We start from the raw sequence: 71885 nt of genomic DNA, 5'->3' as shown, positions 1-71885 counted from the left end.
TACAAGTCATGTTTTTATGCAGCTGTGAACTCCCGCTCGGCTCGAGTGCTCTTCCTGCTGGTTGCTCCAGGACACCTGGTCTTCCTGTACACCATCAACTCACTGAGAGGTGGTCACACCACTCTCACACCTATCTTCATCTCCTTTTATTTGGCTGCTGCCCTGCTGCAGGTATGTGCATGGACCCGGATCATAGCCTCTGTCCGTGATATCAGTCTGACAGCTCTTTTGTTTCAGGTCATCATCCTACTCTACCTGGCTGACTGGATGGTCCACTGGATGTGGGGGCGTGGGATGGACCCTGATAACTTCTCTATCCCGTACCTCACAGCCCTGGGGGACCTGCTTGGGACAGGTTTTTTGGCCCTTTGCTTCCACATGCGCTTCTTCTTAGGAGACAAGGACAGCAATGTGGGCAACTAAAGGCACATATATGCACAAATAATACAATTAAAGCTGGGCTTACACGAGAAGCTACAGTGCCGATGTTTTGATTGGACCTCCTCAGAAAAGGGCTATTCTTCAGCAGGTCTCTGGTGGAAGTGTACTTGTGTGATGCTTCCTTTGAGGATCTCAAAGATATCAGGGCATTTGACTGCATCCTTCCCAGCAGAAGGCTCTCTGGGTCCAGCCCACAGACTACTTATATTTGTTTGTGGCCTTTTAATTGTACAAATGTATGGTGTTGATTTTGTTTTGGGCAAGTCTTCATTATTTTTCAATGGGGACAGTAGCCTAACTCTTTGAATAATAACGTATAGACAGGGAACGCTTAATCACCAAGTGCTATATTTCTCAGTAGAAGCCTAAGATGCAAGAGCTGACAGCAGAACACTCACAGCTCTCAGGTTGAGTTGATTACAGCTATGTACCAGGAGACAAGGCACACACCAGAGCTTAAATAATTGTCTAATGGGATTTGGAAAACAAATAAGAGTGATTTTTGTGTTATAATCATTGGCGGAAAATGTGGCAATATCTTAATGTGAAGACTAGAAAAAAAACCTAACCTAATTCTGCCATGGTTGTTACTGTAATACCAAATTGTCCTTTTGTTTCTTAACATGATTACAAAATACCCAAAACAATAGTTTTCTGTCTTTGTTTAAAGTGTAAATAAACAAGCAGACATGTGGATAGTAGCATGTGTTACATGTAGGGCACTGGTTGGGAACATAGTGTACTCTGTAAGCACATGTTATTCAGTGTTTGTGAATGTTGAGAGGGCACAGTACTCCACACTGTCACGGGCTGTCCCACCTGAGGACAGCTGTTGTCCCCGGTTACCACCAGGGCATGTTTTCACAAGCACAGCCTATGGATGTGCAGTGAAACTTCCCTGACAAACTGCTGTCAGAGCCAACATAATTTCTATGCAATTTTCTGGTGTGCCTGACATTGACGGTTCATTTTCCAGATTGGTCAGTGTGGCTTCACAAAGTGTTTAGTCTGAGTAATTAAAGCTTTCTGCCACCAGACTGTGTGAGTAAGTGTGAGACAAAAACATACAGCGACAGTGAGCGAATGTTACAGCCATTGAACAGACTGTACCAAGTACAGGTGTTGGCCCAAAGGCAAAGTCTTAGCAGACCTCTGCATGTGATGCATGGTTATAAATACTTCACTGTGCTGTTTCAAGGGGCCAGCCAAATGCATGTGCAGGGCACATAGTGTGAATGTGCAAAACTTGAAAATGTTCCTGAAATCACAAAATGTAAACAAAAAAATTAAGTCATAATTTTCTATTCCTTTCCTTATTTTTGTTTTTATTTTATTTTATTTTTTTGTCTAATCTTTCTAATTGTGTTAAAATATTTTGTGGAAAAAACACTGTTCAGACTCAGACTTACAAGATACAGAATGTACTGTACTATTTCATTTGGACACTAGAGGACGCTGCTGTGACACCAGTCCTCTCCTGTGTGGAGCCACACTCTGTTTCAGTCCTCAAAGACATTATAAATACAGGTGTTATATACAAATCTCCACATGGACTCTGTTTGAACTGGGCTCATGTGCACTTCACTCAGTATCTGTTCACTAACTGACCGGTGCCAGCAGTACGCCTCTGTACATGCATAGTTGTTAATACTTCAATAAGAGGCAAGTCATGCATCGTCTATTTATTTTTGAAAAGCACACAAAGCAATTTGTAAATACTATATATTTATTCTATATATGATGTTGTTTATTTTGACTTTTCCTTTGTCACAATTTGATTCTGTTCACATATCTTTTATAGCTAAAATGTTTGATAAAGGCCAGTTGTGCTTTGGAGGTTGCTGTAATAGATTAGCAGAAAGGCTAATGACTAGCACAGTGCCTAATCTTGACACATGCACACTGTTCAAAACAATGGCCTTAACCTGTCAGAGTGGAGCATGGGCCTGGAGCAGGGCTCACCACAGCGTAGCATAGCACTGATTACTAATAGGTGTACAGTGGTTTGATTTTCATGTTATATTGAATGTTTAATGACAAGATCAAACAGCAGTAAGAAAAGGGTTTGATTCAAAATGACTTGGACCAGAAAACATGAGGCTATAGTCTTGGTGAAGTTTTACAAAGTAATATTCTTTACCAGTACACCACTTCTGCCTTGTTGACCCCAGAGCTTGAGCCCCTGCCCCTAAGCTGAAACTGTCGAGACTGCTGCTGCTCATACTGATGTCAAATGACCATGTGGCCTCTTGTTGCAACTACAAAGGATCTTTCTGCAGGACTTTGTAAACTGCTGGAAATAAAGCTTTTTATTATTTCATTATATGTGTTTTGGGCTTTCAATTTAAATTTTCAAGATTGTGTACTTTTCTCCTGCTGTCATGGTAAGCCAATGGCTATGGTTACATGCACAATTAGAAGATTTTTGGAGCTAAAAGAAACAGCAAAATCATCAGATTTATTTCTGATCATGGTCCTTCTGAATTCTTACCTCAAATTGTACAGTTTGCATATCTTTTAAGTAATTCATATGTTTGAGAAATCAAATATTAATCTGATTTTGATGAGCTTGTAACCGCAGCGGAGGTGTGTAATGAGGGTTTGAATGTGAACTAATATTTGTCCTTATATGCCAGTGTGTCTTGCAATTAACTCCCTATTGCTACTACATGTTGCCTCCAGCAAAAGTTCTTCAACTAGCAAATATAAGCAGAAAAAGATGAATGAATGCAATACAATGAAACTTCAAAACTGTACAAATTTTAATGGCAACTGTACAATAATTATGAAGGAAGAATATAAGTATATACAGTGATATAAAAATGACTCTCATGGCAGCAAATAGGAAGTACTAAAATTCAGTTCAGGAGAATGATTTCAGATGGCAAAAAATCTTTGCTGAATAAATGATATGAAAAAATTCTCCAAATACCACATCAGACTTTCTTTGGATAACGCTTTAGAATAACTGACTTACGTAAGCCATTTGTAAGATATTCATAAACATTACATGTCTACAAGCATTTATAAGTCACTATAGTCATTTATAGATGGCTTATAAGTTCCTTTGTTAATGAGGACTAAAAATCCACATTAAAAAACATATTTTTAAAAAATATATTAGAAAAAAAACAAAAAAACTCTACACCAATGATCGACAACTATCCCAAACCCTTTTACTGGAGTCAGCTAAATTTTATTGCCATTGTCTGTGAACAAAATTCACAAAGAGCATGCTTCAGTGGTTTGGTACAGCATTATACACTTGTACCAAATCTTAACCAGACACAGGTCCTCCTTTGACAACAAAGTTAATCTAACATACTGATCTATTATACATTTACGTGTACATTTTGACTACAAGCTTTTAGCCATGTTATAATTTTCCCCTCACAATAAGCTTATTCTTCACCTACTCCCTATCTTCATCCATTTTGCAGTTCACAGTGAAAAAACTCATTTACATATGATATAGTTTACTGCTAAATACATGACTTAATAAGCATACACACTTTTACTTATTGTGCAGCTGAGGTATTTATAAGCCATCTACAAATGTTAATTAACACAATACTAATGCCTACTAATACCATGTAAATAGTCTACTAAAAATCACTTATTTTAAAGTAATATCACGTACCGTTAAAAAAAAAAAAAAAAAAAAAGTGCAGATGTCAACATGTGATGACAAGAGAGCTGTTGCTGTTGCTCTGGTGTGAGGCCACTAGGGGGAGCAGCCTTTCTGTTCCTGCATCCTCTGCCCTCTCTGTTTGGAGCTCAGTGGATGACAAGCGCACACACAGAGCTTCGGCTACCTGCAGCACCTGGGATGGGCCTGTGACAAAGAATCAGTTATAAAACAAGTCCCAGACCAAAACATAATGTCCAACACAATGTATTTACCACCTCCTGTCCTGCTGTACGCCTCTAAAGTATCCATGACAATTCTCCCCAAGGCTTGACTGGACACGTTCTGTGGACAACCACAAATATAAAAATGTGCATGACAGGTTAGACTACATACATACATAGGTTAGACAAAAACTTAGCAAATGTAATTTTGTTGGATTTTTGCCAATATTTTATCTGTTTTCCTTATTTTGTGTGTAGCTGTAACCCCCAAACTGGAAGAGTGGCTACAACAGATACCGGGAAAAACAATGGACATCTCAGTCCAGAAAAGTGCAGTACTGGGAACAGCAAAGATACTGCGCAGAACTCTCAAGCTCCCAGGCCTCTGGTAGAGGACCCGAGCTGAATGAGGGTGAGAGAGACCTACCACCGTGGAAGGTGAGAAACACATTTTTTTTATATATATATATAAAATATACAATATATAAAATTTCAAAACCTTTTAAATTTTTTTCTTTACAAGCTGACACTAAACTGGTTTAAAACTATGATAAACTGATAGTTTCCCACCAACCCAAGCATTTTTTATTTTTTTATTTTACCTTATTGCGCAATTGGAGCAGTAATGTAAGTGCATCAGTGAGCTTTTCCTCCAGTAAAGACATCCCCTGCCTCTGCATCTTGTCTCCAGAGTGAGAAGTCTGCAAACAGCATGAAGGGAGAGTAATAAGGGCTTAAACACTTAGCTTAAATGCTATGTTCAATTAGGTCATCGGAAAATAAGGCATACTGTATATGACTTACTTTCATGTTATATATTTTGGAGATTTGCATTTAATATATAGAACATGAACACAATAACAGTGTGCTCATGTTTCTCCAACCCACTTTGATATAGCTTTTTACAAATAGTCATAGAAGGCATTTTTTTTTTTTTTTTTTTTTTTTTTTTTTTTTTTTTGGAGTGTACCTTGTCTGGTGCCTTGCCCTCCTTGTTGTCCTGGCTCAGACTGGCTCCACTCCATCGCCCTCTATCCTTGGAGATGCTCGCCTCTCTGTCCAAACTCTGACATCTGACACAAGAGTCAGATCATGTTAAGCTATGGAAAAAAAAACCCTCATGAATATGTGTTAAACCCGATTGGAACTGACCCTTTCCCACAGCTGCGCGTTCGACTGCAATGCCTCTTCATGTCCACCAGGCAGCGCTGTCTCTCTTCTGCAGCAGCTCTGTCCTCCTCCTCCTCATCTGAGGCAGCTTTGCCCTCCACAGCCCTCTGAAGACACTCTGCATCTGGAGCACACAATGCACATACTGCTTATTCAGGTTTGTTAGATTTTAAATATAGTGATAAGAGATACTGTAAAATATTGTTAATTTAAGTTCTTTTTATGCTTCTGTTATTTTTATTTCTGGCTTCTTAATAAAATATCAACATCCAAGGGTCACAGATTTCATATTATGGCATTTTAACCACTCCTGTTTTCAGAAGGCTTCCTGGGAGCTGTAGTCTGATAAAAGCATGTTTGATCTGACTGAAGAGTACTATTTCAAAGCTGTCAGCAAGCAACTAAAATTAATAAGACTGAATAGAAATATCCAGGCTTTCATACATGTCTGAATTCAAAAGGCCACAAACCTGCCACCTTGGCATTGTCAGCACCCACTGGGTGAGTCCAGTCCTGGGTGGAGGTGGTCAGACAGCTGCAGTGGGATCTGTGGTCAGAAAGAGACGTCACATATGGTTTCAGTGAATCTATTGTATATTTGTACAGTGTGTTAATAGATCCACATGGTACTCATCTATCCTCAGACTTCACATAACAGAGGGAGGAACAAATGAGAGTCCACAGGCATATAAACATAGAACAACTCGCAAAAGTTAACTGGAATGTTTTTTTTTGGGTTTTTTTTTTTTTTTTTTTTTGGAACAGTGTAGTGTAATAACAACATCTTTGCAGAAAATGCAGTGGAAATACAAGTAGATCAACCTATTCAGCCATGTTAACTTAACATAAAAAAGCAGCTCATTAATTCAAAGCAAAATCCTGGTGCATGGGCCCAAGATGAGTCAGTTATGTTTCCAGTGTTGCTGTGCTACCTGTGTGTTGTGTGATACGTGTGCATTGTTCTGATACCTGTGCTGTTGCAGTTCTGTTTCCAGGTGCTTGACCCTGGCCTGTAGTTGTGGCACACTGTAAGCCTGCTCCTGGATCAGACGTACTCTGTCCAGCCCCAGAGTCAGTGCCTCACGGGCCTCCTCTGCTCGCCGCCTGCTCCGCATACATTTAACATTGTAAAAACCACCACATAACAGTCTGAACAAATTAGGGACTTGATTTACACACAGAGGAAAGCATTTCTCACCTAATGTGAGCATTCTCCTTCCTGAGGGCTGACTCCAGGGCCTGCAGTTTGCGTACCTCTTCATAGGCCCAGCGGAGCTCCTCCTCCAACTGCTCATTGAACTTCATGGCCTCTTGCAGCTGGCCATCCCGGGACGATCGGATCAGCTTCAGCTCTCTGAGCAGTGGGTCTCTGGCCTCTCGTCTCCTGACTGCTGCCCCAGCAGACCCACCCTTGATCCTGTGAGTTGGCACCAGTTTGCCTTGACTGAAGCTGATGGAGGAGGAGGTGGGCGTCCTTGGCTTGATGGTGGTGGAAGATGCCAGGCTGCGGGTGCGCTCTCTCCTAAGGGCCACCTCCAGAGCCAGGCAGCGAGCATCACTGCCCTGCAGTGCCGAGCGTAGGTCCTCCACCAGCTCTCTCAGAGCAGCTGTCTCATCTGCAGACAGGACACTGATCGACACTGGACAACATACAACATAGGGACAACATACATCAAAATGAGTTTAAAGAGTTAAATATTAAATCAAAGAATGCACCAGACAATAATGTGCTAGTGATATGCACTGTAGGCCTTCAGTGCATAATCATATGTTTTGTTTTTGATTTATACTCTCAAACTGGCAAGGATATTTTCAGTGACACATGCAGTACCATCAACATGGTATGACTTAAGACTGAAGGACTTTTGTGCTTGTTAGTGCTGTTACACAATTATACGGGCTTAAGTGTTTACATTACCCAGGTGAATAACAAAACTTGTCACAGCGGTGCTGAAGATTAAAGTACAGTCCTTAGAAATAGGCCAATACCTGCCTGCTCCGCGCTCGTGCCTCTCGGGGCTCTCGCACTTCCAAACTGATCGCTTGTCAAGTCAAAACTCACACACTTTTTACGTCTTGGTCGTGGCCACCTCAGTCGAATATTTCTCTCCACGAGCTCAGTGTCCTCAGTGACGGGCACACGCCACGCGCACTCGCCATTGCCTTTGCGCGCACAGCGGACTCGAAAGTACCCACAGAGACGCGCGTGAAAGTCTTTGAAGGAGAGTTGCGATGGCAATTCCGCGCACACATGCATATATTCCTCATCCCTCTCAGCTTGAGTCGCCTCACTTATCCCCAGCACTGCGCACAGAGCCGTGAAGTCTTCAGCGCTCACTGTATCATCCCGGTGGGAATAAGCCAGATGGTGGAAGACCTCCTGGAGATACTGATCTATGCCTGTAGCGAGGACGACGATTTCATTGTCCACCCCTGGGTCAGGCCGGTGATGGTGGGCCAGCGCGCTCCGCAACCACTCACTTTTACGCACGGCTCTTGGAGAAGGATCAACACGCTCCATGCGTGCACCTAGAGCTGTAGTGTTGACTGACACTCAGATGTGGTAGGTAGGAAACACTCAAGCCCGAGGGTTTGCCAGACCAAAGACCCACCCTCTATGCAAGCCCTGCGCGGGGAGGGGGATCATACGTGAACAAGATGTTTCCTTTCTAGACAAATATAGATGCTTTCTCCTAAATGCTTGTTGACAATAGTATATGAAAAAGCAAGACTTTATTGGGCATTTTATATACATGCAGTTTCTAAAATACAATAAACAATAAAAATAATACCCTAATGATTAATTGAAAGGTGCAATATGTAACTCGAATGCATTAGATTAATCTTAAAACAAAACAAAACAAAAAACAAAACAAAAAAAGTCTATGTCTATGGATGGTAGAGAAGAATTAACATGTCAGGTTTAAAGCACATGATTCACGGCTCTGTCACACTGCACACGACTCACATTAACAACTGTCACCCACTTCCTGTAACCTGAGCCCCGCCCACAGGAACTGAAGCTGCCCAAAAGGTGACTGCACAGTGCTCATTCACTTCTCTGACAGGAGCAACAATAGACGGCTCCACCCGGACACTCTGAGTAATAACAACACATGGACTGAAAAAATACAAGGGGCCTTTGGTTTAAAGATAAATATACATGCAAGTAATCAAACTAAAATGTAGTTGGATAATGCTGCCACTCACAACTTACAGTTAGATAGTTGGGAACCTTAAATGATCCACAAGGGAAAATGCATGAGCACATTAATGCTTTTTTTTTTACAAAGGAGGTGAAAACTAATTTGAATGAGGATAATGGAAAGAATAAAATCCATGTTTATATGAACACCTAAGCAAAGCATATTTTACACAACACAAGAGATGGTTTTATTTGTTTTGTTTTGGTCAAGATTTCTTTGGCATTAAACCACTGTAGATATATCCACTGACCTTATTCAAGCCTGGCCCCTTTCAATCCAGTGTTTATCCTGCGTTTATCATTGTATCCTGCCTATTCAATTATTCTAATGAATGTCAAAATCACAGTTCAGTGTTTTGTAAGTACTTTCTTTTACTTATTTTACTACATTATTTTTGATGACCTTCCTCAGCCCTATACCCTTATTAGTATATTAGTATATTTCTCTTGTATTGTTTTGGTGAACTGGTCCAGAAATACAATGTAAACCTGAACTACTGTAATTTACTGTAACCCAATACACTTTCTGATTGACCTGTATGCATATGACTCACGTGAAGAGCTCATTGTTATGTCTTTGTGTTTGCACTAATGTGACTCATTGGCTTTTACCTGAAGTTAATTGTATTTGGTTTCAGTGCTACTTTGTACCACAGACCTCACCCGAACACACACATAAATTGTGCTGGTCTGCAGATAGTATAAAGTTTTGTTTCCTTCTCCCTGAGAGAGACGTGCAGAGGCAGGCAGGCACAATCTGAACTCCTGTACTCGCTCGTGGAAACTATGCTGCCCCTCAGGCCTTGAGAAAAACCTTGAGAAAACTCCGAAGGTCAAGGTGTGCTCGGATACAACAGAGCAAGATAAAGATTTATGTACATATCAGACAAAAAAAAAAAAAAAAAAAAAAAAAAAAAAATATATATATATATATATATATATATATATATATATATATATATATATATATATATATATATATATATATATATATATATATATATGACAGCCTAACCATTCACTCACTTACATGTTCATAAATGAGAAAGGTGGGTTAGTGGTGAGTGAATGTCTTGTCCAAGGACACAACAGCAAATCTCTACTCTGCTCCTCTTGCCAAGACATCGTCTGCTAAACTATCCAGAGCTAACGGCTCTCATACTCTCTACTACTACTACTACTCTAAACTACTCTGCCTGCTTCTCTTCGTGGGTATTATCTCTCCCTGAAGTGAAGACACTTTCTACTTGAGCTTCTGGTAATCTCAGTTATTTCTAGTTGAAGTAAAGAATTTATTGGTCAACCATTAAATGAGAATTTCAGTGTTATCCACAGTTAACCATTAGCTGAATAGCCTGTTGTGGACACATACTACAGCACCAAATGCTGTTAATAGAAGATTTCCAGATTTTTGGGGGGGAGACCCTCTTCTAAGATGCAAGGGGCTTATGTGAATCTCTTTAATAGATGCTTTGCTGGAGAGAAATACCCCTGCATTACATTGGCTTATCTGTTGTCTTTGAGGAAACAGAGCCTGAGTCCTCCAGCTGCCCATGCTCAGAAGAACAGATCTGAAAATAAAAGAACGCAGAGGGCAGTAAAAGAGAGAAAGAAAGACAGAGAGATGTGTGTGTGAGTGTGTGAGTGTGTGTGTGTGTGTGTGTGTGCGCGTGTGGTTGGGGAGGGAGGGTGTATGTCACGCGGCCTGCAGTTCACCTCAGAGGGAGGGGAACAGGATCATCAGTGAAGATATAGGGTTTGGTGTGGCCTTTGTTGGTGGCCATATGCTCCCCTGAGGCTAGACAAAAGAGAAATGGAGAATACACCTCATGTATGTCTTTGAAGCTGAGACACTGTGAGAGATGAGTTTGTCACTACTCATCTCTATCTGACCCTCACCCTGTAGGAGGCCAACTCTCCAAACAAGCCCACATCACATGAGCCCGAGTCTGTCCTCATTTAGTGAACTGTGTTTAAGTAAGTTTATTTCAGATTGAGTTTATCTGGATTGATAATTTCATCTCACAAGTAGGTCAGTTCTTCAATCATCCATGTGTTTCTACATTGTCAATTAGCACTGCAGGTTCCACGGCCAATTCTTAAAGGTTCTATGTTATGTAAAATTGACACTTGTGAGCTTTAAGTCATGTAAGATTGTTATTACCTCTTCTTCAAAAGCATAACTGGAGTTGTGTTTTTATTCATTCACACATGCTTGAGTAACCCTTTATTATTAGTCTGTTTCCGTCTCCAAAGCTTTAAATCTCTCTTCCACCGTATCAAGTTTTGCTACTTTTTACCTTTTGTTCAACACAGATTGGCAATTCCAGAGCTGAAATTATCTAAATGATTCCAGCAAAGGTGTAAGGAGTTTAAAAAGACAGTGGAGCACTTTCTGTATTACCACAAGGTGGAGTGTTTTATGTTTGAGAGAAGAACTCAGGCTAAATATGCAGGATTTATGCTTTAGACATGTGTGAATGAAACAAAATACAACTTCAGATATGTTTTTGATGAGGAACAAACATTACAACATAGCTCATTTAACAGTGTAATATGGGCCCTTTAAAACAAAATAATTGTATTTATGCCCTTAAATGTATTTAATCTGAATGTTTTAAATTTAAATTGCACTGTTAAAAATAAAAAAAAACTGATTTGGTTGGGTTCTGCATACACATTGATGTCCCCCAGTGGAATGTAGGGTTCATGACTTTATTTGAAAGAGCACATACGTATGTACTGAGGGAAGGAGAGGGTAGAGACATTCAGCAAGAAACTCACAACAAAAACTTTCAAAAATGAAACTATACCATTGGACGCTATTGTCAAGGTTTATACGTGTGTTTTAGTGTAATGAGTAATGAGTGAACTGCGAGTATAACTGTAGTTTCCTTCTGTGTGTACCCAGGTGTGTCTATCTGTTTATACTCTGGAACAATCTTTGACCTCAATCTCCAGAATACCAGACTAAATACAGACAAGAAATCATGATAATAATGTAGGTGAGTAGAGATACCCAAGTTTCAGAGTAACATAATTTGAAATATTATTACTTAAGTAGAAGTAAAAAATAGTAACACAGATATTTCTTCAAGAAAGAGTAAAAAGTATGTAATGTAATTTGACAGACAAAACCTTTTTTAAGGTAAAGGAGAAATTTTGTCAACTGGAGAAAAGTTTTTTAAATTTTTTTTATTGTATTATTATTTTTTTTTTTTGAATGCATTACATGAAACGTTTTTGACCCCAAAAAAAACTTTTGTCCAGTTGACAAATTGAATTTCCCCTTTACTATGGATTCTACCGGGATGACTGAGGTATTTTACATACTTTTTTTTATTTTTTTTGTTAAAACAGACACCATAATTATAAAATTTAAGTGTAAAAAGCACAAATCTAATCATATAAAGTAGTCATAAAGTAAGAGTACTGTTACTGTTAAAAATGACTCAAGTAAATACCCATCTCGGAGTGTGTGAATGTTATTGCTCCTGTACATGCATATTTTAATGTAGTACTGCATCTTTGGACTTTGCTGTTTGACTTGTTTGGACATGTCCTCTGAATCTCTGAAGCATTTAATCCAAATGTCAATCCCTGCGGATGCTTCCATGGACACAAACCAACATCACAGACACAGTGAGGTGATGGCTGTTATTATTATTGATGACTGTTAGTTTATTTTGCAATGCCCCAACTTGAAGAGGCAACCTTTCTTCTCAGAATTTCAGTAGGTGGATTTCACTCCAATGAACAGACTTTAATTTCCTTTTATGTCTTTTTTATTTCAGGTTTTGTGTTATAGATAGGTAGATTTTAAGTAATGAAGGCTAATACATTATCGTCAGTGTTTCCTCCTTTTTGTCTCAAAACATGTATGAGGGACCCATCTGGCAGAATAGAGGGTGTGTTTGGCCAGTTACCCCACAGGTCACTAAAATCAATCACTTTCTTTGAGCTACAAGCTGGTTTGTTAAGATAAAATGTTGTGAAGCAAAGTGACAAAAGCCAGTTTCTCAAAATGCATTTCAACAGATCATGTGCTGATATCTTATTCTTAGAAAGTTTAACTTCAAATAATGAGGTAAAATTCACACTCAACACTCAATTGTTTGTGTATCTACAGTAATATATGAACCAAATAAAGCAAGAAATGTGACTATAAATTTTTTCAGATGTATATGTCCCATATGTATAGAATTATGGCAATATTTACACCTTAACCATCTTATTTATACCTGAAAACTGTACATAATGAAAACACTACAAAACTACAGTTTCAAATTCATATCTCTAAATTTAAGATTTTTCCCCATTCACCTGTGATATCTTAAATTCTAAAGTATAGTAAAACATGGGGAACTAACAATTGTTAAGTGCATTCCAATGAGATATAGGTTTTATTATTTCTCACTGATCTAAGGTAGACATTAGTGAAAATCAGATCACATTCACAAATTTGAAAAATGTGCCTTGCTGCTTAAATGGATTTTGCCTATACACCACAAAGCGTGAACAACATATTTTGAAGATAAAACCAATGGTATCCTATAGTCATTTTTATTGTGTCAAAGGCCTGCGGTGGCTCAGATGGGCAGGCGTCCTTGAATGACCTCTCCCTCACTTTGTTGCGGTCCATAAACTGTTGAGCCATAGTGGACATCTGTCAGCCCAGTGGTGGCCCCTCTGTAGGTGTGTGCATGTTAGGGTCAGTGAAACTCCAACACTCATCATGTGGAACAATCCCATCTCCAAACAACTCTGTGGCTTGATAGATGAGAGAGAGTCAACACAGCGCCTGGAGTGGTTGAGAGAGAGGATATTATTGGATGTGATTTATGTGGATCCAAATGTAAACGCCACTCTATTGTGCCCTAAAGTAAACATTTCCTCATTCCCCAGATATGGACGGAGCAGCCCTACCTTTGAGCTGTCCCACCTGTGGAAAGGGTCACGGCTGAAACTAAGTGCACACACACACGCACGCTTATGTTGGGTTTGCATGCTTTTTGGAGACATTACATTCACTTCTTGGAAACTGATGCTTGACCAAAGTTATAAGCCTAAACATTAACCTAAACTGATCAATATGTTTTAAATGGAACAATAATTTTGGGGGGGTCAATATTTATCTTGGGGAGTCAATATTTATCTTGGGTACTTTTGTACTAGAGGGAAAACACTGGTTATTATTCTGTACGATCAGATTTGAGCTGTAGAAGGTTGAATTATTAACTTCTATGACTCATTATAGATACAAAATAACTAGTGTTGCATTCTGTCATTGCAGTTCATGTTTTTTAACAATACTGAATGTTTAAAATACTTTTGGTGGAGAATTTTGCTTAATGTTTTGGTTTCAATATTATCGTTTATCGTCTATTTTTAGTTCAGCAATGTATCGCACTTCAAAATATGTTATCGTGACAGGCATAATGGTATCCTTGACATATTTTAACTATGTTGTTGATTTAATAATGAAGGATTTACATCATAGGGACCCGATTTTGTCCCCATAATATTTATGGGTTTCAGGCATAAGGATTTTTTCCTGGATTTCCCTTGGCAATGGTCCTCCATTTTAGTAATAGTGCAATTCCAATCTCAATCCAATCCAACTTTATTTGTATTGCAAGTGGTTTGAGTTGTATTTAAAAAAAAAAAAAAAAAAAAGCTCTATAAATAAAGTTTGATTTGATTTGATTGCATATTTTACCCACACAAGGTTGAATAAAATTAAGCATAAAAAATAAATAAGCGAGTCAATAAAAAACAGCAAATTCAAATCAAATATCTTTTTGAATGGATGGAATAATTTGCATGAAACAGATCATGAATACAGATTTTAGACCCCACAATATGATAAATACCAGTCCACACACAGAAAGGAGGGGAAAGAGAAGAGAGAGAGGGGGGGACTACATTCCTTATACTTCCAGTGCAGAAACAGGAGGGGTGTGAGCAGACAGGACATGTGTCTGCAGGTATCACAGGCTGAGGCAACACTTCTTGATAAAAACACATCATAAAAAGGTCACTACTCATCACAGAGTCTAAAAAGAACTATGTTTACATACTTTAAATCTGATTACATCTGTCTGGCAAGCTCAAAGTGGAATTTGGATTTCGTACTCATTTCTTATTATGTTCAGTATTTTGCTTCTATTACTTACATAATTATTTTCTCTGGCCTATTTATTAGCCCACTGTTTGAGAAATATATCGGATATCTTTTTCATCTTTATGAGTGTAATTATTGTATAGCCTATAGGCCTATACTCTGTCTACAAAAATATACAATCCATCAACAGTCAGTTGTAATAGTGTTTGGACCAGCTTTAAAGTAATCCTTGATCACTAAAAGGATTAGGTAAATTCCAGCTCGATAAAACGTAAAACCAGTAAGTGGTTCCAAACTTCATTCCTTGGGGCAATCTTCATTTGATTAATGGTCCTGACAATTAGGCTAATCATTTAGGTTTTCCTGTTGAATGTAGGCTATATCACAGAAATCAGAAAATAGGCTGCTTGACGTTTTACTGTGCGCATGTAACCCATAGGACTGTACGAGGCTAACCCTAACCTATGAACCCTGAGCTTTAAGCCATACCAGAATGTTGTGTCCTCCTCAAAAACATACCTGGAGTTGTGTTTTGTTTTATTCACACATTTGAGTAACACTTTAATATTAGTCTGTTTACACCTCCAAAGCTCAAAATGCTCTGTTCCACCTTATGATGTCATGAAGAGGTAGTTTTCAAGTGACCTCAAGTTACCTTTTGTTCTTTAGAGGTTGGCAGTTGCAGGGCTGACATTATCCAAATGTTTCTAGTGTAGGTATATGTATCATAAAATCATAAAATCATGACATCATAAAATCGATCAGAGTGTTTTCAGGTTAAGAGATGGACTCACCCTAAATATGTATGGTTTGTGTGTAATGCCTATATTTTGTTTCATTCACATGGACAAAAGAGCATTATATGGGTGCTTTAAAATAACACCGCAGCGTGAACCGTCAGCCACTATTGCAGGGGTCTCCACCCTTTTTCCTCTGGTGAGCTATGTTTACAAAACAAAAATGCCAGTGAGCTACTCATTTTAGCAGACGCAAAAACTGAGATGATTATAAGAAAGAGGGCAAACTTTTGGATACTGTTAGATGCCTATAAAACATAAATCACTGTCCATTTATTAGTGCACAATGTTGGGGTTCAGAATTATACATTTACAATAGTAATAGGCATGTAATTTCTCTCTTTTCCCTATATTTATTTATTTACATATTATTATTATTATTATTATTATTATTATTCATGATTGTTAAATTAAAATTTTATTATTTTACTGGAGGGGGTTTGGGGAATAAAAAATGTCACATTATATTACTACAAATAGTTTTTTCTCTATGACATCGGCTTTATGTGCACAAAATAAAAATAAAAATAATAAAAAAATTAAATAAATAAATAAATATTCAGCAGTGCCCTCCAGTAACATTTATTAACATATTTTTTTTATTATTTTTTATTATAGTTCCATGTTTGATCCCGAGCTACAGGTTGGAGACCCCTGCTCTATCGTCTTCTACTGCCCTCTACCGGTGGATTTAACGCAGCACTGGTTTTGTTCGGAGCAACTCGGGTAAATTCGGAAAAACTCGTACAGTGGGCGTGGTCGCAGCGACACAATCGGATGATCCCGGAGTGGGCGGAGCCAAGCAGGAGGAAGTGGACTCACTGCTCCAAGAAAACCGGTCACCAGCATCCAAACCCTGGCAATTTATACGCACTTCTCCATCGCCACAGCAGCCCACAGGACAAATCTCACCACCGATCCTCAACCTGCGCGTACATTATTCTACCTCTCACGTCTAGGCAGCGTGTTTATGCGTCGAGCTCCAAAAATATCCGTGTACGACTTGGAGATTAAGTGCTGAATTATAATGGAGACGCAGATCCATGTGCCCGTAGGGTCTCCGGCAATTAAGAAAATACCGGTTTACGTGGACGAACAAAATGTCACGGAAGGTGCATTGAAGCTTATAAAAGAGCTACGACCAGCGTGGGACCCAAGCGATGTTAAAACCAAGGTAAAAGCCCCTGAGCTAACTGTAGGCTAAGCTAAGCTAAGGATGACAACTCCGCAGCATCACCTAGCAGTCCAGTGGGCAAGAGCTGCTGTGTGCGGCTGGGATGGGTGGACACGTAATGGAAGGGGTATGGGACACATTTTGGTTCCAGTTTACTAATATGTTGTATTTAAAATGTCCTGATGTGTATCTTCTGTTACTATACTAGAGCACGGGGAAGTTCTAATTTCTTGTAAGGACTTTAAGCAAATATAGCATGCAAACGCCAAGCCACGCTGCCATCTTTCAGTGTCACTGGGCATCTGGCGGTGACATTCATCGATGTGTGACACAGACAGTACAGCTGATGATCCTTACAGACTAATAGTAGCTGACTACTTCCAAAATATGACTTAAAAAGTTTCTGTCTCCATTTAGGCAAGCAGGCCAAGTTAAAGGTCAAATCTGTGGAGAGGCAATTTCACTCACAATAAGAATGCATACTTGTCAGTGTATGTTTGAGCAATAAAAACGACTGCAATTAACTAAATGCATGATAGATAATTACAAATTGTAAACATTCTCGGCTAAGCAGTAGTTTAGAGGGACAACCAGTAGGTAGACCCTTCCCCAGTCAAAACGTTACATAGTGCTTGTTTCCAAAGAGGTGGTGCTGTTTGTGTTTTAGTCAGTGGAAAGAACATTGAAGAGCCAGCTTGGAAAGAGCTCAGATGTCACAGCCAGGTCAGCGTTGGTGACTCAGCGTTCAAATTTGTCAGTATTTGAATAAACTGTGTTTTTACAGGATGACGTTGTGTAATCTTTCCCTGCATTTTCTCCCACTCAGCTCACCTACAGTTGAGAGAATGTGCAGCCTTTTTCTCAATGACCACCACCCAGCCATATTTTGTCTATGAAGTCTGAAGTCCTGAATGGAGGGTGCATTTATTCATTAACATGCACACATATATAAGTACTGGTCTAGGAAGAGTGGATTCAAACATAGAGTAGATAGAATGTATGTGTTCTTCAATAGTTAATACAATGTTTGGATCACAGTGTGACATGTTACATGATAAGGACAACTGCTCTACCAACCAAAGCACTTCTGATCCTATCCAAACACAAAGCTTCATATCTGCTTCTTGCCAAGAACAACACGTTTCATATCTTCCACATTGTTTAAGCTGACCAGGCCCTGTTTGTGTAATCTATTCAGAGTTATTGAGTGCAGCCAATATGACTGGATGTTTACTTCTGTCTGGAGGCTTATTGCTGTGCCCCAATGTATTGGTGACTGTTTTTTAGCTGTGTATTGTAAGTAAGTAGAATGGGTCAGTCATGTGGTAGCAGAGACATGCATGTGTGTAGTCATAACAGGGATGCCTGGCCGCCCATCTTTGTGGTGAGTTGTGCGTGGAATGTCAGACATGTGTGAGTGGGAGTGCTCTGGGAGATGCTCACTAGATGTTACCAATGAGTCTGCTGTGCTCCAAAAGGTGAGCCTCTCCCTGTGGATGATGGCAGTTGAACTGAAAGCATAAAAAATGCATACAAAGTGCACAAGGGTCCCCTTATCTGAAGTGGTGATATAAACTACCTACCTGACTACTTTGACTAAAATTTACAAGGCAAATGGCATAAAATACAAAATAGGTAATGCTTCAGTTTTTTTTTTTTTCATACAGTGTTAATGGGTTCATAATCTTCTCTAATGAAATATTTTCCGTTTGTTCCAGCTCTTTAAGGATGGCACTACAAACAAGCTGGTGGGCTGCTATGTGGATGATAGTCCAGAGGATGTGGTATTGGTGAGAGTTTATGGGAACAAGACAGAACTGATTGTGGACAGAGATAATGAGCTCAAAAGCTTTCAGGTAAAGAATGAATTGAATATGGCTCTTTGCATACTTCTCTCGTCTTAAAAAAAAAAAGTATATTTCAAATAACTGCTTCTTTTTCTGTCACAAGGTACTGCATGCAAACGGTTGTGCTCCCCGACTCTACTGTACCTTTCAAAATGGCATCTGCTATGAGTTTATGGAGGGAGATGCTCTGGGCACACAGGATGTCAGAGACCCTTCACTCTGCAGACTTATAGCCAGGGAGATGGCTCGTATTCACGCCATCCATGCACACAATGGCTGCATCCCCAAACCCAACCTGTGGATCAAAATGCGCCAGTACTTCTCTCTGGTGGCAACAGAGTTCACTGACCAGGCATCTAATATCAGGTGAGCTCACTGCTGATTATTGTACACGCCTCCAATGATAATGCAAATTGGTTCACTATCAGTGACCTTGTTTTCTGTCATAGCTTATGAGAATGAAGAACCTTGAACCATATTATCTTATAGTTGTGATTCTCTAGCAATATAAATTCCGTGGTTATTGACATTTAATTAGTATTGGTGGTTATTTAACAGCACATCATGTCACCCAATATATAATAAGAAAAGACCATGGAAGATTGTTATACAAGTGACCCCTAGTGAGAATGAAACAATGCACATTCTGAAAGTCTAGATGCCTGGGAATTTTCAACAGTAATTTAAACGATTGGATGTTCATTGGATTGACGTTTCACCACCAATCAGACATCATTGGGACTGGTGTGGATGTAATGTTCTTGTAGGAAAATCACTGACTTGGTTGGGTACAGGCACTACATCAGAGGTAACAGAGGTATGTGGGATGTTGGATAACCAGGGCTGCTGTTACTCCTGCAACTTGCGTGGATTACATCGATGCTTGGCTGAAGTCTCTGAGTGGTTTATACAACTGTACTGTACATAACGCTATGTCAATGCAAGAGTACAGGTTAGATATGAGGAGTCTGTGGCATGCAGAGCGCAGCAGATGTTTGCTCAGCTCATCAGATAGCTTGTTCTTTCTGGGTGACTGAGACAGGACCTTATGTCAGACTGGAGAGGAGAGACTGTAAGACCTTCTCTTCAAAAGAACAGTTCCATGTTTTTTATGAAGAAAATCCTTTGGTAAATCTTTAGTAGAGCTTTTCATGTGTTGTGGAGGAAGTTAGTTTTTACTTTGACTTGCTCTTACTTTGACTAGGGTTAGGTATCATTAAGAAGTTGCCAATACGATACATACCTTAATACATAGGCCATGATATGATGCATATCTCAATACAGTGCACTTTCGTTTTGATAAGATATATTTCAAATGGATTCAGTGCGGTTTAATAAAAAAAATAATGGCTAAATGATGACTGTGATACTAAAAGCTTTTGTGAAACCAGTTCTTTTGCAAAGTTAATAAGAAACACACCCATTTTAATCACCAAAACTGTGAAAATGTTAAATGTGTTGCATAAACAAGTTTCCTTCCTCTAAACTGTAGTGCTCTAACAAAGTAATTTTGTAAAATATACCAAAAAATACTCTTGGTGATATATCAATACAGCAGTCCCCGATATTGATACTATTATCATATTTCAATATTTTTGCACACCCCTAACTTTGACAATGTGTGGATTAACTCCCATAAGCCCATTAGATACTGCTCAGGGCAGTGGTTCTCTGTCTAGTGGTTGAAGTAAACACTTTTCATCTTGCCCCTGACACAACTGGCTTGAAATCCCTCACAGCCACATTTAAAGGTAAACACTTGGCAAGGTAAATACTTGTTTTTATCTTCTGCCAATGCTCACATTGACTTAAAAATGTAAGCATGATACATGGCTGTGTTTTCATAGTGACAGGTGGTTGGATGCCCAGTGAGGTTAAGAATCTGTTGTTTTAGCTGTTCTCCTGGGACCCTGCACCCCACAGAGCCCTGTTGGCCTCATGAGTATTAAGTGTACTTTGCCTTAATGACTTAAACTATATTACCAGCTGACGCTGATGTAAAATAACTAAAACTCTGCAGTCTAGTCTAACAGTGTTCTGTACTCTCTTCCTCTTTTGTGTCATCCAGGATCCAGCAGGAGGTCCCCAGTCAGGCTGTGCTGGAGCAGGAGATGGCGTGGATGAAAGAGCATCTGTCCACACTGGGCTCCCCTGTGGTGCTGTGCCACAACGACATCCTCTGCAAAAACATTATCTACAACAACAAAGAGGGTGGGTATTTTGTGAAGGCTGTTTCACCTCAATACATGGATCTGAGTGAAGAGCTCTGCTCTACAGAGCTTATGAAGGCCTTTAGTCAGGAAATACATTCAGTCTGTACCCATACTCTCAAAGCTGTGAGCTATAATGCCTCATCTGTACAGCATCTTTGTGCATAATTGAGTTGAAACGTCTTCAGATAAAAGCCATATCTATCTTAAAGTTTTAAGTGAAACTTTTTTTTTTACCCTACCAGTTTTAAAAAACACACTTTTTTTTTAATTTATAAATTGAGAGACTATCCATAATATACATTGCCCTTTACAAGAGATGCATTGTACCAGGTTGTACATTGTAAGTACAGCTAGCAGCTATGTATAGGTACACAGGTCAGTTTTTAAGTCTAGATTGTTGTTTTTGTCTTTTTCAGGTCATGTTCGCTTTATAGACTATGAATACTCCAGCTACAATTATCAGGCTTTCGACATTGGCAACCACTTCAACGAATTTGCAGGTTTGTTCAAATACAGTTCTGTATCATGTCTGTGGTTTCTCTTTTGTGTACATTCCTGAATAGTTTGAGTGTTGTTTAGGTATGGCAGAACCTGACTTTGACCTCTACCCAAGCCGGGAAATGCAGATGGAATGGCTCCGTGAGTACCTGCAGGCCTACAAGATCTTCACCAATAAGAGCGAGGAGGTCAGCCAGGCAGAACTGGAGACGCTTTATGTACAGGTCAACAAGTTTGCTTTGGTGAGTAGATGTGTCTCTTCATATAGTCATCTTTTGTACATGTATTATAATTACTTTTGCGGGACAGCCCCAAAAGCTATAAAAATAGTGACTATATACAGTATTTATACTAGTTTTGTCAAAAGTATTGAAAATCACATGCTAATCTACACTAAAACTATTATGAAGATTTTTTTTTTTTTTACTAACTTATAGTATTTGACTTTTCCAGAAGGGTCTGGAGCTTTATCAGAACTTCTGTATAGTACATGGTAATCTTAAGTACTACTGTATTATGTAGTGCTCAAAACTATTTGAATGATCATTATTCCTTAGTATCAGTTTGAAATTTGTATCATTACAACACTAAATATGCATTTGGGCACCTGAGTGTCTTCGTCAAGCTTCAATAGTAAAATTATGTGAATATGAAAATAGTGTGAATTGCTTCGTGTGACAGTTTACACAATCTAAATGCCATCTTACATGTTCTGTCTAGGCATCGCACTTCTTCTGGGGCTTTTGGGCTCTGATCCAGGCCAAGTACTCATCCATAGACTTTGACTTTCTCGGGTAAGTTTACATCTGTGTTTGTTACAGTGTGTGGCCCCCTCTGTGTAGGTCCTAATATGAGTGATGGGTGTGAGTGAAAGGTCTCTGTCAGTAACAGTGAAACTCCAAACCTAAAGACAGGACATATTGCTTTACATTTCTGCTGGACTTCCTGGCCCCACACTGGTACCAGAATGTCTCCCATCCTGTGTCTCCTATGACTGAATATTTAAGTGAATCCACCACAAATTAAAAGTGACTATGGTATCTTTCATTCTAGAATGAGTACATTTTGTAGAGTTATGTTATCTTTCCTTCCATATTTGTTAATATACAAATAATCTCACAATGCAAGCAAAATATTGGTTAGTATTTGTAATTTATTTTTCTTTGGCTTTTTCAGGTATGCGGTTCTACGTTTCAACCAGTATTTCAAGACCAAACCAGGAGTGATGGCACTTCAGGTCCCAGAATAAAAATATCTAAAGTTAGACACTTTACTCTGACCGTCAGAGATTGTAGTTGAACTTTATGATTTGGACCAACTTGGCATTTCTTCTGCAAGTGCTACTATTAATTTCTGTTTCTGTAAGTCAGCTGCAAGTCAAATTTTCAAACTTTTGAGTGCTTGTATGGTTGAATGTGTATGTTTGAATGCGTATCATCTAGTTTGCCTGGACCGATCTGTCCTGCATTTCCTCTTTGGGCAGCTTAACTGGGTGTATGGCACCCTGACCCTTGTACTGTCCTATCACTCATGGCAGTCAGTGTGAGACCACAGACTTTCGTACTGTGTCCCAGGCTTTGACCAAAACCTGTGCAGACTCTTCTCTGTTTGGTTGCTTCCGTCTTGGGAAGTGTTAGGATCTGCTGGTTTATTGCAGTGATTCTACTTCTAACACTTGTGTCTACTTATTTGTTTAGTGCAAACCGCTGCTGCTAACAAATGTGAAATCTGAGCTTTTTATTGTGCACTACAGTGAAATTATTGTCTACAGAGACAGGCATGGGTAAAGAAATCACTATCTTTAGTAGGGCTGGGTACCTTTTACATTTTTATAGGTACCACTACTTGAATAATACCTGTTTTTTGGTACCAGAACCTCAACTCTACTTTTTTCAGTAGCTTTTCCTGTATTGTTCATTTGATGATGAAGCAGGTACTGTTGATCCTAATGAACATTACACTGCTTTTAAATATAGCCAACTCTAAATAAGATTGCCTGTTGCTCTTGTTAGATACACTTTGCAGTAGTTTGCTCCATGCATTTTATCTGTTCACATGAACCTCTGGCCTTTCAGTCAAACTCCTGAAACATACACATCATATACATCACCTATAAAAAATTTTTGTTAGTTAGTCTTCATCATTTCAGATAGTAGCGTTCATCTTTCAGATGTAGAGAAGCACACTGAGGCAAGTTAAGTCACTGCTGTGTTATAACAGCTAGTGACAGCATTTGTGTTCTAATTTGTGTATAGAGAAATTTGAGACATAATAGCACCTCACTCAGTGATTCTTGTTTCTACTGAGTCGGGCTGAACAGCTTGACTCTTATGGCCATTTCTGCATGGACCTTTTCCGCCTACTTGACTTTTATAGTCACAAATGCTTGGATAACTTTTCCACTAAAAGTTTGAGCTTTTGAAAAATTCCAACCTTCCTCACATCTGCCACTGTACTGCCCACAGACATGTCCATTTATTGATACAGATGAATTGTTGTGCATGTGAGCAACTACATATAAAATACATATTTCATAAAAACAAATGATGTATAGATCCTGTTAGTGTACTACTTTACTAAATCAGGGAGTATGTCATAAAGAAAGTTGTTAGAAATATCCCTAAACCACATATGATGATCTGTTCATTGGTCAGTTTGTGTGTTACCTGCAGGGGGTGTTACTGAGCTCTCAGCTTTGTCTTTCCTTGCTGGTCTCAAGTAACGGGACATCTAAATAATTGACATGTTTCAGGCTGACTCACTGACTGACATTAGTAGCTACAGTAGTTTTCAGCCTGGCTCGTAAAGGTTCACTTAACCTGAAAATAACTTTCACCAAGTGGGGTCACTAGTGATACACAGTCAGTTGTGTATTTTGTTTAAAAAAGCTTTTGGTGCTTTATAGAATACATTGGCAAGAGTAGGATGGATTATCACAATAACAGCAACTAAATGTAAAGACTTCCATATGGACAAAGGAACATACATTAGCAGCTAATTTTACTGGTCTAAAAAGTTTATTCTCTAATGATCTGTTGCAATCTGATTCTCAAGTTTGCTTTCTCTTTGCACTGACAATGACGATATTTCAAGTGTGAGAATCAGTCTCCACTTGTTTACATGGAGATGATTTTGCTTTGCCTGGAATGTTCCACAGTATAGCAATACATTTCTGCATCTTAAATTGCAGGGGTTTTTATGGTCTTAGCGTCAACTAGTTGATTCCATGGAAAAAGACAATTTACTGTGGAACATTTTCATCAAAGAAGTTAATAACTCCATAGAGACAAGCAGGTGGGACCGTCCACCAGAAAAGTTAAAGTGCATCTTTTGAATGAAGAGGGTGAATTTGTGAAGACCAAAACAAAATGAAGTTAATGAAAAAAAAAATTATGAGACCAATAGAGAGATTGTAGTTGCTTTAAAGTAACATTGCGTTCTTGTAGCTGGACTCAAGTTCCATACAAGCCATTGAAGTGTGTCTACTTGAAAAATTCTTTATTTATTGTGACTTCAACTTATTGTCTGAATGCCTATGAATAGTTTGCTTTGCAGTTAAAATATTTTTGTTTGAGAATGTACTAACTTAATTATGAGACACTGTATACATAATTGTTTTTAATGCTGATCATTTTGTAATGCTTTGACTAAGCTGAGCTGTGAGGGCATGTACCTGAGTCGGACTGGGGGAGATAGACCATGTAAATACTGTAAGATTACTGTGAAGAGAACTCTGTGCAGTGGGCCCTTACACCTCTGTAGGAGTCAAACTAGACATATTTAACAGCTGTCAGTAAATATTTGCATAAAGTATGAAACCAAAATCTGTCTCATTGTTTTTTCCATGTTTGATCATTTCTGGATCTCATTTCAAAAATAAGCAGTGTGAGCTGAACATGAATGCTTGAACAATCTAAATGCTTTGAGCGCCTTGAAGGTGGAAAAGTAATATATAAAAATGTGACCATTTATCATTTAAATGACTTGTTTTAAGATCCTACTGACACACATTAGATAGGACACTGTGGTATTCTTGTTTCTATCTATCATTGTTAAATTGCAAAAAGAGAAAGATTTAAAAGATCCTATATTACAAAATTTAATTTTGAGTCATGATAGAATGTTACCTCAAAAACATATCTGGAGTCATTTCTTTCACACGTGAGTTACCCTTTGTTATGAAGTGGTAATTTAACCCTTGTATTGTGTTAGAAAGCTACACGCGTCTTTAGTGTTACCGGGTCAAATTTGACCCGTGATTTAACTCAGCCTGAAAATACTTAAAAACACTAGATATCATCCAATATTGTTTTTCCCCTCATAACTAACTTAGTATGTGTTCATGTCCATGGAAACATTTTTATTTTTTTATTTATTTTTGGCTGCACAGACCTTTTATCTTAAAATATACCACTCGTTTTTGATTACAAAAACTGCTTAAATTCACTAATTATATTTCCTATAGTGATAAAATTTGTAATTATATTATATAGTTATACTATAATCATAATAATTTTTATATATAATACATATAATATAAATCTAATTTATATAAGTATAATTATATTGGGTGTCAAGAGGCTTGGTGACCATGAACTGTCACTTTTTCTTGACTTGAAGACGTCTCTTTCAGTCTTTGTGACATCTGGGTTCTCCTCACCACATGTGTGCTCTTGTTCAGGGTCATACTGAACCTCATCCTCATCCACAGACGTATATATGAATGGACATAACTAACGCTGTAGCCACCGCGTTCCAAATAGAAAGTTCTCCAGGAGGCTCTTCCGGCTCCTTCTGACTCTGGCTCCAATTGACTTATGTTAGGATCTTGTCGTCCTTCTCTCTGTACCTGCTGCTGTGAACCTCGTCATTTTGGTCTTAAAATATACGTATTAACCTGCGACACATGATCCTGATTTTTTTTTTTTTTTTTGGGATGTTTTGTCCGTCCAAAAAATCCTATTCATAACATATAACCTGGCTCTAGATTCCCTCCTGTAACCGTGAGCTTCATTTGAGCGGCGCCAAACGCTGTGGGTGACGTCACACTCACTTAGTCCACTTCTTTTATTCAGTCTGTGCCCTCATCCTCATCCTCAGATACATCTTCCTCAGCTTCACTTTCCTCTCTGTCTTCAGAATCACTGTCATGACCAAAAATCTGATCCAGCGCCTCATAAACAGTGAACCTGCTCATGTTGACTGATGCTGCAACAGATACAGCTGATAATATCTCACTAAAACCCTGTTTATATATGACAATGTTTATTTTAGATTCAAAATGTATCAATGTGCTGCAAGAAAGAGAAGAGTTCACGTGGGTGAAGACGACCTTTTTGTGTGTGTGTGTGTGTGTGTGTGTGTGTGTGTGCGTGTGTGTGTGTGTGTGTGCGTGTGTGTGTGTGTGTGTGTGTGTGTGTGTGTGTGTGTGCGTGTGTGTGTGTGTGTGCGTGTGCGCGTGTGTGTGTGTGTGTGTGTGTTGTGGGACACACTGAGCCATATTTGATCCACAGAGCAGCCTACAGCTTGTAAGTGATGCATAAAACAGCCACTATTCTCTGCCGGGTCATTTTTGACCCGTAACACCACAGATGTCACTTTTTTTTTTTCAGACCTTTACAATTTACTAAAATGGTGAAAATTGATTTTGTTGCGTTAAAATAGTTGTGTCTGAGGATTAGATGAAGCCTCATTCCGGTACAAAAAAGCAAATGGCAGTTTTTACATACCTAAACTTGAAAACGGGTCAATTTTGACCCTAACACAATATAAGGGTTAAGCTAACTGCTACCTTTTATCTTTTGGTCAGTAGAGTTTGGCAATTCCATGGCTGAAATTATCCAAATGATTAAGGTGTATGGAGTTTAAAAACACTGGAGTATTTCCTGTTTTACCATATGACATCACAAGGTGAGTATTTTCTGTTTGTGTGTGTTAAACATGTGAATAAACATTGGTGGATGAAACAAAACTCCAGGTATGATAATGATGAGGAAAAAAACATCAGATCTGAAAATAGCATAATGTTGGCCCTTTAATATTATGAATTGAGATTACAGATCATGCCCCAAAATCATTCATTTTCTCATTTCCTCCTCAATTCAACACAACAAGATAACTGAATAAGTTTATAACCTGAAATTCTTATGTCAAAAATAACACAATGGCATATCCAGTTAGTAAAACAACCAATTTATTGGTTTTCAAGGAAAAAAACAACTCTGAAAACAGAAATGTACATCTTTAAATTACACTGGCTCTTATAAACAAAATATAGTCTCTTTCTTCTGTATTTACATCAGCAGGGGTGTGACTAGTGGCTTTGGGAGCATGTCATCAGTAAAATAACATGGCAGTTCCAATACAACCAGCTTCAGATATAAAGGCAGACTCTACAGAGCCCTTAACCATTTTGATAACTGTTCACTATCTCACACTGAACTTCTAATTGGACATGTTTTTCAGCATCACTGACACAGGAGGTTCAGGAGTGGCCAGCATTTTTCAAGTAGTGCCTAAATGCATATTTAAACAGTCCTTTGTGTGAAGTGGTCATAAAACATGTAGCCAACATGTATTTGCGAGTTGTCCACCCCTTATTCAGTCTATAGAAGGTAACAGATGTACTTAAGGAAATGGTCGAGGGAAATCTCTGAATAAGTAAAAAAATACATCATAAGAAATTCCCCCAAATGTAGGACATTGTGTGCATCAACATGACAGGAAATCTGGTTTGAGGTCAATCAATAAAACACAGAGCAAACAATTATAAAAACAGCAACAAAGTGATACACAAATACAGCATTTACAGAAAAAAACAGGACAAGAATGGTGAGGGAGACTACCATGTGCCTTTTTAACTGGACCTCAAGTTCAGCTGTCAATAAGTGCATTTGGGGAAAACAATATTGTACTGCATTTCCAAGCCACAAGAGGGCAGCATCGAAGTGACATTTCTCCACCTCAGAAAAGTTGGACTGCTGTTCCAAATAGGGCAAGAAAAAAAATCATTCAATCTCTTACACAAAGAGAGGACCTATGTAAGAATCTATTATAACTTTACACTATTCAGACTTGCATGTGTGTGTGTGTGTTTGTGAGTGACACTGTAGCTTATACAAATTATAAGTGCATAAACAAAATGAATATGATTTTTTGAAAGAAACATGGAACCATCAAATTGTCCGAATTGTCTTGAGTGGTGTTAAAGTGAGTTAATGATTGTCTTTGAGTGAATGCCTCTTTAATGTAAACCCTATAAAAAACTGCCTGTCTATAGGATGTGCTCACCTAAGCCTTGACATTTTGAGTGATGCCACAGCCAAACAAGTGCAAAACACAAAACAAAAAAGTAAAACATATTTCCCTAACCAATGCTTAATAGTGAAAAGTAATAAAAGCAGTATCCTCAGATCTCCCTCCTGTTGGGATTTGATTTATCATTGTCTGTACAGGTAAAATGTTAGTTAAAATGTTTTGTTAAAAATCTCTTAAGTTCCAAAGGTAAGCACTTACCAAATTAAGTGCCCCTTTGTCCCTATTTTCTACAGCATCACATGTACCTCCTCCTCAGTCTGCTAAGAGCACAAGCTCTCCCTCACTACGTTCTCCTCCATCGCTCTCCTCACCCTCACTGTAAGGGTTGGGGTCCCTCTCTCTGTCCCTGTCCCGGGACATGGGGGGTGGGGGCTTGACCGGGACCTCTGGTCTCCGACCAGCAGAGGAAACCTGCCAGTGCTCCAGCAGTGCCGGGTGGAAGGGCATGGTTGCCACGGAGACAGGGCCTGTACTACCATGGTACTGGCCTTCACCATGTGGGTAGTGGATCTGCTGTGGTTCTGTTTGGCTGAGAAGAAAAGAGGATGCAAAGATGAAAATGAGATTTTAAGTCTTATTTATACTGGAAGGCCAACTTTTCCAGCAACATTAATCTTAGATGCACTCAATTAAAAATATGGGACACAGATCAAGGTTGAAGTCACAGCTTTAACTCAAACTATACTTCAATGTTCAAGCACTTTACAACTCACATTTTCAAGAAAATTAATTCAAGACCCTAAATGTGTATTCATAATGACAACCTTTCTCTGTATTATCACATTATTACTTTTAAAAGATTCTCAATTTGTTCTGAAGCAAATTAAATTAAATGTTTTATTGCCACTAAATTGTAGGTCTAGATTTGAGTAGTTAAAACAAACACATACTGTATATCCAACCATTACTAATACTAAAGCTACATACACTCAAAGGCCTGTAATGAAATAAAAGTTGTGATTTTTATGTGAAGTTGGGCTTCTGACTATACAATATTTAAATTATACACATGTGATGCATTTATACATAAATTATACACACTACAATAACTTGCTGTTTGTAGTTGTTAATGGTATACATATCAATCAAAATGTGTTCATCTAATATTCAATATTTGTAAAACCCATTTTTTATGGTTCATTTTAGCAGACATTAATACCTTTGGTGGTCATGGGCACCTATGCCCATGCAGAGTTGTTTGAGCCTGACTAGTGTATTTGATGTGAGGAGGTGTTCACATTGCTTTGTCAGGCTGTTCCTTACCTGTGTGTGTATGGGCCCCTCTGCTCCTGCCGCCGGCTCTTCATCATGGCCTTGTACTCTCCTACGCGGAGGCGGCGGCCCTCCACGATGCAGGTGCGTTTGGGCCGAGGCTTGTACTTGTAGTCAGGGTAACGCTCCAAATGCTGCCTGCTCAGCCGAGCCTGCTCCTCATAGTATGGCTGCTTCTCCTGGTTAGACATCGACTTCCACCTGGAGCCTGTGGGGAACAAAAATGACAGACTTTTTTCTACAGATTTCTCATACATACCACTAAAAATGTCAAGTTCATCTAAAATATATCTATAAAATTCAAAAATCCCCAACTCAAGCCTTCCTATTTATCACACTTGCCTTCTACCAACTCAAACTACTAATGTCAGCAGGTAATTTTCTGGTTAATAAAAATTTAACAACAATGATTATTTATAGAAGCAATTAACATGCCACCCCTTCATAAAATCTGCTCAATCGAGTTTAGACATCTTTTTTAAGGGCCTGTGATGACTTCCTGAGAATCCCCAGATTGGGAATGACCGGTCTAATAAGTCTTATATAAACATATAAAGCCTTCATTTCAAAACCCATGTTAAACAAAATATCTGTTGGCAGAATTGTGCAAATGGTCTCTACACTTTTCCAACACAGTGAGTTGCACAACATTAAAACGAGGTATTGACGTAGATTCATTCAGTGTAATTAGTCTGGATGTGTGTGTGCATGTTGGCCTCTGTGTGTCAGCCTGAATGGTGGTTGCTCACAGCACAATAGAAAGGAATGCACATGATTGGCCCAGAGACAGCCCTGTGTGCGTGTGTGTATATGTGTATATGTGTATATGCGTATGTGTGTGTAGGAGAGGCAGGTGGCTGGTCTGACTCTCGTGTTGCACTGTCTCAGAATAGGCCTGCGTGGCTCTGCTCACCCAGGATCTTGCTGATAGAGGAGTTGTGCATGTCGGGGAAGGCCTGGAGGATCCTGCGCCGCTCGTCCTTGGCCCACACCATAAACGCGTTCATGGGTCTCTTGATGTGGCCTGAGGAGGCAGAAGGTCGGGCCTCGGGGTAGCTGCCTGGTGCGGGCTGAGGTCCTACAGAAGCAAAGCTACAATCAAACCAGAGCACAGGATTGCGAGAGAGAGGGCATGCCAAAAATATGCACGCCATATTTACCCACACAAGAGTGTACGTGAACTCTTCCTGAGATTAATACTTTGTTTTATTTTTGAAACAACCAAAGCTTTCATTTTTACATCCTGTGAAAGGGATACAGTTTTAAGGGCTTGTAACACCTCACATAAAAGTGTTGCTGGCACAAGTTAAATTGATTGTTCAAGATAAGCCCTATCGATGGGAAATACCAGTGTTTTTGTTTTCTGTTTCAGGTTGATACCATGTAATACTACAGTTGTATCGCAGTTTTGTGTTTTAATAAAAAGGTCCACCCATCATTTCTAAGAAGCACAACACACAGTTTACCAAGCAATGGCTAGGTGAAGGCGAGTGCTGAAAGAATGTGTTTTGTATTATGGTTAAAAACACATACAATAGGTGAACAGTGAACCCTAGAGTCTAGAGGTGCAAGCGTACCATCGGAGTCACTGCTGTGGTGGTCCTCAGCGGTGGGCTGTCTGTCGTCACTGCGTTCACCCGGAGGTGCTCTCTCACTCAGAGGGGGCTCTTTGTATTCCTGTACATACAGAGACAGACAGGTGAAGCGGTCATGTTCAGCACACACATGTTCACACATATGCACACACACACACACACACACCATTTGAATGTGGAGCACTGTAAAAGAGATGACCCACTGATCATAGGCAGCCATGTGTCACACAGGAGCTATTTAAGGTAAAGGACTGGCACACTTGGCATATCAGCTGTGTTTAAATGGAGAGCTGTAAATGCAAAGAAAGGAAGTGGGGACAAAAAGAATGGCGTTTATTGTACCCTGGACCAAAGGTGAAGGAGACAAGAGATAGATGAAGGGAACAAAGCCATTACACAGTGATGCTGTTGTAAATTATCATTTATTCCAATGGCAGAAGCACATTGCCGAAATAGGGCAGTCCAGTCTGTATGTGTTAAAGAGGGATGTAGAACAGTGTGTGTGTGCGTGTGTGCGTGTGTGTGGTAGAGAGAGGACAGACTGTGGACAATGACACAGGGCAGGTGGCTCACTCTCTGCCACCAAGGCCTTTGTGGCTTTGTGAGGCTGCCACACAGCTGCTCCAAGAGCGGCAGCTTCACCTCCAAGAATGAAAACTAAGACGAGAATAGAAGCCAAGAGGCACATGAACCAAAACACTACGCAATAGGCTTAACTGTATACCAGAGAGGAGCTATGAAACAACTCTACAATCACCAAGCATGTATTTGGTTCAAATGAATGTCAGTCACCATTTCATCTTAGCACTCTAGTATATAGATGACCAGTGTTGGGTATTTTACATTAAAAAGTAATTAGTTACCATTACAAATTACTTCCCCCATAAAGTATGTAAAAATAATTAATTAGCAATCAGAAATCTCCAGTTATTTTTCACATGATGTACTTTTACCCAAAAAAATCAAGTTTGGCTTGCTTTAATGCAGTGGCTCTGTCTCCATCTCCATCTTTGCTAGAGCTCACACTAACTGCATCGGGGTTTGAGGTGAACAGAGGTGCGTAGCAAGTGACGATGTGAGGCGCTTCATTAGATTTGAGTTACTTGAGGCAAATGCAGACAGATTTTTTTTCCCCCAGGGTACAGTGTACACTTAACATACACATTCTTGCCCTTTATTTCAAAGAGGTAGAAATAGTGTCAGTATTTCTAGTTTGAAAATGCTACCTTTGAATGTCCCTGGCTTGTCGTTGCCATTGTTGCAATCTTGTTGAGTTTGTCTCATGTAGCTTGAAGTGTGCGGAAAAGAAACCACAAGGCAGCTGTGCAGAGACACCCCCCACCCAACTTCTTAGCCAATCATCAGCAGCCCTGCTCTCCCTGCTATATTTGTATAACTATATGTCTATATTTTTCATTTGTACTTGTACACATACATGTATATAATTATGCTTTATTTGACACCAGTCTGTTATTTTTGCTACTTATTTTGAATTTATTATTACATATATATATATATATATATATATATATATATATATATATATATATATATATATACACACATATATATACATTTATATTTTGGCTCCCTATATTATAATCTATTGTGATGTGTGAGCTACTGTGTCCAAGTAATTTCCCTTGTGGATTAATAAAGTTTGTCCAAGTCTAAATCTAAATACAAATGCTAAATTGTCACCAGTTAGTTTTATGTATCATGGTTATTTATATCAATAGCACAGTGCCAGATGATAGCATTGCTTGGTTACATATTTTTCTTCAACACCTCATCCTCAACAAATAGTTTTCAGTTGATGTGAATGTTGCAAACCTATACCATCTTATTCTGTAACCAAGCCTTAGCGTATTAGTGGTGTTGTATCATTGTCTAGGATCTCCTTCTCTGACAGGGGATCCTAAACAAACAGCTGTCTCACTAGAACCCCAAAATGGAAACCCAAGATGGCAAACTTCCTTGTCATTTCCAAACAACTTTCTCCAAACAGTATCAACTATCAGCTGTGGTAATGGACTTGTGCTTGTTAATGACAGGGCTCATGCTATAGTACAACCGTTAAACTACTTCCCGTAACCCTAAACTTTTGGTGTGGCTAAATAAACTCCAAGAACGATGAGATAAGATGTCAGATATCTCCATTTTATGCCCCCAGTCCTACTAATAGACTATGTGAGTAAAGTGAGATACTGTTTGGACATGACATTTACCGGCTTTCCTCCGCTGTCCCTGTCTCTGGTGTCTTTGCTGTGGTTCCTCAACAACTGCTGAGCATCATGGATGGCTTGGGTCACAACATCTCCATCTCCAAGGAAACCTGTTGGATAAATAGGATTTAGCACAATGGGAAATAATACTTTGGGACATTTATAAGGGAAAGCGTGTGTTACTGTGGGGGCATAATAGAGGACAGTATAGCTATTGTTCAGGTTGTTTATTGTTTAGGGGATACAATAGAAATACATAAGGAACTTCCATTATTGCCTTGTTATGCCATGTTAAAAAAAAGAAAAGGAATATATTGCACATAAAATATTGCAAATTGTGGGGAAAAATAAATATCTCCCAAAATTCACAAAAAAATAAATAAAATAAGGCTTAAACTGGAATACTAAATGACAAGGCCAGGTTAAAAAGTCAGGCTAGGCAAATGATAAAGATTGAAACATTGTGAGGCAGTCTGTCTAGCTGTCAGTGATATGTTTGGGGTTTTCCTGTGCCAGAAAAAGCATGTGGTTTGGAGGAGGTCGATCGATCAGTACATCATATTTGCACAGCCCAATTAAAAAGCCAGAACCAAACCAAACTCCAAATCTACTGGTCTGATAACAATTCAAAACCAGATCACATTTTTGTAACATATACACTTAATATGGAAAGTTCTTATCAGTTTCTCTCCAATCGATTCTTCAAGGACCATAGCAAAGCAGTCATGGGTACTTTTTTTTTTTTTTTTTTTGAGAACCATTCCTTTCCAACCAGAATTCCCAATTTATCCACTATAAGCAATTCGTGCAATTACGTAGATCAAGTTGTATTAATTATATAAACTTTGCACATGTAATGTGGGTGTTCCTGTGGACTCACTGAGTGCAGACCGCGGCGGGCTGTGGGATACTTCTCTTGGGTGCTCTCTTGGTCTGTAAGCCCCCTGCAGCCCCAGTGTGCTCAGCTCCAGTTGGGGACTGGGTGTCTTTCCCAGCTCCATCCCCTTGGGTTTGGAGGTCAGGTTCAATGGCTGACTGGCTTCCTACACATACAGTGAGAGCAGATGAGCTGGGGTGGGGCCACGCACACACACACACACACACTCATACACACTCAAAATAACACAATCACACACAATGAGGCTGAACCGCAAAGGGCAAGGGCGTGCGTGTTTTGCAGTTATGCACGGCAGATCTGGCATGTCGGAGCGCATCTGTCACACCTTTGTAGCATTTCGGTCCTTTTGTCTTGGTGCTCACCTCATCCTCTCTTCCCTTTTGTTTACTTAAGCTCTGTTGGTCTATCTCCGCTTGAGAAGCAGCCGTGCAAACAGGACACACTCGGCACACACACGGCAGCGCACTTGTCAAACCTTTGAACAGAGGGTGTGGCGTATTCCAAAAAGCTTTCAGCTCCAAAATACCAGAAAAGTACTATTATCTATTTAATCTGAGCGCCGCTTACACACACACGCGGTTCCCTCTCAGTATTAGATTTGTGTGCATTAAACGTGTGTAATGTGTGTATCTTTGGAATGACTGTTCTTGCATTGAGCCGTGTAGTTGTATGTACCTGTCTGAATGAGCCACTGCCTCTCTTGCTGGGCGCTGGGTGGGGACTCGGTAACAGCTGCATCGGGTAATCCACAGCTGCACAACAATGACAAAAGCAAATTAAAAAAACAAACAGGCTTTTGTTTGAGCAGTACCAATGGAACAACTGTTTAATCACTAGTCATGGTTTAATCTTAAAGAATAAAAACATTTGAGTGTCTCAAACTGAATTATAGGGATTTATTTTTCAACAGTTTTATCAAACACGATCCACTGAACTTGTGCGCAGCCGTAACAAACGTAGTAATGATGTCACTAGGTTGCTCCAACATATAACAATTGTTAAAAGGTAAATTATGTAACTTTTATGGTAGAGGGTTCAACACATTCTTGTCTCCTTGGGGATGTTACAACTTTTCCTGGAATGTTCCACAGTATGGCATTAAACTCATCTCCAAAGGGACAAGAAAGTGAGCCCACTGGCAAAGTGACAGCTCAGATCTGTGGAGAGCTGACCCCACTTGCAGTAAGAATGCATGTTTCTCAAAGAGCAATGAAACACATGTATTGATTTTTTTTTTTTTTTTTTTTAAATACTGAATATAGCAGAAAAGTTTCATAGTGCACTTTTAAGTGGTCATATTGTTTTTATGTAATGTTCAAAGGAACCGTCTTTACAGAAACTGATCCCCATCATTATGTCAGTTAAAACAACATAACCTAGAGGTAACCTCTTCACCATTCATTATTGTGGTTTGATTGTCATCTTAACCTCTCCCATTGTACCAACAAACCTTTACTTTTTTCATTCTATACGTATCTATGAGGGAGTTCTTCCACAAAATGGCATTTGTTGAAATATAAAATGCGAATGAATGGCTATCCTTAAATTACGCCTACAATGTTTTAAAGACCGGCCTTGTGAGTTTTTGGTTTGAAAAGAGGAGAAGACGAGGTCAGAGAGAAGGAGCTTTTAAGCCTTGTGAAAGGCTGACAGCACAAAGCTATGCCTCTCTGAGCTGTGCCCTTTATAGCCCGCTAACTGTACAAGAGTGAAAGCTACCATCATCACTATTGTTCGGCTCGAGTCTACGTTTGTGTCTTACCAAAGCTTTCCATTATACATAAAACAGGCCTTGAGTTGAAGTGCGCTTAAGTTTCTCCTCAATACGATTTGAGAAAGAAGACAAGGAGGACATTCCAAAGAGTGCGTGGTTAATAGAGCTGCATATGGCAACAACTTTTCAGATGGATTCTGGCCTTCAAATAAAAGAAAAATCTTAGATGAGTTGAATGTTTACCCTTTTGTTTTAAATTCTACAAAAAGAATACCCCATGAAAGAGTAGATAACCATAAAATTCTCATCGTAAAGACATAAAACAAAGCAACCTTGGGAGACTAACAAAAGCGTGCATTGAAAATCATCAGAAGTAAAGCTATGCCTTTGTACTGGGTTTGCGTTTGAGGATGTAGTCCTTGTCTTGTCCCTCAGTGTAGATTTATTGTATAAGAAGCTCTTGAGCTCAAAATATGTCCGCTGCGTGCTGTCTGCATCTAATTATATAACCTTTTATTGTTTGCTAATTGTAGTTAGCTTTACAGTCACAGGAAAAAATCCGGTCTGGTCTGAGAGTTATGAAAAGTGCTTACAAACTGTCTCTGAATGAATAAGTGAGGAATACATTTGTTCCACTGCAAATATTATTAACTAGTTCCATTTACCATGTTAAAAAAATAAAATCAAAATCATGTACAGCACCTTTAAGAGCTATTATGCAAATTGATTATGAAGGGAGAAGGACTCACTTGGCTTGCATGGGATCGGCTGGAGGGGCAGGGTCATCTGAGGGTCAGAGGTCACTGGCAGGGGCTGTGTGTTTGGGTGAAATGCTGGTATCATGACGTAGGGCATGTTTACCTGCTGAGACAGAAGTGAACAACGTCAACAAAGTGTGTGCAGCAGCAGTCCGTGAGAGGAGAGAGAGTAAGTGAAACAGCAAGAGAGAGAGCGAGTGAGGAAGAGAGGATGAGTGTGGGTTATCATTCAATATATGAGAACAATATATTTTGAGCTCAATATTTATAGTGTGTAAAAACATTTTGAGATAATGGGCATGTCATTTTAGTCATAAGATGGGAGCTGCAGAAGGTTGAACAGCTGACTTTTATGGCTAGTTATTTGATCATTCTGTAAATCATTTATTACATTTTTTGTGGACAGTTCTGCTTTATGGTTTGGTTTCAGTATTATTGTTTATTGTCTTCTATTTACTTTAACAATATATCACACTTCAAAATTTGTTATGGCGACAGGACTAAGTGTAAGGAGAAAGTAAAGGGGCTGAGAAAGGAAGTAGAGAGTGAAAAAAGAATAGATTACAAGAGGAAACAGAGGGGAGAGAAGGAGACAGAAGAGAGAAAGTGAAGAGACGGTAAAGTGGGTGTGAGAAGAAAGAGAGGGGAGAGAGATAATAGAGAAAAAGATTGCAAGATGATAAGGGGAGACAGAAGATAGAAAGTGAATAGAGCAAAAGAGAAGAGAACGTGAGGGGGGAGTGTTGGGGGAGAGAGCGAAGAGAGAGAGCGAGTGAGGCCTGACCTGGATCTGTTGCTGGAGCAGGTTGATCTTGTGTTGTTGCTGGATGAGCTGTTGCTGCTGTTTGGCGATCTGACAAAAATGTAATGTTAGATTCAGCACTTGACTGCATGTTATTGGGAATGTCATATTTTATAACGAGAGATTATCGAAATATGTGTTGTAATGTTTTGGAGATATACTCTATATTCAAATTTTGCATATCATTTATAATAATAATAATAATAATAATAATAGAACATTTTGCAAAAAGAGCCAACTTAAAGAAAAGTGGAAAAAAGCTTATGTCAAATCATTTAATTTGTACACTTATACAGTCATAGCACATTTGTCTGATATCTTACATTTTTACTATACATGTGCAATTTTGAGAAAGGTTGATCATACAAAAGACACATTAAGTTTTGATTTCTTAAGTGCTATGGCAACGGTCCCAACTTTAGCAGAGGTACTGTGCCGGCAAAGGCAAAAGTGAGGAGTTTTGTGAGGATTCACGTGGTTTGGAAGGTCAAGGCGGGGGGCAACTGTTGTCAAGGCGGATGCCCAAACTACCGTATAAAGCGCTTAACACAATGATGTTAAGAGTAACATAATTTCTGAATATCGTTATCAGGATACTCAATATGCTCCATTTCAAACTTAAAAGGTGCACTGTGTAACTTTCCTGGTAAAGGGCCCGTTACTTGCTGTTATGCCTTCAATGTTCCAAAGTATGGCATTAAATTGAATTATGCAGTGTACCTTTAAATGAATCAGATCGTGTGCCCTGTGCTGGTACCTGCTCCTGCTGCTGCCGGGCGAGCTCCATCTGCTGCTGCTGCTTCTCCAGGAGCAGAGTGGCCATGTTCCTCTGCTCTGAGTGCGCCCCCATCAGCTGCTCCCTCAGTCCACTCAGCTGGTTTATCATCATCAATAACTGTAGCTCCTTCTCCGCCAGGGACTCGGGGGTACCTGGTACAAGACCATGGGGACAGTTTAGGATCAGAGCTTCCATATTATTTTCTTGATTGGGTAAGACTATTGAAGTGGGCAATATCAACTAACAGACTAGCTGGAATCTACCCAGGTTTTATTACAGGCTGTTATCAGTGTATACCAGTACTTTGCACAGCAGTGGTAATAAATAAAACATTTAAACCAAAACCAAAATTATTTTGGAAATCTCAAAAATAATTTATAATAGTGAGTAATGTGGTTGCATCACCTATAGTAAATCCTCTGAACTCTGCTCCAAGCCACATGCTTTTATTGACATTTTCATTTGACTTTAATAAGATCCCCATATTACCCAGCCCAAGTCTGTTTCTACAACAACAATGCATTCCCCCTCTGTGTTGTGATCTCTTGGTGTACTTCAATTCCCCCCCATCATTCCAAAAACATACATGTGTTGGTGAATTGGAATTGATTGAAGTGATTGCTACAAGTAACTTTATGTGAGATCAGATGGTCATCACTCATCTATCCGTGGATGAATTGTATTGATTTTTTTTGTGTGCAGAGACCAACCTTTCAGCTGTCCGCCCGCTGCTGAGCCTTTGTCCAGAAGTTTCTCCTTCCAGTCAGTGTTGAGCAGCTTCTCAATGGTGGGCATGACTGAAACACACAACAAGGAAATCGGACCTCAACATGATTGCACCAGCACCAAGCGGCGGGCACTGGGCAGCCGTGTACAAATACATGCCAAGTGAAGCCCACATGACACCACAATACGCCTGCACCTCTCTGCTGTCCTAATGGGCCTGATTGGAGAATACATTCAGAGGCCAGAGTTTGTTTGTGCGTCTGGGAGAAAGTTTGAGTGTTTGAGTGGATCGATATTTGGACACAACAATCCAAGGTCAGCTGGTGCGCGGAATTTTAGAAAAAAATTAAGGAGTGGAGTGGTGGTAATAGAGAGGAGGGCAGGGAGAGTGTCAGAGGAGCAGCCTTTCACGCTGCATGTAAAGAACTGAACTGGGCGAAACAAAAATCACGCTGCACTCATTCGCTCGCCCAAACAACAGCCATCACTTTTAAGCATTGATTTTACACAGGCTCCATTGTCTAAGAGTGAATAGCAAGTGAATGCAGCTCGCTTAGGCTGCATCTGAAAACATAGAGTTGCCAACTTATGAGCAATGGGAACATTTTAAACAAAGGTCCAAAAGATAGAAGTCTGACACTAGAGGTGGGCGGATTGTTTAAATATCAATAATAAATAATAGTAAATAAATTGTTCATAGCAGTCATTTCACATTTATCCAATACCTGCACCTCAAATAAGATATGTTTCTATAAGATTGACATAATAGTCTGAATGTAGTTATACTTTAGATTTTATTTCAGTTTTTTTTTTAAATTTCAATATTGCCCACCCTTATTTGACATGCATCAACGGTTTGCTTACTTTTTCACTTCCAGACATCAGTTTATCTTACAAATGACCATTTCACATGCGTTGTTGGTTTTGGTGATAAAACCTTCATTTTACTTTGTCCCTATATACACTGCCACTTCAGGTCATGAGTTCTCAGTATATGCTTAGACCTGCAAGAAATCTGCGCTTTGTCCAATAAGAACTGCATGGAGGTGTGTCTGAACTTGACTGGTACTGGTAAAACACAATTTTTAAACTTCATGATGACATTTTCTTTCAAGCCCGGCTGCTTTTGACTGTGTCAAGTTATCAAAAGAACAGTAATTTTGCCATTGCACATTGTAACAGAACAAGTATCCACACTCAACTATTGTACAACAAGCTTCAGGGCATTATAGAGACATTATCTGACAGGTTGTAAATAGTAACATGTTTGCAGGGCTGACCTTCCTTGAGGTTGGATTGTCCGTCTGGTCTTTCCTGAGCTTCTTTGACAACTGTGGGACTCTGTCTTTGGGAGGCTTCTGTCCCTGGTGACCTGTCCTGTAAAACAAAGCAAAACATTTCATGTATATGGAAGCCTTACCTGTAAAACATGTCCTTCATCAATATGGCCACCCCTGAACTTTAAAAGTGCATTGTGTAACCTTTCTGGTGGAGGGTCAATCACATGCTTGTTTCAACTGAGATGTCATTGCTCTGCCTGGAATTTTCCATAGTATGAAATTCCAAAAGTCTATATTACATTTATTAAATTACAGATGGTTTTATAGCTTAACACTACCTACATTCTACCAACCATTTGACCTTTAGCTTGGTCTGGTTTGGTCTCCATGATGACAAAACGTTTTAACACCATACTGTAAAAAATTCCAGACAAAGCAATAGCATCTCCATGGAGAAAAGCATTTGACATACCCTCCACCGGAAAAGTTACACAATGCACCTTTGTGAATTAGATAACATTGTAGTTTGAGACACTGAGCCTTGAAGCCAACCAACTAATTTACATTTTTGATGCTTAAATGTTTTTTTGTATTAAAAATGGGAACACGTTATGCAAAATGGACTTATGAGATTTAAACCAAGCTGGAATGCTCAGAATTATATTTTTTTTCCGCTTACCTCCGATCTCCTCCTAAATTGTGATTATTTCAAAATGAATAAATCAGACACTGGATAATAAAATGGTTTAAAAATGTCACAGCCATTTTTTTTAACAGTAGAAAAACAAGTAAATGAACATTTGTGGCTTGCAGCAATTAACTGTCACGATGCCGGGTCCACAGTTTTGAACAGGAAATCGTGACCCTGCTTCTGTTATTAAGCAGTTTTAGTGTGGATTACAATGAACAAAATAAAATTATTATCTACGTATATTATAGTCTAAAGGTGTATTGTGTAACTTTTCTAGTGGAAGGCTTGTCAAATACTTTTCTCCATAGATATAGTATTATGGTAGGGTATTATTATGGTAGTATGGTATTAAACCTTTCTATCTTCATGGAGACCAAACCAGACCAAGTTATAGATCAGATCTATAGCGAGGCAACCCCGCTCACAGTCGGAATGCCTGTTTTTCCTTTTTTTTTTTCTTTTTGCTGTACAACCACCTATAATAATAAGAATAAAAAAAATAAAAATAAAAAAAACATGTAATATAGAGTTGTTTACTTTCATACTGAAGAACATTCCAGGCAGAGCAATGACATATCTATAGAAACAAGGAGGTGATGTACTCCAAACCGAAAAGTTACATAGTGCATAAGACCAGAAGAAAAAAAAACATAAATAAAGGCAAATATTTTCCAGAGCCAATATTGATAACTTTTATTCACTTGTTTTTTGGAAGTTGAGCAGGAGAGGGGAGTAATCACCTGGCGTGTCTCTTGTGGGTGGCCTCGTGTCCAGTCGCGAGATGGGGAGGTGCTGGGGGGCTCTTCTTGCTCCAATTTAACACCCAGAGCCTTCATGGTCCCGTCCCCACACAAGGGGAGCTGTAATGCTGGAGGACTGGGCTCAACCATTCTGTAAAAAACACACAAGACAGTCAGCTTTGGAATTTTACATCCTTTAGCCCTTCACTATAAGCATAGTTAAACAATATCTCTCTTCCATAACATTTATTTCCTTACGCAAACAAAAAAGTGGCTCCATTATGCACATACAAATGATGGTCAAAGTTTTATGCGAGTTACTGATGAAGAATGGTACAAACAAGATCAGCGCAAAACAAGAGGTAGAATTAGTTTAAAAGAAAACAAACCAAACCGAAAGCATGAGATCAAACTGTCTCCCTACTTTTCAGCATAATTTCAGGCCTAGTGAAATATAGAAGATGAAAAAAAAATAAAAATTTGAGTAGTATTGATCCCTACTTTAAAATGTTGCAAAGTAAATGTAGAGGTAAATATAAGTACAGTGTGTAAAAGCAACTTATTAAATTCTTTTACTTTCCTGCCATGCTAGAAGAGGAAAATGTAGTTTAGATTACCTCATGCATGCATTTCTCTGAGATGGGAGAGAGATGAATGCCACTAATTTAGGTCACAGCCAATGTCAAGGTCAAAGGTCATGTGGTGGAAGTGCCATTGTTTGATCGTGTCGGAAAGGTGACAGTGAATAATAGAGGGCTAAGGGGGAGGCCAGCCCACATCACCTCAGTGACCAGCAGAGGACAGGTACAGAGAAAGAGGGGCGAGCCACACTCAACTTGAACCAATAAACTGTGCCAGCGTGTGCGTGTTTGATTTCCCAGCTCTGCAGCGGGAGGAAAGAAAAACACAGCAGACAGCTGAACAAAACAAAACACAACACACAAGGGCAAAAAGTGCACATATATATAAAGAGGCAGAAAAAAGGCATTGTTGGAGCGGGGGAACAAAGGAAGCCGGGACAATGGGGCAGGGGCTGACAAAAGCCGCGGCCGCAGGAAACAGGCCGGAGAACAATGGCAGCGGAATGTGCCGATCCGACTCGGGAACACGGCACAAATATGTGAAGCGCCACACAGCATAATAATGATTAACCCCCCCTCTGCAAATGGGACGTGAAACAAAAGACACCTGTTTGCAGGACCTAAGGCTCCAGGCTCACTATCACAGTTCAGCTTCACTGTGATGGAGCTAAAACACCAACTGTGTCCCCTGAGGGAGAGCAAATCCACACTGTCAACAGGTGGAAGTACAGAACTAAATATGCATACAGTCTTGCGGTCATCTCTCTGCACTGACCACAGCTTTTCAAGAATCTAAAACCCCATTCATGCACCTGAAATGTTTTCTTTCTCTTTAAATACACTATGTATCTGCACCGTGATCTTCTGAATGTTTAAGCAAATCATGTCCAGAGAAAAAGTTGTAAACATTGTATGGTTCTTGTCATAATCAGAATTAGCTTTAGAATGATAAAAAAAAAAAAAAAAACTCATAAAAAAGTGGTTTACTAAAGTGAACTAAACAGCACACTCTGAGCCCTGTGCCTGTTAAATGCAGCTGCAACAGGAGGAGCCGCTGCCACCATCAGCTCTACATACGCCCCAGTGCCCAGTGCCCACTCACACTGCACTGACTTCAGAGCTGAGGAGCAGGAGAGAAACACTACATTTTTGCACACGGCATACACATTGTCCTGCATGGTACTCAAAAGTGTTGATAGATACACTTAAATAAACTTGATTATAGGTTTACTTTATCAAAACTATTTGTGTCAAAGCAAAGGCGTGTGCAAGAGGTCACTGGCACTTCCTTCCTCAGTGCTTCATACGTCATGTGACAGGTGTCTTGGTGGTAATAATCACTGTCGTATAGTATAACATAAAGGGACTGTTATGTGGGCAGGTCTGATTGTGGGGCAGTGGGGGTGGCCTGGTGCTGGGTCCCACGCTGCAGTTATTCCTGGGGCCCTCCACGTTCCACAGGCTGAGAGTGGAGCTGCCACAGGTGGCTTTCACACGCTTGGGCCCTGCGCGTGAGGTATGCCCAGAATCTGAGCGGCCGCAGGCTGTTGACAGACAGGAATGAGTTAAGGTGCATGTGTGGATGTGTGTTTTACAAGCACAAAGGCTTTCTTTACAACAATACCTTCTGCGTCTTAGCTTGAACAATGCAAGCAGCCAAGGTTATCGCGTACCTCTGCAGCATTAGGTTAAATACACACTTAGCTCCTCTCTGAAGCACCCATGTGGAACCCAGCTTTGCCTGCACATGTATGGTTTTCTAAAGAACCATTTGGAAAGAGCTTTCCTCAATTTGAGATAGTGCACTGGGGCCTGTTTTCATACCACATACAGCAGCTTTGCCACAAGCCTTGGCCAAAAAAAAAAAACTGTGCAAGGCCCTGATGCAGCTGTGCCCAGTATCAACAACAAAGTGACCAAAAGCTGCTATTTGTGACCCTGGAAATGCAATATACTTGAGTACAGAGTGTGGACCATAAAGCAGGTGAGGTTTCACAAATTTGGCATTATAACACCACAATGACAGCTATTTCTGCTTCAGGTTAAACCCGACATGTATTACATCATTTCCGTATTAAAAGGCTTCTTATCAAAAAGGTATAAAGCACTGGCAGAATGAATGCTGACAAACAAGAACCCATGTGCCAAGCAGCTCAAAGGCATTTTAAAGGGGACATACAAAAGCGTTGATGGAGGGTGGCTGTGGATGTGTCTCTGTTCCTATGATAAACATCTCTTTAAAGCACTGACAACGGTGAAACTTTAGACTTCCCATGACACAAGTGCACTTCCCACAAAACCTTCAGTTAGCCAACCAGTTGTAACATGTTAACAGCGACATTTGGCCCTAGGGAGCTGCCAAACTAAAGCCTGTTATTGTTCATTCTTTTGTTGCTCTTTCTTTCATTGTTTCCTGATTCTCTCCTCACTCCTTCACTGTTTTCTCCTCCTGAGCTGCTGACAGGACCAGCTTGCTGAGTTTTATGTGGTGCTTGTGGCTCCCCAGCTCCAGCCTGAGGCGCAGAGGCAGAATGTGCATTGAGAGAGCCACTTTAAGCAGCAGGGACAAGTGAGACATGTAAAGAGCTCCGCTTGGTCGTAAACAAATAAAGGCATTCTCATTGTCAGGGCTGAGACTGACAGCTGCAATGGCAGAAGGTTCCCTGCAGGAAGGTTTCAAAGCGCCGCACTCAGCTGGCCGTCCATTCAAACAGACAAGATTTCACACCCCGATCTTCACATGTTTCCAAACCAGTTCCCTCGCACTTTAAAACAGGGCCATTTGATTTCCTCACAGTCTGTTTGGCAGTAAACATGTTTGCGGCAGAGCAGCAACTATTTCAGTGAGTGAGTGAGTCGTGTTAAGACAAGTGTAAACTGATGTATAAACAAATGTTTGTAGATAGATTTCATACTGTGCTTTATTTGATTAGGGATGATAAAACAATGGAGCATGTGGTGCCAGACACTGCCTCTGTGCCCACGGGCCTGGCACTGAACCTGGCATCTCTCAGCACATCTCTGTTTGGTTCCAGGAGACCTACACAGCTCACCTGCTTCTGCTTAACTAATGTACTTACCAATACTTTAGGTTTAGCATGCATTACTATATTATGTGGTCAAGTTAAATGTACTGAAAGTAAATAAAGTCATAGATCAGTTATAACATTATTTTTTTGTATTGTTTTAAAAGTTGCTTAATTTTCAAAAGATTTGTTCAAAAAGGTCCAGAAAGGAACAGAAAATATAATTTTATTAAAAATAAATAAATAAATAAATAAAAACAAAATAAATACAACTGTTTAACATGCTTTTAGTCCAGTTCTCAAAAGTCAATACCGAATTTGTAAAATAAAAAGAAATTCATCAATTAATTAATAAAAATCATAAGATACGCGGCACACTAACCTGTTTCGGAATGGCCTAAAGTACGGCGGACCAAGCAGGAGGGAGCTGGTGACACAAGTCATAGTGAATGCTGGGTGCCAGTGCAAACGCTTGTCTTCTACTCTCCTGTGCACTCTGACCCCCCCTCTGCCCCCCTCTCCTCCCCCACGCACAAATAACCCATGTCTCAGTCCACGAGAGCCACACACAAAGCGCCTCTTCAAATCCCGTCTCATTTTGCATAATTAGCATGCAGTCTGCGGCAGGTATCCCTCGCTCTGGCCAGAGTGATAGCGATCGCCTGCCATTCTACAAACAGGTGCGATGCCAGTAATCATAAAGCCAGCGTCAAACAAATGAATCTAAATTTCATGCATTGAACAGATTAAAAGGGCCCATATTCTGCTATTTTCTGATCTATGTAATAATGTTCTCTTGTCAAAAATATATCTGGAGTTGTGTTTTGTTTCATCCACACATGTTTAACCCACAAACCCTGCTTATTTAAACTGTGTTCTTCTCTCAAATAGAAAACACCTTGTGATGTCATGTGGTAACATAGGAAGTGCTCAGATGTGTTTTTAAACTCCATACACCTTCACTAGAATCATTTGGATAAGTTCAGACCTAGAATTGCCAATCTCTACTAAAAGAAAAGGGAAAAATAGCTGTTAACTTAAAAACAACATATAGACAGACTAATAATGATTACTCAGACATATATGAAACAAAGTACAACTCCAGGTATGTTTTTGATGAGGAAACACCATTTTACCATGGCTAAAAGCTGAAATGAGTCAATTCCGTGTGCTCTGAAACATATTTTTTTCTATTTTCTTTCCAATTCTAGTTTTATCATCTCTCCAGTGTCAAAGTAAACTGTAAACTCAAGTCAAGTTGCTCTCTTAACAGCTCCAAAAACAAGTGCACTTTGCTGAAATGCAGTAGTTGAGGTGTCATCATCATCAAACTCTTTATGACATTTCATTGCTACGTTAAAACAAGATCTTGAGTGCAGCTTTCCAGTCGACTGACAGACCCAATCATTTGGAAAAAAAAAAACCCTAACAACAAAAAGGGGAAAAAAGTGCATTAAATTTTAGTAGTGTACCAATTTTCAGCACATTATTTGTAGGATCAGTAGGCTCAGGCTTCAGTGTGATCATGGCTGAAGTCCAAAAAAGTCTGAATTTTTACTCATCTTAAAAGTAATTGGGGTGGGTAACTACATCTTTTTTGTTGCCTTATTTCCCAATGAGGGCTTTCCACCAGACTTTTCCTTTTGGAAGTGGAGTTTGAATTACAAAGATGAGGAGAAAGATGAGAAGAGACTAGATGTTTTCTTCTAATCACAGTCACAAATCTTTGGATTCTAATAGGACTGAATGCCTTCCTGACAAAACCACCAACATTTACATTAAAGGATTCATTCATTAAATTATATTATGATGAGTGAGCTACTCAAAGTTTTTAAAGTTTATCTAGTCCAAGTCAAAATCATCTGAGCCATTTCCTTATGAGATCAACCACATGACAATTGTATGTGCATGGTCAAAAGGAGGATAATGTTAAATATAAGCATACAAACCCAGTTTTAGTGAAATTGTGTTTTTTAAATACAGTTGTTTCATCAATATAAAAATATATCAGGGACATTATGGATCTTGAAAGGAGACATAGAGTGTTACCCAGCCTTGAAGTTGTATTAACAATGCAGCAAGTAACATTTCATCACTCAGATGAGATCATGAGTGCAATATTCCAGTCAATTTGGTCTGTCAATCATTTAATATTATCCAGCAAGTGAATAAATACATATAGTGGTGTGCCAATTTTTTATGGATTATATGCATGTTCAGAGCCAATCAAAAAGACAATTTATCAATATAAAAACATATCAGGGACACTCTGGATCCTGCAAATATACATATAGAGTCTTACTTGACTAGAAGTTATATTAACATTGCAATAAGCACAACTGTCACAATGGGGAGCCAAATTGATTAAACTACCATATTTGCAGAACAAATCTTTATGTAAAATTCAAACCTTCCATCTGTTTTGCTAAGGCCCCATGTATCCTGAAATTATATAAAAGTGATGTCAAATGTCTTTATGTAGCAGTCTGGTGTTTCTTTACTGGTGAGGTCAGGGAGATGTTAAAGTACACACATACACACATATATACACACACACACACACACACACTTGCAGAGGAGCTGAACAAAGCGCTGCCTTGCGTTGCTGACTGGGCCTCATTACAGAATGAGCTCTCAGGGCCGCAGACACAAAAGCCATGCACTCCTCTGCCTTTCCTTCCCCCTTTCTTCCTCTGTTCTCTTGGCTTTTTGATGTCAAGGGTACTGAACCATAGTGCAGAGTTCGGAGTATAACCTCATCAAGAACACACATGCACTTTCCTCTTTTTTGTCTTTCAAATGTGCGCAAAACAGAAGCTATAGTGTAGTTTTTCCTCATATGGAAGATAAGGGACTGTCCCAAAACGTGTACATCCTGGATAGTCACGCACACAATGTGAGATGAGGAGATACAGCATAAGCCAGAATTTGACAAGAGATGATTGATAGTTGATGAATTTGATTATAGTTCAGCAATAGTGGATGAATAGAAGGAGGAAGTTTGAAAATATTTTGTAGAGCACAACTTGAGTAAAGAAAACAAAAAGCATTGCATAATACAACAAGTGTATGTTTGTCAGAAGTGAATTTTAACCAGGCCTACAAGATTATGCGCAGTTTAATTGAAATTTTTATTTGAATGGCACCTTTAGGATATTCTAAAAAGCATGTGATTTCTTTCATTTAAGATGTCAATCTGTTCTCCAATATCAAGTCTCTTAGATGTGTTTGTGCATAAGAACTGAGTATTAATCTAAAAAAAATGCAAATCAAAGTACCAATCTGGGGAAAAATTTAAATAAATAAATAAATAAAACACAAAATATATACATAATGGCCACTATATTGTATGTATACCAACAGATCTGCATCTACATTCAGCGCAAAGCCACAATCACCACAATAACACTTGTACACACAGGCAAATGGCACACAATGTGTATGAAGTGCCTTGCTCAAGGACAACAATATGGGCCATACAAGGAGCAGGGATCAACAGTTGGGTTACAACTTGGGTCATTTATCACAACAGAAAAAACACATATAACACACATACACAGGTAAAGCAACACACTTACGTCTGCCAACCTTCACTGTAACTCTGCTTACAAGCAAACAAAATCAAGATCGCATCCTGAAGACGATTTTAGCTTCTGTGGTTCTGCCCTAACCAAGTGAGCGCCTAATAGCGGTCTTTTTCTCAAGAAATTCAAACTGGCACTGACGAGATAGGTAAGACAACATGGTCAAATGTTGTGTACAAGTCAATTGCGGTGCAGGTTCAACATTAGTGTAAAGATTGGTTCTGCAATTTGCAACATACAGTAAATAATGAAGAGCTACTAAGCAAATAACTGGTCAAACTGTCAATCTCTGCAGGTCTAACTATTACCATTTTATGCACATATGGTATTAAGATAATTAGTGCTTTTAAGTATGCAGGATAGTTTAAAAGTGTACAAAAGTATAAACTGAAAATTACGTTGACTGTATTAAGAAATCATAAAGCCCCACCACATCCCGTCTTCAGTTGTGCAGCCGTGTGCAGGCGTCCTTACGAGCTTTGTAAGTAAGATGTATTAATAGGCTGATGACACAACTGGCCCTTTACAAAGCCCTCTTTTTTCTCCATTCTGCTTTTCAGAGACACAGGTTAAAAAGCAGCCATTTTTCTTTTCATACCCCCCCGCTTCCTCACCCCCCCTCCCTCTCCACAACAGGCTCTGAAACAGGTCGTCTATTGTGGCAACCGGCGAAAGGCTACTGTGGCATTTATCAGAGAGGAGGAGGAGGAGGAGGAGCAAGCCAAGACAAAACACACTCCCAATAAAAGAGATAGGAGAGGAGAAAAGGAAGAAAGGAAGGGCACTTTTTTTTTCTCTCCTTCACAAAGCCCCACATCCCTCTCTCTCTCCCTCTTTCTTTGACCCCCTCCCTGGCTGCTGCTCCTTGAGGCGAGCGCGCACAAAAGAGGCCCGTCCCGCACAATGCACTCTCGGCACACTTTATATCCTCGCCCCATTCAGTGCGGCTTCTTCACGTGCACGCTCCCTTCATGTGTGTGTGTATGTGTATGTGTGTGTGCACGTGTGTGTTTTATGGAGTTTGTAATGGTGGCGGTGGTAGCAGGGGTCTATGTTTGCGAAGGGGCCGTGGATCGGAGGCGTTGCCATGGAAACGCCTTTGAGCGGTAAGGAGCACAACAGGTGATTGAACCCGGGGCCTGGGCAGCGATGTGTGTGTGTGTGTGTGTGTGTGTGTGTGTGTGTGTGTGTGTGTGTGTGTGTGTGTGTGTGTGTGTGTGTGTGTGTGTGTGTGTGCGTGTGTGTGTGTGTGTGTGTGCGCGCGCGCGTTATAGACACTCGCACCACAAACAAGTCAGAGCCATAGGTCTTAACCAGCTCCAATAAGCTGCTCATCATGTCTGTAGGCCACAGACAGTGATGCTACAGGGAAGGTTCTTTATCAAACAGACTCATAAAACTTACATTAAACACTTAACAAGTCACTTTGTACTTCTGTGACAATTCTTATGGTGAGATACTACAGGTCATTGGGAAATATACATTTTTTATATATATTATATAATATATATATTAGTGCTGTCATGCGATTAAAAAAATTGAGATTAATTAATTATGATCTGTAATTAATTAATCTAATTAATCTAATTTTAATCTCATCTAAAAATTGCTGAGAAAAGCTTCAATTTGAGGTATTTTCATTTAAATTCATTATTACATTATTGTGGCAGATCAAAAGACTGATATAGAACAAAAAAAGTGACTTTATAAAGTCATTTATTGTTTAACAAATGTCTCCAAATTGGCTGTTGAGCCCAAGTCTCTATGAATAAGAAACTGCTTGCTGTAAAGTAGCAAAGACGAGGAAATCTGAACATAATAACTTTTGTCTACTTAAAGACAATAAAAAGTCCAGTCTTTCCTTAACCATATTAAAAATATTATTGATAGAGAAATGCTTTATATATGAGATCACTGGTTTTAGTCCTTGTTTTAGTCCTGGTTTAGACCTGCTTTAGTCCTACTTTAGGCTTAGTTTAGTCCTGGAATGGATTAATCCTGGTTTTAGTCCTGGTGTTAGTTCTGGTTTAGTCCTGGTTTAGTCCTGGTTTTAGTTCTGGTTTTAGTCCTGGTTTAGTCCTGGTTTAGTCCTGGTTTAGTCCTGGTTTTAGTTCTGGTTTTAGTTCTGGTTTAGTCCTGGTTTAGTCCTGGTTTAGTCCTGGTTTAGACCAGGTTTTAGTTCTGGTTTTAGTTCTGGTTTAGACCTGGTTTAGTCCTGGTTTAGTCCTGGTTCTGGTTTTAGTTCTGGTTTTAGTTCTGGTTTAGTTCTGGTTTAGTCCTGGTTTAGTCCTGGTTTTAGTCTTAGTGTTAGTTCTGGTTTAGAGGCGCACAGGAGGAAGCGCGGTTTACGCAGCGTACGCGAGAAAACACGATCCACACGCGGTGCACGAGACGGCGGTGTCCGCGCTGTAACTACGGAAAGAAACGTGGTCCGCGCGTTCTCAGGTTAATGAAGATGATGAAGGTGTGTGTTTGTTTGTGTTTGTGTGTTTTTGTGTGCGTGTCCCCTCATGTGGCAGGTCACTATAGGACAGTAGTGCAGACATCATGAGTCTATGCAGGTTGTTTTCACCAGTGACATTTAAGTTGTAGGCGATATTATATTTGTTATTTTCTTTTATATTTTACGTCGGGAGAATAATTTCCAAGACACGAATGTGTTTTTACCTGTGCACTGCTGACTCTGTTCTAGTGGCTCTTCGACCTCGTCCATTGTGCGACTGACGCCGCCAACGTTACCATAACGTTCACATCGCTCTTACTGCGCGCGTTTTGTGTGGGTTTCCGGCAATGAGTGGAATTACCGAAACTAAAAAAATGTGTTTTTGTGTGTGTGTGTTGTTGTCCCAGCAACACATAAAAACAGATTTTATAATAAAGTAACTCGCATACAGAAACAGTAAAGTTACAGATTAAAAATGAGAGAGAGAGAATTTAGAAATCAATTTGAATTTTCTGTCAGTTTTTCATGCTTTTATACTTTTATACATCTGAAAAATTATTAGAGTCTGGTTTAAATCTCTTCTGACATATTAGATATGAAAAATGTACAGAGTGGATACTGGAACTGTAGTATTTGAGTTAACTAGATCTAACTGAAAATTGCCTTCATTTTTTATAGATGAAAATGTTATTAAATCAAGATTGAATTGGATCCTTCCATATGGACTGACAAAAAAGATTTGTGTATATAGGTGTTACTTCAAGAACATGGCGCTCCAAAAGGTTTAAAAGTGTTAACCACAAGTTAATATAAAACAATTGGGCACGATACGTTTTTTAAACTTCAACCTATTCCTTTTGAGCACCAGAAATGGTTCCAACATATATGAACATATCCTTGTGTTTGTAATGAGCCTTATGCAGGCACGTTGTTCAAACAAAACAAAATCAAATGAAAAGGAATCTTCAAGTCCCAATACAGTTAAAATACAATTTGAACTGCCTTTGATGTTACAATATCAAAAATAAATCTATGGATGCAAGCTGATTAAATTAAATAAAACATCTTTAGGAAGAGATTGGAAAATGTTGTTTCCAAGCAAAACTTTAGACCTTGAGATCAAACTGACCAAAAACAAACAATTGAAAAAGAATAGTTTTCCATGTAATGTCTCGCCTTAGTCAAGTATTTGTTCAATGTTGATAACAGTTGGAATCATGGACTCTTGCTACATTAGGTACTTTATCAGTAAATTCTGTACTAAAAACGCATGTTTTGTTTGACAAATACATTTCATGGAACAAGGATTGTAAATTTTCAATGAGATAATTATACTGTACATATAACTCCTGACTCCTGCTATAGTCAGCTGCATGGCTGTAACAAAAATAAATTTCCTCTTGGCAATGAGTAAAATTTATTCAGATTCAAACAGTGACAAATGGAGCATTTTGGAGCATCCTAACAACAGGTTAATGTGGTAAAACATCCTTTATTTAGTTTTTAAGAAACAGATGCATTTAAAATTACCCACTTTTTTTCATGAATGAAAACTATAAGCTCAGTATTTAAAATTTGTATATATCTTTGAAAACATACACAATCCATCCATCCATTTTCTTCTGCTTATCCAGGGCCGGGTCGCAGGGGCAGCAGTCAAAGCCAACATTCACAATATCCTATCAATATTTGAATTACTTGCCCTCCTCTACAGGGAGTATATCTATTATATTCAGTTGAGAGGGAATTTCTCAGCTTGTGTCTATCATCTAAATAATGCAGTTCGAAGTGCACTATATGATCAAACTGGAGATAAGTCATCATTGCTGAGCCACGTCAGAGAGCGGTTTTACTTTTTATCACTTAAGTCCGGGCAGATGAGGAGATATTGCTATTTTTTGTTTAATCAACACTAAAAACCAAACAATACATGCTAAAACAAATGACTTTATATACAAAGAATAATAAACAAATGACTTGAGTGACTTATTTGAAAGCCAATGCAAATCCACAAACAACGGTGAGCAGTCATTTGCAAGTGACCATAGTGCCTATAGATAATTTTTTCTAGTTAGACCATTTCAGCCTTAAAGCAGACACATTATGCAAAATTTACTTAAATCGGCTCTCATTGGGCACCTCAGTTTTCCAATGTGAAAGTCAGCAGACATGTTTCTTTTATTAAGTCATTTTAGATATTGCGAATAAAAATGTCCAAATTGTAACAAGGATTGACAGGTGTCATAGATTATTATTAACATATTCACTATTTAGCTGACAAACAAAATATGTCTTCTTTAAAGTTTACAGCTTAGCAATTTCATGTAAATCAACCAGGAACAAGCATCAATAGAGCAGTTATGACTTTCCATGAAATAAACAAATGGGGTCAAAAAATTTTATAATAAAGTGGGAAAAAAACAGAACTGCAGTCATATTTCAGGTGATGCAAATGTGCAGGAGGGACATTTGGGTTCAACTATTGTTACTCACAGCACTCTCCATTGTTCAACCTTGTCTACATTCTACATCCAAGTTAGTGCATTTAAAATTTACCTAATCCTATTTAAATGTGTTGGCTTTAAAAAAAAAAAAAAAAAGTTGATCTTATTTTTATTTTTATAGTTTTTACTGTGCTAAAATAAACTAAAAGGCTGCACTAAGAAACCTCCAGGATTATAATGTCCAATGTCTTGTTCAGACCTATACAAACTAAGAATGTGCTTAATGAATAGTGAACTACTTGTGAGGAAAACAGTTTTTTTCCCCCAAAATTGTTCTACCTCAGTTCCAGCTAACGTTTGAACAAACCTACATGACAATATTGTGGTATAGTACAATTTACCAGGCCTAGACTCCAGCTGTTATAAGATATTTAAAGGCGTACTGTAACTTTACTGGAGATGGTCTGCAACCTGTTTGTCTCCTTGGAAATGTTAATGTAATGTTAAAAATTTCCACAATATGGTATTAAACTCATCTGTCTTGCATTTATTGAACTACAGGTGTCATTTATTGCTCAAAAATATCTTTAAAAAACATTAATCCTTACTGTGAGTAGGGTCGCCTCTCCACAAACCTAACCTGTAATTTGGCTTGCAAGTTTCTATGGAGATTCTTACATTTATAGCCATACTGTGGAACATTCTAGGCACATCTTCATGGAGACAAGCAGGTGACGCACCCTCCACCAGACAAGTTACACAGTGCACCTTTAAGTCCGATTATGCCTCCTGTTCATTCACGTCTGCAACAATGCGTCGCGCTGTGAGGCCTGTACAGGAACAGGCAATGGGACAAAGCGGCGTGTACTTAATGCACTTTTGACAAATATATCACCACAAAGAAGCACATACCTCACAACAAAAGCCCGCGTCCCGGCTCCATGTTTAATCAAACACGCCTTATACTGGGTCCTGTAGGAGCATGCATCTGCACTCCTCATGTGCACAAAGCAGTGCTAGCAGGTTCAGGTTGTACCGCTAAAGTTGGTTTGGGTGTTAGTAATGAGACAAGAGTGGACTGACTAAACGCAAAGGAGTATACAATGAGTCCATGCCCTGTCTTGTTGGTGTAAGAAGAGTCTAGGTGTACACTTAGGTCACGTTAACAAAGTTTGAATGCAGTATTTTACTGATGAAAATATCAATCATAAATAACTTTCAATATTACAGTTTAAGACACTTATAAATCCTCAAGCAAAACTATTGTAAATTAAAAAATAAACTTCAGATGCAATAATAAAGAACAGAATGAAACACTTAAGTAATTTGTTGAAGAAATTAACTGGTATGACTCATATACAAACAGTAGTACAGAATAACAAACATACAGACAATAAAAATTTATTCCCAAAAGTTCCATTTCATTGATCATTTATTGAACAGTAAGTTTTTTTGTTTTTGTTTTTTTCAATTCAGTCATTAAATTGTCAGTGATCAGTTTGGGACAATTGAATCGAGAAGTACACAGCGTGTTTTCAGTCAGTAAAAGCATGTGGTTTGGAGCATTGTTCAAACTTTGGAAGAAATGTGACAATGTTTGATGTTAAATGCAATAATTAATAGCATAGTTTTTGTTGAGGAAATTCATATTGAAATAACTTTTATTTTATAAAAAAGGAATTTAATATTGTGATGGATCAATTTGAAGGGAAAAATATTTTAGTAATGTTATCAGTTTTCATTCACAAGAGGAAATGTTTAATGTTTAACCATTGACAGTTATAAAGTATAAATCAATAACATCTAATAATTATTCAGAAAGCTCCTGTCTTTTATATTTGTACTTGAGTTTTACTTTTACACTGCCACTCAAGTTTCTGGGTTTTTCGTAACTTCCCCCTTAATTAGTCACTTTTGCTGCTCTTGATATCAGTCATGTAGCTTGTGATTATACACTGTTGAGTCATGAGTCTGACCTATGCATGAATTATGGGCAAAATTGCAAATCTTAATAGTTTGCAATAACTATTTTTAACCCTATTTTCCTCATTCCTTTATGAGTTTTAAAAAAGGACACAGGAAATACCTGTCCCTAACTTTTTAAAAGATACTCTTTTTGCACATGTAACTTTTGTCCACTGAGCAAAGTGTACAGTTTGTTCAAAAAGTATCATGCCATTTTCTATGTACAAAAGCTGCCTTATTTTAGTTTAGTGAGCTGTTGTCAATAAACAATATTCAAAGAACAAAAATACCTATGGAGTTGTATGTAGAGGACTAAAACCTTGCTTGAAATGTAAAGGAGCAGTGGTATTAATAATTAAGGTGTACCATCCAACTTTTCTAGTGGGTTGCTTTGACTAGAATGTTCTATTAAATGATTTTACATTTAAACTGAGGTGTTCTTTGAAAATATATGTTATACTGTGAGCAGTCACTTCTCTGCAGATATAACCTGAAAAAGCATGGTCCCCTTACCTCAATGGATGGTAAGGTTTAATGCCATAATGTGGAACATCCCAGGCAAAGTCTGACCCTCCCCTAGAAAAGTTACATACCATACATACAAAAATACCCCTTGTAATATCAGTGTAGAATAGGAGTCCCAATAGGTCTTGTCACTTACTTTGAAATGTAACGGAGTCTTGTAGCGGAGTGAGGCTCTTTAGTCATCTGCTTAATCTTGTGCAGTGCCCAGTCTCTACAGAGGAGACTAGGTTTTGCTTAGCGCAAGCCAGATCTGTGCTTCCTGTTCACAGTGCAGCCTCACATCAGCAACAGGTGGGCTATGTTTCCAATAGCCCTAAAAAACGCCACGCAGAGGTGTTGAGAATCGAACAACATTGACCCTTTGAGCTTCCCATACAACACCACCACTTTTCAAGGTTAACCATACATAAGTACATAAAGCGTCACCTCAGCCATCTTTCATTAAGTGTCTGCTTTTTTCTCATAAATGAATCAGTGTCTTGAAGTAGTTCAGTCTTGATAAAATAAATAAATAAATGGATAAAAAAAAAAAAAAACATGACAGGTATTCAATTAGTACATCAACATTATTGGAGTTAAGTCTAAGACAGACAAAAGCCTTTAACTGTGGGACACGTAATGCAAAAGATACTTCAGCAGCAGAGGAGCTCAGGGCCAAATCGTTCTTTAAAAATGATAAACATGCACAATGAGTCCAAATACAAAGTTTAGGTATTCATTATTAAAGATGGTGAAGCTTTTCATTTCTTTTTTGCGACTTCAGAAGCTAATTGGTTGGTTCTCCTGCTCCTCTCAGACTAGACATTTTGAACAGGTCTGGAGAAGAGAAGGTCTGCGTACTTTAAAAACATGGAGGAGCACCCCAACCCAGTAATAACCACCCCATGTCAAAATGGAGCGCTCAAGACCAAAGTATGCAGAGTTACTAAAACATGGGTAGGTATGTGATGATGTATAATTAAAAGTTGCAGTATGTAACTTTTCTCTTGAAGGGTCCACCACCGGCTTTCCTCATCCACATGCCATTGTTTTACCTGGAATATCAGACACCCCCCATAACCCTCCGTTCCCCACAACAGCCATTAAGCCTGACACAATAACAAACACAATCCAATATATAGCTGAAATAAATAAAGACAATAATACTGAAACTCATGCCACTAACACAATAACCCAAAAACAGATTTAAATCACAAAAACTTGTAAATCTACAATACTGTTCATGAGCTGCAATAAATAAATAGCTTTAGTAGCAATTTTACATCTCTAACGATTCACAGAAGTTATTAATTCAACCTTTTACCGCTTAAGTTTTATCATATAACTAAAAAATAACCACAAATGTCCCAGTAGTGCAAAGAAAATGTACACAGAATAAATACTGACTCAATATTGTAATAGACAGGTCTAACCGCTATAACTGAACTGGACTGATGCAACAAACAAAATCTGCAACTTATACTGCCATATCTACCTCTACCTTTATGTCATGTTGTTGTGTTACATGCTATAATTACTGTAACAGTGTACATGTTTACATTCTAGTATTTGCACTTCATGAATTGCAGTGATACAGTTTTGCACTAGCCACGCTACCGTTTAACGCTCTAAATGTAATTTGTTGTTACTTATGACAAATGACAAATCCTTGAATCTTGAGGCATCTTAAATGTATCCATCATGCATTTATTCAATTCAAGTGTTCCATTAGCTCAAAATATTTTAAGAAACTTACTTTGTGTGTCACCGCTACACTGCTCTTACCTGGAACTTGCACACATGAATCAAAACCCAAAATCTACAAGCAGATTTTGGCATGTCTTTAATATCTACGCCTGAAACGATAATTGACTTTTTGTTCAATATATGTTAAATTGAACAATTTATTTATTTATTTTCTGTGTCAGACATGAATTAGTTTAAATATTATCATTTATCATCTAGATTTACTTCAGCAATTTACTTCAACAAAATTTGTTATTGTGACAGGCTATTAATATAATTTGAATATTGTTATCAGGATAATAAATACATTTCAAGATATTAATTAGTGTCCATTTGTATTACAGTAGTAACATCAGTAGATTTGGTTTGAGTAGAGCAGACCCCTGATCTGTGACCAGTGCAGAGTTTAAGTCCATGTGGTCACTGCAGACAATGTCCTGGAGCTTTATTTGAACACATCACATAGCATTCCTCACTATTGTTCTGTGTGATTGGCCTGGCCTCACACACACCTACAGTACATACACACTGGTATTGTCCATTGTCGTGTTTGTGTGCGCACTGTGACTCTATGGGATCTAGAACAATGGCAGGAGGATACAGGGGTCAGGAGCAGACTGATGGACGGAGGAAGCACGCACATGCACACACACACACACTCTTACAGGGCATAGCTCAGGTTATGGCAGCTCAACTATATAAAGAGCGCAATATTAGTAAGTGCGTGAATCATGAGCAGGAACAGTCTGTAATCAAGTATTTGTCAAATGTTATTCAAAGGTTTTGTAACCGAGTTCATATGGGTGTATAAAACTACACTCATAACTGACCCTGCATTGCCAGTGCCTTAATCTGCAAAGAACACACACAATTTTCTCATTCTCACTATATGGACACGTCATGCCTCATGTGAAACAGCAGAACATCCAGAATTGAAACACTGAACTGCAGAGGCTGCATTAGCACTAAACATGTTTATATCTCTGTTTGGTAAATCAGTCCAATTTGAAATATGTTAAATTAGTCAAAAATAGTGCAGTTTTTGACTTTGCAACATTGAAAACTGCAATGAAGCTGGTGGAGAATAAAACTTCCTGTTCTAAAATTTTGCATTTAAAATGATCAGATTAGTTACACAGTTGTGGTTAGACTGAAGGGAGAAGGCAGTGCTCAGCTAATCAGATGTGAGATTCAACCATGTAGACGCTGATATAGGCCGGGTCACCTTTGACCCCCATGAACCCATTCACCTGCACTACAGTCTCACAAGACAGAGGTCAGAGGTCTGGCAGGGTATGCAAAAGCTCTCACCACACCATCCCTTGTCAGATAGCAAGACGCTATGCTACAAATGATTCTAAGCTGCCCCTCTCTCAGAGGTTGTTTTTTTTTGGGGGGGGGGGGCTAAATTTTGAATTTGTTGATGGCACTTTTTTTTTACTTAAAGCTGGGGTACCCAATTTTCCAGGAACTGAGCATTTAAATCATAACTCATTCCTATCCCTCAAGCACCCTTTGACGTATCACTAGTAGTGCATAGGTTTTATTCTTGCACTGAAATAAGGTTACCAAAATTCAAAATGATAAACTTTTTAGATCCTTTAATGCAACATTTGTAAGTCAGACATAATGCACTTAAGATGAACAGGAAATGTTAAATATGCATGTCACACATAAAATCACAAAAGTAACTGCATGACAATATGACAAAAAAATAAAATGCAAAAAGCCAAAAATTTAATGTAAAGAAGACACCAAGTCAAGCAGGTGACTTTCAAAATCAACTTTAAAACCAGTTCTTTGTTTTATTTTATTTTTATTGTTTTTATTTACTGAAATCACAATGCAATTGTAAGAAGTCTTTAAAAGATTGTGAACATTTGAAATTGCTGTTGTCTAATTTATAGTATTTACTTTGCTTTTTATTAATAATTTTTGCTCAGGCTTTTTCATCAGGTACAGAGATCAAGAGCAAGAGGTCATAAGTGGAGAATGGGCTAAAACTGTACAAATTACTTCTGTACTCAAACCTAAGGACACATAAGTCTTGAAAAAAATCACCTCAGCAAAAAAAACAAACAAAAAACTGTATATTCTCAAAGTCATAATTAATAGCAATGGAACATAGAGAAGAGTGGCGGTCGCTGCGGGGGGGGGTGACGATGAGAATGAGGAGGAACAGGGAGATTGACGGGACACAAAGGTCAGGGACTCCCCACTGACGGGCAGCTTTGTACGCCACCATGCACTGCAGGGCCATGCACTGTAGGGCCACGCATACACAAACACATAAGCGCACATGCATATGCTATAGGCTGAATGTTCATTATCTCCCCCGCTGGGCACAGGCTAACACAGACCTGGAGCTAGAGGCAGTAGAAGCCCACCTCTGCTCTGCCCCCTACACTGTGATTGCCCTATGGGACGCTGGTACACTGTCACCAAGTGGTCACCAAAAGCAAAATATGGCAAAATTAAATATAAAATACAGGAGATAGTAAAGCAAAAAAACAAAACAAACAAAAAAACACACAAAACTCAAATTACTCGCAGTTTTATAAAAGGAAGGGAAGAGTTTTAATGGCAACTAACTAACACCACATCACACCTAATGAAGACTATTTGTTCCTCCAAGTGGACAAACTTGACACCAAAGTCAAAGAAGAATTTAAACAGGGACTGACCTGACCAGATATTAAATGAGACCAAATTAGGTTTTGGAAAATGGTTTAAAGACCGACTGAGTCACACTATTAGGTCAAACATCAGTTTTCACAACCACTCATCATTTGCAGGGACAGATTAAAGGATCTAGAAGTGTACAGTCCAGTCATTCTACATAAATAATGCATATATACACACTGTCATATCAGACTGGAAACCCCATGCAAAACTGCCCGCTCCTCTTCCCGTCAACTTTTTTCTTTGCAAATCTTCATTGTCAATCAGCTTCCAGGACACTTTAAATGACCGTGTTCTTCACGTGCACGGGGCATCATCTGCAGCCAGCTATAGGCACTCAGCACCAGGGCACTGAAGCCTGTGACACTTTTTGCCTTATTATAGGTGAACCTGCCCACACCTGCGCGCACGCACGCATGTTTGGTTCATCAAAGCGACATGGAGATGGGACATGTTTAAGCAATGATGACAAGCAGCCTGGCTTTATAAAAGAGACGATATCAGACAATTAACTCTTCTGGGCAGAGGGACAGCCTAACACTAGCAATGACATTAGTAAGAATTCTCTGACTATCCTGAGTGGCAGCAGCTTGAGTTGTTAACTGAGAGAAGTTGAACGCTGTACAATTTTCTCTCCAATCAAACTAGAACAAAACTTAGAGAAACGCACATGTTTTCAAGTTGAAACGAAGCGGTTACTCACCAGTCCCGGTGCGCCCCGACTTTGCAATCAAGGAAAAAAAAAAAAAACTTCCGTTCTCCTCCTACCTCTCCCGCTTAATTGCTCACCACATGCAAAGCGCAGTGGTTTGGGGCAGAGGCGAGGAGCCGCGTGCGTGGTCTGGAGCCCCGGGGTCCTTCAGAGGAAAGTAGAGCTCTCAGTGTGGGAGTGATGGCCCGGGCTCAGGGAGCGCAGCCACGCGGTGAAAACAGACGGAAAGTGTCGCCCGAGCGTAAAATGTTTTGGAGCTCCGAGGGCAGTCCCAACACTTCACTCGGACTCCCGGTGACTTGTACTCTGCGACTCTCCTCCACTCACCGCCAGAGCGCTCTCATTGGCACTCACCTCCCACTTAAAGGGAGAGGACGGTTTTCCAGGTTGAGCCGATGGAAAGAGAGGCACGGGCAGAAAGCATCTGCCAAGACGTATGCGCCTTTCTCTCTTTGATACTAGGACAGCTACTAAACTTGGCATAAAAAGTGTCAATTTTTAATTGTTTATTTTCTTTAAATCAGATGACATACAGTTCCCTTATTGGTCAAACTTTTCGTAATATTAAGTATGCACGGTGTTTCTTTGAATCTCTCATTAGAGCAACAAGTGTGTACTTTGTACAACTCTGTCCCTGAACTATTGTAACATCTACAAAGATTACAATGCAGTACACAGATGTTCTAATCATGGTTAAGTACAACATGTTTCACTTTTACATAAAAGTCCAGATATGGACTTCAGATATCAGAAATCCAGATATAGATCGATAGTGTCAGTGGCATCTATATTGATGACCAGAGAGACCAACAGCCAACGGTCTCTGTTTCCTTTCTTTTAAAGTGATTTTTGGGATGGGTGAACTTCCTCAAGTCATTGAAACTAAAATGATTTGAAACTTTGTGTATGGTAACACCACCAGGTCAAGTTCAGACCTTTGGAGAGCCCCTCTAAGCAAGAGTGCATGATTTCATTTTATTTTGAGCAATAACATACAAATAAAAGTTTAATTAAAGTTCAGTGAAAAACGGCAAAGCAAAAACATTTCCAAGCAGCAGTTACATCATGCACTTTTAAAATGTACTTTTTCCCAGTAACGTAACCTCAAGGAGATAATGGTTTTGATGCTGTTGTCAGGTCAACTGACTCAAAAAGTCTTCACCCGTGTATACATGTTCTTCTAGAGTACTCTGCCTTCTTCTCATGAAGGTGAAAGTGAATTTAAGTGAACTAAATGAATAGATGGGTGAGAGAATAATGTTGAGAAAAGGTGAATACGTCTGAAAATGATTCATATTTACAAGTTTATTTCATCAGTTGTAGTCATTGTTCAACATATTCAGTAAAACTGTCCAATGGGCTGTAGGCACAGAGGGAGGCATTAGAGAAAAACATGCTTTGTCCAAAATGTGCCAAAGAACAAGTGAAGACCTCATATGAAGAATGAAGAAAAGGCTGGGTAAAGAAAGACGTGTGGAGGTCATGGGAGAGCGCCCGGTAAGCAGATAAAAGGGGGAGCGGCTCTGTAGGGACGGAGGGCACAGAGGAGAGGAGAAAGGGAGGAGAGAGGAGAGAGGGATGAAGAGAGGAGAGGAAAGAGAGGGAGAGGAGGGATGAAGAGATGAGATGGTAGAGAGGCGAGGAGTGACAAGAGAAGAGGATACAGGGGAGAGGATGGAGTGAGGGACAAAAGGACAGAGGAGAGAGGGAGAGAAAGAGGAGGGCAGGAGGGAGAGGTAGAGAGGACCTGGCGCTGCTTTGGGAGCTGATGTGCCATTTCTAATCCTCCTGTTCGTGGCTTTGTGCCGTGGCCCAGCAGGAAGTGGGAGCTGGGCAGACAACAATTAACAAAAGAGCTGTGAAGAATACAATTAGCCATCAATGGCCAACCACGGGCCTTTGTGCCTGTCGCCATGGAGACGGCACAACACCACTATAGCCAGATTACAAAACCTCTCCTGCACTTCTCCCTTTTCTCCCAGTTTTACCCTTTGATTCCCATTCCTTTGACATTGTGTACGGATCGGCCTGTCTCTGACATGTGGGCACTTGAATGTACTCAGACTTTACAGCTATATCTCACAGTAACTGTCCAGCAGAGCCAGCTCCTCACAGCACAAGACGCAGTCAATATGGGATTAAATCATAAAAGTCAAGTGCTTATTTGTCATTATACAGGTTTTACAACAAATGTATATAGACACTAGGCATGGGATGATATTGAAATTTGGTGTCACGAGTATTGTGGCCAAATTAATTGTGATTAACAATTATAGTCACAATAATTATTAAAGTTGCTGACTGTTTAAAAATGATGTAGATATGAATAATTCTCATTCATTATTATTATCATATCAGATTTTAAATTCAATCCAACCAAATACTTAACAACAGAACCTTCTTGCTGTGAGGCGAGAACTGTCTTCTTCTTCAAGTATCTCCAAATGAACTGAGCTTCTAAAAAGTCAAAGTTTTGCATTTAAGTATCATGTAAATCTTAAAGAGAACATATACCTTTTTAAAAATGATGAGCCTATGATCAGCGTTTCTGTTTTTCTGTTTTGTCATGTGCACAATAATGCAGCAAAAAGATACTAGTACTGGCATAGTGCTTCATTAACAGAATGATCACTCAAGTGGAATGCTCTTTCTGGTCTCTCTGTCAATGCAGCAATAATGACACTATTTATTTATTTATGTATTTATTTATTTATTCACTTATTTATTCATTAATGTATTTATTTTTGTTATGCGATGTTATGCGATGATGTTATTTGGTTGTATGTAACAACAAGGTGTGTCATGGAAATCTTCAATGCTCATTTAAACCACAATGAAATGATAGTCAAATTAGTGTAATTATACCATTGATGCAAACGTCTTGTAGAAGATTTCCAACAATGCATGGGAACAATAGAGTGTGTCATTATTGGAGGTGCAGATGAACTGTTGTGGCAAATTTACCTCAGGTGGGGCAGGTATGCGCTGTCTGTTTCAATGGTTTCTGGGCCAGGACTCAACCGTACTCAGGTGAGATACTCTTGACAATTGTGCTCCACCCCACATATTAATAGTCACGTCATCTTTTCATTGTCCTTTTGAGCTGTTTCAAATGAGCAGGTGTTAACAGTTGCTGAAAAGACACCTTTCTCTCTATTGTTCGGCTCCATTGAGATTTTTTTATTTATCTTTTTTTTTATTACAGTAGCTCCTTTTTCCGTGTGATTATGTGATTTTGTTAATGGGATGAATAGCTTTGTTGTTTGTGTCACCTATTCAAAACCCATGCATTATTGTCTCCAACAATGTGCTTCGACAATGGAGTGAAACTGCTGAATGACTGCATTCAGCTGCCAGCAGCAACATTACAGCTGATTATTTTGATCACATAGGGCCAGCGTCCATCTGCCTCTGCAGCCTGTGGCACCAGACAAGTCCACTGTTGATTTGATAGCAACAGGTTTTCTTCACAATCAAAACATTCAATATCTTTCTGAAGTAGAGATATTGTCATGGAGATATTGCCAGCCTATAACAGTGAAATTAGTATGAGGATTGTAAGCAAACAAGTCATAGATATTGTTCAGTACAAAAAATCTCTTAATTACTCCTCAGATTTCAGCGTTTTGATGAATTATATTTTATGTTTTACCAGCAAGTTCTTTCTTAGAGAATCTGAGAATATAACACAGGGGTCTCCAAACTTTATTCTCCAGTGAGCCACCTTTACAAAACAAAAATACCAGAGAGCTACTAATTTTAGCTGTTGCAAGAAATTGAGTGTAAATGAGAGTCACCGCAAGCCTTACATGGGAACGGTAGATGCCTATGAAACATAAACAATTATCCATTTATTAGTGCACAAAGATGGGCATCAAAATGATACATTTACAATAGCAATTACTGGCTGTAGGTTGGAGACCCCTGATATAACATTTGGGGTGACAGCTAATCTGAGAGATTGTTCAGGAGGTCAGATCCACAGGTTGCGGTGTGATTCCAGTACCCATAGATGAATGCTTTCATTGCATTCTTGGGCAAGACACTTAACCTACCTCACCCCTGCACACTGGTGTATCAGTGGTGTTCCTTGATGCTTTGAGTGACTTGATGATAGAAAAGCACTCAATAAATGTGACCAAACCTTATTGCTGTTTCTGAGATTTATTTCTGCAGCCAACTACAAACCCCTATTTCAAACAATCAAAAATCAAATGTTGACTAAAGCAACAGTTTCCAGTATGAGTACGAAAAAAGATATCTGAAATGGTCCAATTATGCATCAAATATCAGCTTTTGCATTAAAGGGTCCATGTTACGCTATTTTTCAATCTATGTTATAATGTTCATCAAAAACATACCTGAAGTTTTGTTTTGTTTCATTCACAGAAGTTTAACATACAAATCCTGCATGTTTAGACTGAGTTCTTCTCTCAAACTGAAAATGCTCTGATGCTTCTGATGTCATTTGGTAATACAGGATGTGGTCAACTGTGTTTTTATATTCCATACACCATTGTTTCCCAGAGACTGTGTTGTGACCCTCAGGTGGGTCATAATAGATTTTTTTGGGGTTGCCTTTTCACGATCTGCATGTAGGTACAGTTCTGGCTATATGTCGGATATGTGTGTCCTCCTACACCCGGGACTGGAACAGGCTACAAAAATGCAAACAGGCCCACCTCATTAGAAATGTTGAAATGTTAAGACATGTTTTGTATCATTTCCAATCTTTTTGTAATTATTTTATTGACTATTTTGTTCCAATATTGCTGTTTCAAATGAATGTTGAAAAGAAAAAAGAAATGGGCTACATTTATTGTTCAAATAGGTGACTTATGGATATCTTTTATTGCTGCTTCAATGTTTTTCATTGTTTTAAACTTGAGTAATACTAATTGTTCAGAGAGACACAATCACTCAGTCAACAATAAAATATCCTCATTAATGTTCAATGACAGTCAAAGCTACCTTCATTTTATGACTTAGATTATTGTTTATTTACTTGAGTAGTGAATGTTTGTGACTTTTAAAATATGGGTCCCCAGAAAAAAAGTTTGGGAAACACTGCCAGACACCTTCACTTGATTTATTTGGATAATAACAGCATTATAACACATCTTAAAGCTCACAAGAGTCAAGTTTGCATAGGATCTTTAAAGCCCAAGTGACTCAACTGAAGTTTGAAAGAAGAGTCGAGAATCTCCTAGTCCTAGGCCTGAAGGTAAAGTCCAGTCTCAAGTCAATGACCCTGAGTCCAATTACCACTAAGTCACCATCTAGTCTCAAGTACAGAAAAGCAGACCTAACTCGAGCTACGTGTGACACAGAAGTGAATACATGGTTTAAAAATAATGCATGTGTTATGCTGAGTACTCAGTGTTGTTACTTAAGTAAAAGTACAGATACACAGGCAAATGTTTACTCATGTCAAAGTAAAAGTAATACATGAAAAAATCTTAATCTTAAGTACCTGTTTAAAAATGTACTTTAAAGGTGGATTGTGTAACTTTTCTGGTGGAGGAGACTAAACTAGACCAAGTTACAGGTCAGATCTGTGGAGAGGCAACCCCACTCACAGTCAGAATGTTTTTATAGGTAATTGAATAAATGTAAGGTGGAGCTGTTTAATGTCATACTGTGGAACATTCCAGGCAGGGCAATGTCATATCAATAGAAACAAGCATGTGACAGACCCACCACCAGAAAAGTTACGCAATGCACCTTTAAGACTAAAAAGTAAAAGTATTTTGCAGACATTTTTTGATAAATTAAGCCATGAAATTTAGTGATTTGGATAAAGAATTTTGTTAATTTTACGTGGTTAAACTGATTTATTTGTATTTTGTATGTTTGGCTTGCCCAAAGTTGTGAAGTTAACTCAAATTAAATGCTAAAATTAAGTCTCAGCCATTTCAGCAGGGCTCAAACTATAAAGAAAAATACTTTTTACTTTTCAGTCCAGATCTAAAGTGGAGTGAAAAGTACAGATACTTGCTCTCAAATGAAGTGAAGTAAAAGTAAAAAGTATCCACTGTAAAATGTACATACAGACACCGCAACATTGTACTGAAGCATTGTACTTTTACTTACTTTACTAGTACAGATACTTCAACATTGTACTAAAACACTGTAGTTTATTTGGTACTCCATTACCTTCCATCACTATTCACTTCACACACGACTTATGGTTGTTATTTTATCTACTCCAGCCGTATGTCGTAGATAACCCTATGTTCTGTTGATCATTATTTCATCTTTGCGATGTTTCTCCTCATGACCTCTTGTATATAGCTGAGATATATTTCTGTTACTATATGTCAATTTAATTTTTACTTATACACATACATTTAATTAATCATGTCTTATTTGACACCAGTCTCTTGCTATTTTTGCTGTATTTTTTTTATGTTTTTATTTACTTATTATTATTATTATTACATTTTGCTCTTTGTTATTATTATATATTGTGATGGGTGAGCTACAGTGTTTCTACTTGTAATTTCCCTTGTCAATAAAGTTTGTCTATATCTAAGACTATAAATGACCCCTGAACTGCAATGTCAGTCTATGCACAATACAAATCAGATGATGATAATAATACAAGCCCAGGTTCTGGCAGCTCAGTATCACACATCTCCACATGTTGGACAGAAGCAGCTCATTTTCATGCAGACTGCTGGTGGCACTTTGTTGCAGGCAGTGTCCAGGTTCATTATCATGTATTGACTGGATCTGTTTGGTGTTTGCTGATGGACAGCGTGAGAGGCTGCACTGCCAGTGTGTGGACAGAGGTGTGTTCCAGCAACAATCTTGCTGTGAAGTGCAATTCTCTGGTTACTTATTAGCCCTCATTTTCATTTCTACTATCTCCCAAACATTCTTAAACTTTTCGGTGTCAGGCTGTGTTAAAGAACCATAAGTTTTGAAAAGTTTGCTGCTCAATGTTTGTTCATCCACATGACAGATCCCATTGGCCAGAGGGAATTTGTGTGATCCAATGCAAAATAATTTTAGCACCATGTAACTGTGGAGCCACATTCACAATGGTTTTTTTGCCAATGTTAAAGCATCACCCTTAACCAGCATTTTGTAAAATATTTCTACTTTAAAGCCCAACAGTGTAACATATCAGTTGATCAATAGACCAAAAGAAAAGGCATTCATTCTATTACAAGCTATTTTATTGCTCTACGACATATTGAAAAACATGTTCCTGTACTGTGAGTGGGGTTGCCTCTCCACATATCTGGCTCATAACTTGGCCAGATAGCAGGTGCAATACATGTTACCTGTTTCTCTCTATAGAGATGCTGATTTGTTTGAAATGTTCCACAGTATGGCATTAACGCTGCATTGATTGGCTGAAAAATTACCAGTGATGTGGAGCTGAGGGAAACATGCAGAGAGGGGCTCTTCTGAGTTCAAGTTTGAGTCTGCTCTCTGCTGACCACATACAGACAAGATTTGACCAGTGGATAAATATCCCAAAGAGAGGTGGCTTTGATTTCAATGTTACAAACTAAAGCAGTAAGATACGACGAGCCCTACAGTTTATATATCTGACTAACCTTAGACTGAGACAAATGAAGCTTTCATAATTCAAACAAGACAATATTTAAAGGCGATCAGAAATATCATATATCAGTGGTGAGCCCTCAGTATGTAGGCTATGTAGTATGATAGTATGTGGTGTAGTTTTGCAAGAACACTGCAAAAAATGTGAAATATTGCAAATAATTTGTGAATGATCGTGGCTATAATGTTAGCCTGCCATGAAGGCTAACTGTCACGATATTTAGTCATTTTTCTGTCTGATATTTTGAAGTTTAAATTTGCCAAATCAGAGAAACCATGTTATTAGAGCAAACAGTGTAATGTTGGGTTTAAAACCCACTGGCCACAATGACCGTTATAGAGGCTTATATTGAATCTTTATGCAATATGTTGTACCAAACAAACCTCAACTGAAGTCCAGCAGCCACAAACTCTTCCTGTGTGAAACTTGCTCCTCTGGAACCAGGTCACTGAGGCTGCCTCCTTTCAGCTTTTCCTATCTGACATATCTGACAAACTGCAGTATGCAGTCACCTAAAGAATACACACTGCCATGACTGCAAACATGCATCCCCCCACAGAATTGAGTTGTACTGTGTTTTACTTTCAGTGCAATAGCATCATAAACAAGTCATTTTTATTAAAAACTAAACAAATATGTGTATGTGTTATATATGTATGTTTTGTATTTAAACTTTGTATATTCGTCCTAAACTGCAATGTTACTGTCAACCCAGTGTGAACAATATGAGCATGACTTTTGATTTCTCAACAAAAAGATGCCCTTGAGTTTGTTCGGTCACACAAGTGGTTCAGAGCACAGAAATAGACTCTGGTGACTCTGGACAGAGGAAAAATAGGTCCCCATTCTCAAATAATGTCCACTATTGGGTCAGCCTAGCTGCCGACTTGTGTTGTAATACTATATATGCTATGGATCTCGTGCAGTCAGTTATTTTGTTTAAATTAAAAAACAAAAAACAAAAACATTGTATTTTGTTTAAATAAGAGCCACTTACAATGCATTTTAAACTTCATGAACATATTTATTTACATTTGAGACTTACATGTCAAATTTGTGCCACAAGTTATAGCCTTTAATGACAAACAGTTAGATGCTTTTCATGTTAACAGGATATCCCACACTGGTCTGACCCATAAGATGTAGCCTAGATATGGAATGCACTGTGCCAACCTAGTGAGGCCCCTGACAACGCTCAGATACACACAGAGTGGAAAACGGTAGAGATGATTCTGTTTAGATGACAGTAGCACAGATGTGCTTATGTTGCAAACCGCACTAGAGTACATGATACTTGTTGAAACAACTATTTTTTGTGACCGTGTCATCTTGCTATAGATGTTCAAATCCGATAACCAAAGTTTGCATTATTTCTGAGAATCGAGCACACCGCAGGCCCCTGTTTTCCGAGTCCTCATTCGCCTAACACAGCGAAACAACACATCTGCCAGCGGAAGAAGATCAGGCCAAAAGCACAGCGGCTTTTTGCAAACATTACACTATAGAGATAGTCCGACCGCAGTGACCCGATTGAGAGATATTCATGTGCATAGTATTCAACAGAAAGTGAAGCCATGTCGGCAAACACAACTATCTGATGAAACGTTTCAACATGTTGGGATTGAACAAACAGGATGGATACTGCCTTAAACTGACTCTTTACTGCCCCATTTCTGCACCTCTTCTTCCCCTTCCAAGCTCCTATAACTCAGTATCCCGTTCCACTGTGGCCCTCCACTGATGAAGAGCAAATAACCAGCCCAATGAAGCGGGCCGCTCTTTTCAGCCAGAACACAAGACAGCGCTGCCTCTGCGGGGGCACCAGTTTGAAGGTGGGCTGTACAGAGAGGGGGATTGAGGATCAGGGAGGGGGGGTGAGGGGGAGCAGCACTGGCCCACACAAAGGCAGCCCTGAAATAGCCCCTTCACACAATGAGACCTGCCACTCTGTCTATGAGATAATGTCTAATTGAACACTGCAACCATTGTGCTCCTGTCACCGGCTCTATTGTCCAGATAGCCCTCTCCCCCCCACCTCTCTTTTTCCATTGACGCGGCGCGATTGTTCCTCGCCATTGTGGCAACCCTGCTCTCTCCCTCTTCTCCTCTGTCTCTCTATCAGCCCCTCTCTCTGTATTGTTATAATTTCATTACTTATTTGTTTTTTGTTCCGTTTCTCCTTTCACTCCCCTGTAGACCTTTTGTTCACCATATTTAGGCACTTCATTGGGATCTGTTGTCCGTGTGTGTGCATGTGTGTGTATGTGTGTGTGTGGGGGGTGTGTGTGTGTGTCTCTGTGCCACAGTACAAGCAGGTGTCAGTTTCACAAGGAGATCAAAACAGGAAGCCAGATAAAATAGAAGAAATAAAGTCTTGACAGGCATCATAAGTGGGCAGAGTGGTCTTATCCAGCTCTAAACACCACAATATGAAAGATGAACTTGCTTGTGGTTGTCCTCAGAGATCACCACAACTGCAGCATTGTCCTGTGTATTATACTG

The 71885-nt window shown here is 39.0% G+C and overlaps 4 protein-coding genes across 7 annotated transcripts in view; 2 read left to right on the top strand and 2 right to left on the bottom strand.

Moving 5' to 3' along the window:
• slc41a1 (solute carrier family 41 member 1) overlaps nt 1-2715 on the top strand; it is a 12599-nt gene extending 9884 nt beyond the window's left edge. Inside the window, exons 10-11 of the mRNA XM_020930955.2 lie at nt 23-171; nt 238-2715. Of these exons, the coding sequence (XP_020786614.1) occupies nt 23-171; nt 238-423 (335 nt within the window). The 3' untranslated portion in view covers nt 424-2715. The remainder of the gene's footprint in view (nt 1-22; nt 172-237) is intronic.
• Nucleotides 2716-3271: 556 nt separating this feature from the next.
• Nucleotides 3272-7984, bottom strand: si:ch211-112f3.4 (EF-hand and coiled-coil domain-containing protein 1). The gene is made up of 9 exons (XM_020930933.2): nt 7453-7984; nt 6662-7103; nt 6433-6567; nt 5934-6010; nt 5446-5587; nt 5264-5366; nt 4896-4994; nt 4348-4414; nt 3272-4276 (listed from the first exon to the last, which is right to left on the bottom strand). Exons 1-9 carry the CDS (start codon nt 7982-7984, stop codon nt 4116-4118), a joined length of 1758 nt encoding a protein of 585 aa, XP_020786592.1. The 3' UTR covers nt 3272-4115.
• Nucleotides 7985-16386: 8402 nt separating this feature from the next.
• Nucleotides 16387-25139, top strand: etnk2 (ethanolamine kinase 2). The gene is made up of 8 exons (XM_020930954.2): nt 16387-16763; nt 18482-18619; nt 18714-18976; nt 20679-20821; nt 21240-21323; nt 21403-21563; nt 22042-22115; nt 22498-25139. Exons 1-8 carry the CDS (start codon nt 16617-16619, stop codon nt 22568-22570), a joined length of 1083 nt encoding a protein of 360 aa, XP_020786613.1. The 5' UTR covers nt 16387-16616; the 3' UTR covers nt 22571-25139.
• Nucleotides 25140-27492: 2353 nt separating this feature from the next.
• LOC110165809 (SRY-box transcription factor 13) lies at nt 27493-62114 on the bottom strand. Of its 4 annotated transcripts, none has more exons than XM_020931003.2 (14): nt 61796-62114; nt 42118-42268; nt 40687-40783; nt 39391-39477; nt 38660-38832; nt 37885-37953; nt 37092-37206; nt 35304-35380; nt 34611-34773; nt 33734-33840; nt 31488-31587; nt 30824-30988; nt 29902-30118; nt 27493-29167 (listed from the first exon to the last, which is right to left on the bottom strand). In XM_020931003.2, exons 2-14 carry the CDS (start codon nt 42265-42267, stop codon nt 28891-28893), a joined length of 1797 nt encoding a protein of 598 aa, XP_020786662.2. In that variant the 5' UTR covers nt 42268; nt 61796-62114; the 3' UTR covers nt 27493-28890. The 4 variants fall into 4 exon arrangements, with proteins under 4 accessions (XP_020786662.2, XP_020786661.2, XP_020786659.2 ...); XM_020931002.2 differs by lacking the exon at nt 61796-62114 and adding an exon at nt 56822-56879; XM_020931000.2 differs by lacking the exon at nt 61796-62114 and adding an exon at nt 46107-46170.
• Between the last annotated feature and the right edge of the window lie 9771 nt (nt 62115-71885).

This window comes from Boleophthalmus pectinirostris, unplaced genomic scaffold (genome assembly GCF_026225935.1).
Source record: "Boleophthalmus pectinirostris isolate CB_2022bp ecotype Guang Dong unplaced genomic scaffold, ASM2622593v1 HiC_scaffold_3, whole genome shotgun sequence".
Taxonomy (NCBI): Eukaryota; Metazoa; Chordata; class Actinopteri; order Gobiiformes; family Gobiidae; genus Boleophthalmus; species Boleophthalmus pectinirostris.
This window is presented reverse-complemented; position numbering and strand designations above follow the sequence as displayed.

What these genes read in the sequence shown, in the direction of transcription:
- etnk2 (XM_020930954.2), top strand. Translation starts at nt 16,617, where the DNA reads ATGGAGACGCAGATCCATGTGCCCGTAGGGTCTCCGGCAATTAAGAAA. An exon ending in GACCAGGCATCTAATATCAG is followed by an intron (nt 18,977 to 20,678) that starts GTGAGCTCACTG and finishes TGTGTCATCCAG; the next exon opens with GATCCAGCAGGAGGTCCCCA. An exon ending in TATCTACAACAACAAAGAGG is followed by an intron (nt 20,822 to 21,239) that starts GTGGGTATTTTG and finishes TGTCTTTTTCAG; the next exon opens with GTCATGTTCGCTTTATAGAC.
- si:ch211-112f3.4 (XM_020930933.2), bottom strand. Translation starts at nt 7,984, where the DNA reads ATGGAGCGTGTTGATCCTTCTCCAAGAGCCGTGCGTAAAAGTGAGTGG. An exon ending in TGACAATGCCAAGGTGGCAG is followed by an intron (nt 5,588 to 5,933) that starts GTTTGTGGCCTT and finishes TGTGTGCTCCAG; the next exon opens with ATGCAGAGTGTCTTCAGAGG. An exon ending in TGCTCCAATTGCGCAATAAG is followed by an intron (nt 4,415 to 4,895) that starts GTAAAATAAAAA and finishes GGTTGTCCACAG; the next exon opens with AACGTGTCCAGTCAAGCCTT.
- LOC110165809 (XM_020931000.2), bottom strand. Translation starts at nt 46,168, where the DNA reads ATGACTTGTGTCACCAGCTCCCTCCTGCTTGGTCCGCCGTACTTTAGG. An exon ending in GCCGATCCCATGCAAGCCAA is followed by an intron (nt 35,381 to 37,091) that starts GTGAGTCCTTCT and finishes ATTGTTGTGCAG; the next exon opens with CTGTGGATTACCCGATGCAG. An exon ending in GCAGTGGCTCATTCAGACAG is followed by an intron (nt 34,774 to 35,303) that starts GTACATACAACT and finishes CTGTATGTGTAG; the next exon opens with GAAGCCAGTCAGCCATTGAA.